At 46.3% G+C, this 72,089-nt stretch overlaps 1 protein-coding gene across 1 annotated transcript; it reads right to left on the bottom strand.

Moving 5' to 3' along the window:
• Positions 1-24,466: 24,466 nt before the first annotated feature.
• On the bottom strand, positions 24,467-30,042 carry LOC120666195 (probable linoleate 9S-lipoxygenase 5). The gene is made up of 10 exons (XM_039945980.1): positions 29,872-30,042; positions 27,615-27,679; positions 27,221-27,510; positions 26,900-27,137; positions 26,433-26,780; positions 26,235-26,320; positions 26,037-26,126; positions 25,502-25,803; positions 24,813-25,076; positions 24,467-24,705 (listed from the first exon to the last, which is right to left on the bottom strand). The coding sequence occupies exons 1-10, from the start codon at positions 29,961-29,963 to the stop codon at positions 24,579-24,581; spliced, it is 1,902 nt and encodes a 633-aa protein (XP_039801914.1). The 5' UTR covers positions 29,964-30,042; the 3' UTR covers positions 24,467-24,578.
• Positions 30,043-72,089: the final 42,047 nt, after the last annotated feature.

Genomic DNA, 72,089 nt, shown 5'->3' with positions numbered 1-72,089 from the left:
TACGACTGGCCGATTGGTGACATCCTTGTACCGCACCGTGTCCCCCCGAAAAGGCAGTGTGATCACCGCAGGGTTGAGGTTACTAACATATACATTTTCAGAAATAAAGGTTTTTTTCTCTCCTAGAGGGTTTCTGGATATTGAAAAGAGTGTACTCCTGGAACTGAAGAGTGTCAAAGTAATTAGAAGTTATAGAGATTTCTTTCAATTAATTAGAGATTTCTATCAATTAATGATACATTTCGTCTTTTTTTTATGATTTCATTGTTATTTGCAAGAGTTATTAATCTGATCATTGTAATTGTAATAGTAAATAATATTTGCATTGTAATGGTAAGAATTTATAATTTTGTGGAAAATAAAGGTATTTTTAGTAAAATATGGTTTCAGCAGCTGGAGGGAGTGGCGCCAGTGGGGGTGATCGTTGTGCTTCTGGAGAGAAGGGCACAACTCGAGTAGGTCGTCGGTCCAAAAAACCTAGTGCTTTTCATAGGGGAGCGCTCCGTTATTTGGAAAAAGAATATAGAGAATGCATGGCAAGGGGCGAGGAACCTCCGTTTGATCTTGAGGATTTATTGCGGCATTACGGTTCGTCACCAACAAACTCGGAGGTTTCAGCTCCGCCATCTTCTTCTGCGCCAACAAGAAATCTGTTAGAGCATTATGCGTTCCAACGCAAGGACGGTTGAAAACGTATGTGTTGTTGTCCGAATTTTTAAGTTTCATGTATAGTACTCCTTTGTTAAGTTCTGTAATGGATTAAGTACTCCTTTTAATTAATCAAGATGTATGATGGATATTGCAGATCTTTTAATTATTCATGTTATGTTACATTTAGTTTAATTTAAGTTTGATATATTTTATTTATTCGATACGTGTAAAGAATTCAAATCGATTTATTTAAAATGCAGATGGACCGGCAATGGATGTACAATGCTGACTGACGTTCGAAAGAATTCATTGATGGCCTGCATTATTTTTTGTCTGTGGCTGAGGCAAACCAGCAGAATGGTTTTATGTGCTGCCCGTGTGTACATTGCAACAATAACAAGGATTACTCATCTTTAAGAATCCTACACAGCCACATTTTCACAAATGGTTTCATGGAGAAGTATGTTTGTTGGACGAAGCATGGAGAACAGGGGGTTACCATGGAAGACAATGAAGAAGAAGATTTTAACGACCACTTTCCCGGGAATGCTGAAATCGGTGCATTCGATGACGATATTCTCATGGAAGAGCCTGAACTAGATGTAGCAGAAAATGATCCCAGCGACGATCTGGGGCAGGCATTGCACAATGTGCAGGCAGACTGTGAGAGTGAAACGAAGAGGTTGAAGTTCCAGAATTTGTTAGAGGACCACCGTAAGTTGTTGTACCCAGATTGTCAAAATGGATTGAAGAAACTTGGCACCACCTTGGAGTTGCTGCAATGGAAGGCGACAAATGGTGTATCCGATAAGGGATTTAGTGAATTACTCAAACTTATTAAAAAATGCTTCCTAAGGACAACGAATTGCCTACCACAACATATGAAGCCAAACAACTTGTTTGCCCTTTAGGATTTGAAGTGCAAAAGATACATACATGCCCCAACGACTGCATCCTCTACCGAGGCGAGTACGAGAATTTCGATGCATGTCCCGTATGCAGTGAATTGCGTTACAAGATTAAAAAAGATGATCCTGGAGATGTCGAGGGGGAGCCTCCTCGGAAGAGAGTTCCTGCAAAGGTCATGTGGTATCCACCTATAATACCACGTTTGAAGCGTCTGTTTAGAAATAAAGATAATGCTAAGTTGATGCGATGGCACAAAGAGGAACACAAGAAAGACTCGATGTTGAGACACCCCGCTGATGGGTCGCAGTGGAGAAAAATAGATAGAACGTACCCTGAATTTGATTTGGATGCGAGAAACATAAGGTTCGGTTTGAGTACGGATGGCATGAATCCTTTTGGTGAGATGAGCAGTGGTCATAGCCTCTGTATAATCTTGCAGTGAACACTGGGTCCTAATTGTCATAATTCCCGAGAAGAGACTACTCGTGGTTATGGACTCATTGAGGAGAAATCTAGAACAATACGAAAATCTTCTTAACATGATGAAAAAGTAATTCTACCACTACTCCGTCGATGACTGATAATTTGAATCACTTTGTTACTTGACTATAATTGTTCTAATCATGCACAGGATTTGGAAACAATTCGCTAAAAATCATTCAGGCAAATTTGACAAAGAATTGAAGATCAAGACAGATTTTGCTGTATGCACTTGGATGATTCGTTGCACGATTCATTAGTTTTATTATATATTCATGTAAATACCTGATAATTTCTTCTCTCTTAAAGTGTATGAAGCAGAAACAAGGCACTAATTTATGCGAGAACATCCATGGTCTGGTAGGTCCTCCAAGGGCCTGGACAGATTGGGAGGAGGAAGTAAGTAAAAAACTTGTTAATATTTGAACTCGTATTTTAATTAGTCGAAATTAATTATCCCCTTTTTCCATAGGTCGAGGAGATGCGCGATAAACTCATATCGGAGGAAAAGATTATGGCCATTCAAGAACAATTGTCCGGATTTATTGTTGAGCAAGTCCTCGATCCAAAAGACGAATTCTACTATGATGGACTATCTAATATTGACAATCGCAGAAAATATGATAATATACGCGTATATATGTAATTAAGAACGAATATACCTATGTAAATATATATTTGTGTGTATGTATTAAATTTCTATTTATGAGTATTTATGTATTATATATATAAGCACTCCAATAATATATATGTATGTATATATATATTTATATAATATTGGTCCTAGACATTTTCATATGTAAAGGAATTCACATGTATAGATATGTGTATACATATATATATATGTGAATTAATTTATATATGAAAACTATCTAGGACAAATATTATATAAGTAACTATATATATATTAGTGGAGATCATACACATTGAATTCCAATACATAAGTTTAATTGAAATGCAAAAGTATAATTAAAATAGAAAAAGAATTGAGAAAAAAAAAACAGGAAAAAAAGACCTTTTGTCGGTACCTTTTGTCCCGGCCTGGCGTTCCCGGTTGGGAAACCGGGACAACAAGGGTTTCCCAGCCGGGACAAATTAGCGTTTCTGTAGCAGTGTCAACTATCATATGAATGCGCGTGCGCATCCATCTGTCTTGATGCACATATGTGTACTTCTCAAAATGAAGCATTGTTATTTTATAGTTTATAGCGTTGCCAAATTGATAATGAACTACTAAAGTATTACTGAGACACTTTACATTGCATGCAGATTGCTGGCAAGCACGCCCATCGTACCCTATTCTATATGCATGGTCGTATATATTGGTTTCAGGTTAAGTTGAAATGGTGTGTCCATATATGACACCATCTATTTAACATATACACCATAGTAATAGACTCATAGTATGCAGAAGACGCGAAATGACATGAGCATGCATCCAGCAGCGTGTGACTTCTATGACTGGGAGGCATGGGGAAAATTCACTGTTGGCTCTTGGCTTCATTCTCCAGTCCCTCAAGGCCTCAAGGCTCTTCTGCTCAACCTTATTTGAACATCCACAACCTGTGGTCCATTCATCACTTTTGGATACAACACACACGTCAAAAAGGAGGAGAAACCAAGACTCCTCTGATGCCCGGAGAGAAATTAATAGTTTTCCACATGTACATGCGAGTGGTGTACACGTCCAAAATCATGGTTGGGTTGTTTGTTTTCATCATATAGAACTAGGTTCGTGCCCGTGCGTTGGTACAGGTGATAAAAGATAAGAAACACTTAAATAGATCACACGTTAATCAGACTCTGAATCTTGCAAACTTTGGCACCGTCTGCGATCCTCCAAGGCTGTGTTTAGTTTCAAAATTTCTCTCTCCAAACTTCACTATTTACCTATCATATTAAATCTTTTACCTCATGCATGGAGCATTAAATGTAGGTAAATAAAAAACTAATTGCATAATTTTGATGTACACGACGAGACGAATCTTTTGAGCCTAGTTAGATCATGGTAGGACAATAATTACCACAAACAAACGAAAAGTACTACAGTGTGCTACAGTGCCCGATGTGACCCTTTTACCACTATTTTATGGATCTAAACACAACCCAAGTCTCCATAGCACGGTCAGCCTTGTCACGGTAGTACACTGCAGTGCGGAGCAAAGCGGTGAGGTTATTGGTTCTCCTCCAGCATGGTCTTCTTCTTGTGGAACTTGTCGTAGGCAGCCTCCAAGTACTCTGGACTGTGGTGATCTCGCGGAGATCGTCCACCTGGATCTATAGACTGCGGTTCTTGACTTCTGCATCGAGGAGTTGCTCCTCTAGACTCTAGTTTGTCCTTGTCCTTGAGATACTCCTTCTATTCTGCCACTCAGCTCTCTCGGCGCGAAGCTTGGCTAGCTCCTCCTCTGCCTTTTGTAGCTTGATCCGCTGGTCGCTGGAAGAATGGTAGTGCTCAAATATGGTCCTCTCCAGGTACTCTGCCCATTTCTGGTTCTCGTGCTTCAATAGACGGACAAGATTGTTGTTGTCGCGCAAGTCAGAGTGGAGTCGCTTAGCTTCTCCGATCACGCTCTTTGTTAGACAGTCCGTGTCATGCAAGTACAACCCGATGGTGTGGGTCAAGTGGTCGTCGTCCTTCTGCTCTAGAGCTGGTGCGTAGATCATCTCCAGGTGCACGGCATCTCGGTACTCTCCTGGTAGCAGTCCACGGGAAACAAGACAGAAGTGGCTATCTTTGAACTTGACCTTCCAGAACTGTGCCAGTAGTCTCTTCGACATCTTGTGTGCGGCGATCTGGACGCTCAGTGCTTCGTTGGTGGAGGTAGCGGTGACGATCTCCCCGGTGAAGGGAACGGTGGGGTCAGTCTCTATGATGAGTAAGGCAGCAAAGAAGTGGTGTGAGTGCAGGTCTCGTGGCTTCACGGAGAGGTGAACATGGTCATGTCTGATGCAGATCTACCTCAGAACGCGCTCGAGCCAGCAGACAACTCCGGTGCGGCCACTGGTAGACCTCCTCTGGGTAGCGTCCATCTGCGCGGGGACGTAAGTGTAGTGTAAGCGTAGGTAAGAGAGTGTTTAAAATTAGGAAACTAGGACAATATAGGAAGAAAATAGTATTTTATGGTTCAAGAGGGTATAGTAAGCAATTAGAATCTTTCAGGATGTCCTTAGTCTAATGTCCTTTTCTAGGGCTCAACACTAAGGTCAAGCATAGCTATGATACCAAATAAAACAAACCGGGTTCCCCTAAAGCGAATCCGACTCCCTATATCATCGTGATAGTCCCTAGATCAGACACTATCACATATAGATTCACCATTTTCGGCAGTGTCACGGTCATACCTCTTAAACAATACAAACGTTGGTTTAATTATTACATAAATCCTGGGGATTTTTAGTACAAATCTCCCATTACAAGCCCGTTGGGCTAATTCAGAGCAAACAAAAAAATTGTAGAGGAAACTACACTTCAGGGCCTCCTCCTTCAAGAGTCCTTCTCCCACAGGCAGACTTGAGCGTAGTGTGAGCCTCCGTCGTACCATCTATCATCGTTGGTGTCGAACTCCTCCGTAGAACCGGGATCTTGCCAAGCTATCCCCAAGAATGGAATAGGTTCACATCACCATCCATATGCAAGCTTTGTGTGGATGCAACGGCATATAAATAGCGAAGGAAATGTGATGGCTTCCTATACACAAGAAGTATCATGAGTATATAAACATATAAACCATTCCCCGACATGGATCATTCTGGCATCCCGGACTCCTGGTTCACTAACACCTTCGGATATCACATCGCACCCAGGCGGTACAAGAACTCCCTCTCCTCATACCTCAGCTGCGCACTGGCAGGAAGGTACAATTCAAGTAGCACTACTCTAGTTAGTGAAGCCAGATCAAGAGTTGTACATGATCGAATACCCGGCTATAAGTATAGTTTTCACCCTGCAGGGGTTGTACACCTGGACTCACTCGAAATTGTAGCCAGTCGGGAATGACCCTCCAGGACAACGAAACACCAGTCCACCATCTTGCATTCTCGGGTCTAGGTACGATCTCCCGCGAGAGATCATCCTGGGACTGTGAAGCCTCTCCCTGCTGTATCGGGGCTCATGAAGACCAGTTCCCTTCACGCCAATACTGGCCCACCCCCTGCACTGATCTGCATCCTCCGGTAGGCTTGGTGCCGCGCGTAGCTAGCTCGGAATGGATCCTCCCTTATGAAGGATAAGTGGCGTGCATGTCTATCATAGTTTATCACCAAGTCCAGCTAACTCGGTCCTTACTTGTCGAAATGAGCATCTTCATCAAATGTGGGTCTCCACCGCAACGTCAGCGATTGGCACCCATCACAGCTATCGCCTCTCAAACGCCTCCTCAAAATTATCAGGGATCCCGAAGGATCGATTCCCCAAAGGAAACACTTGTACCTGCCATAGGTACTCGCAGGGCATGCCCAACACACGCCCCAAGCCCCCAATCGAACGATTGGCTTAAATTGCTCGCTTCCGTGGTATAATCCTAACCACCAACTCCTCATAAGAGGAACTCCACTCATGCCAAGAAAATATCACGGTGTCCCTCCAACTGCCACTGACAGTGGGTCCCACGTTTCTGGTTTTCCAGGAAAAGAAAACAAAAAGGAAAGCTACGGCTGTGCATTTGGGCCGTAGGTGGTGGATCGACCCATCTTGTCTTCACGCGAAAACTGGCCCATGGCCCGGCTCGTTTCGGTGCTGCTCCCTGGGCTACAGTCCACCGCCCTTCATCTTTTCTTCTCTTTCCTTTCCTCCATCTCTCACTTACGGATTGGGCCCATGTGTCGGCGCTTTTCCTCTCGCTGACAAGTTGGCCCCGCATATCAGCGATAATTGGATCCGGTGTGGCTAAGCCCGAATCTAGCGTGGTTTGCGGGCGTGTATGCGTGTGTGTGTGGACTGGGCTAGGCTTCAAGCATGGTACCTACAGGGCATTTGGCGAAATGCCCAACGGTTAGCGCGTCGCGAACGCGACGTCGCGGCAGCATTCATGTATGGTGCGGCGGTGGCATGGCATACCAGAGGCGGCAGTGTTGGTTCCTGGTGGTTAGACAACGCAGCCTTGGTGAGGTGAGAGCAACGTCTCGACCTAGCACCATAGGGCAACAACGGCGGATGAAGCAGCGGTGAGGCAAACCCTGGCAAGCAAAGGCTCCGCCTGGGCAAGCCAAGACGGGAATCGCGTGCATGCGTAGACACATGGCTTCTCAGGGCTGCGGTGTGGCTGTGCACGGCACGGCGGTGCAGGTGTAGATGGCGGCGGTTGCGGGTGCACGGTGACGGGGCACGTCGGCTCCTATAGGCGCAAAGAAGGGCTAGGAGGGTCCTAGGGCCGTTCTAGGGTTGGCTCACCGGCGGTAATGAAGAACGGCGAGGCAGAGTGGAGTTCTCACTGTTCGGGCTTGAGTCGGACTACGGTGATTTAGTGGTGAGGCATTGTAGGAGTGGTTGGGGCGGTGCAAGGAGATCCGCGATGCCGGTGTCATCATTCGGGTCGCTGGCTCGGTGTAGGTCCGGCGGCGGGGGCTTCCTCCTCTCCCCCTTCTTCTCTTTCCGTCCTCTATTTCTGGCTCAGATTGCGGTGGGGGGGACGGGAAATTCCCCTAGGGCTTGGCTAGGTCTCACGTGCGTGGCGCTGGGGCTTCTTATAGGAAGCGTGCACGGGCAGGTGGGCTGCAGCTTGCAATCCAAGGCGGAACAAACAACGAGGATCGCCCAGCGGGGTTCGGCGTGCACACGGATGCTACGTGGTGCCCATCCGAGCCTTCTCCGACCCAGGCTCTGTGTTGAGGTGCGCGCGCTGTGGTCGTGGTGACAGCGAAGCCAGGCGGCGGCATCAGCAGAGCAGATGCGGCAGGCGGAAAGAGCGGGCGAGCGTGGTGTGGACGGTGTGATCATGCGCTGGTGAGGCGGTTGTGAGAGGAGAAAGGGAAAGCTGATGGGTGGGCTCCGCCCGTCAGTGGTTCAGTCGGCGCGCTGAAGAGGCAATGGCGAGGCGAAAGTTTGGGTTGCGGGGTGTGGCGGCGTTGGGCCGGGCTGGGCCAAGCGGCTCGCGGGGTGCACGCGTGCGCACGACGAGCGGGCTGGGTCGGTTCGGTAATTAGCGGGCTAGGGAAAGGGCTTTGGGTTGGCTAGGTAATTTGGCTTTGATCCCAAGTTAGTTGTAGGTTTTTGCATTTAATTTGAATGGTTATTTCAAATTAAATACCACACAATTGAAACCAAAATCTCTCCAAATCATTTCAAACAAGGTAAAGGCATAAATCCAATTAAAATCCAAGTAGTCACACAAACAATATATCCTTATGATTACTTGAATTTTATTTGCTAGGAATTTGAAGAAGGTAGAGTTATTCTTACGGTTGCCCTAGCTATTTTTCACTACCACATAAAAAGTGCTTGAAAATTCACATTTTTGAACAATTAAATATTGAATAATTTTACGGGATGTTACATAAACAAAACCTCCACATTAACAAAATGTAATTGGATCAGTTGTCTTGCCTCCCTAAGCAAAACACCAGCCGGTGATTGATCAAAGGCAATTGATTTCAGGGCAGAGACCGAGTTACACGAGTCTCTTTCCAGCTGAATTCTTGTCATCCCTTAAGTCGATATTGCTGTTATAGTTGCCAGGCAAGCTTGAGCTTCAGCACAAAAAACATCATGAACTGAATCTAATCTCGCAGCACTAGCTAGTACTGCAGCCTCATTCGTATCTCTTACAATAAAACCCCATCCACCAGATTTTTTCTCCATAATAAAAGCACAATAAATATTAACTTTGAGAGTTTGAGCCGGTGGTGGATTCCATTTCTTCACTTTCTGGTGGTTCTTCTCAATTGGTTTCATTAGCCTAGCACTTAACTCCCAGACCACTAATTATATTATCTGTATTCAAAGACCACCAAAACAACACATTTGCACAAGTATAAGAAAAACACATTTGCAATGGTAACTCGGCCTACTCATGACTTCACACGTATTTACCGGCCACTGGGCTGCTGCCTTGTTTCATAGTTTTTCCACTTCACATGGTCCATTATGGCTACGGGGACTTAAATTGTTTCCCCTTATTTTACTCTAATAAGGCACCGTATTTTTACAATGCAACATGGTTATGCATTGTTTTCCTTGCTTGTATTGCTCCAAGCACATGCTTATGCATTTTTTAAAACAAATACAAAATAACACTTGCATGCTTATGGAATTTGAAGTGGGGTTTAGTTTGCCAATCCATACTCGTTGGCCATTGGTATAGCTCTTTCAGTGGTGACAACCCAAGCAACCTCCCTATGGTCCATTCATTCACCACTAACTGCGTAACTCATTTCCTTCCACCATCTTTTATGACTTACAACAACATACACCACATTGTTTTGGGTTTGTGAAAAAGCTCGAGGCTCGATAACGATTACCAAAATCAACCCTTGATCCAAATCTATTACCTATTAGAAGTACCTAGCTGATAAATGAACCTCCAATTTCTATTAGCTTTTAGAAGAGGGGCAAAGAGGGAACCATTTTTCCATTGTCTAATAAACAATATGCGCACACATACCCCTATAAATAATATATATAAGCACTACCCTCTAGCCTCTCGTGCATAGATATTTGTGTAGTGGAGGACACTTGCAGTATACATATGAAAAAATAGCCAAATTCATCCCTGAACTATAACTATCACGCATGGCTAGCTCATCTTCACCCATTAACTATGAAAACGCCCTGAACTATCCAAATCAGAACAATTTCATCCTTCTGCTGACGATCCATGCCACGATGTATTGCCTCATCAGCACCCAGTCTGATTAGGGTTCCAACTTGTAATAAAATATCCAATTTACCGTTCTACCTGTCCTGAATAGTGGAGATGCATCGAGCCCCTCCCAGTCAAGCACGAACAGCCTAGGATGGGGGGACCGGAGAGCTGGCTGGGCGGGACGGGCGGCAAATTGTCTACGAGGGTGGTCGGGGCTGGAGAGCTAGCTGGGAGGGTGGTTCAGGGTTGCAAGCAGGCTGGGGGAGGCGAACGGGTTGGGTGGTGCCGGTGAGCTGGCTGGGGTGGCGAGCTGGCTCGGGGGGCAACGCGCTGGCTGGGCCAGCATGGAGGCTGCGAGCGAGCATTTGAAGGAAGGGATTTCACACCCTAAGCAGATTGGGCGGTGACTAAGTGAGCCATGATGGCATGCCACATCTGTAGAAGGACGAAATTGGTCCAATTCGGATAGTTCAGGGACATTTTTATAGTTCACTGAGGGGCCGAAAAGGCGACTAGAGGGGGGTGAATGGGAGCCGATTAAAACTTTCACCGAAGCAAAAGTACGGCCTATCTCCCAATTGCGCATCCAACCCCTAGAGTTCTAGGTGAAGTGTGGAATAGCTATGGAAGAGCTAAACCAACACAAATAGACCCAAGGAACGAGCGAGAGAAAACACGGAAGCAAACGAGAAAATATGCAAACCTCACAGCCAGGGACAGGTCAGACCGGTGCAGCACCCCAATCAGACCGGCCGGACCGGTCAGACCGGTGGCTGGACACCAGTCAGACCGGTTGCTCCCAGAGAGCCAGTGAACAAGGCTTCAAATGTTGAATCTTGAGCAAACGAATTCCAAATCCAACGAAACTTGGAGGATACCTTCACAACTATCCCGTGAACATGTCCCCAAGAGATCTCTCCCAAAAGAATAAAGGAACTTGAGAATTCGAGGGAAGATCAAAGTGGATTGGGGTTTACTCAAGAACGTGAAAAACTCCAATTCGTGAGAACTCGCGATTCTAGGGGGTTTGGCACTACGCTAGATGGATTAGAATCGTCACAACGAGTTCAGCAAAATACGAATCCAAGAGCTTGTCTCCTTCAAACACAAAACACAACAAAAGAGGAGAATTCGAGCCCAAAAACGCAAGGGAGGAAGGGGAGGACGAAAACTCAGCACACAAAGGTAAATCTTAAACCGATTTCATTCATGAATCTCAGAGGAATTCACAAATACAAGGCTAGAGCCTACCACCCTATCATCCACCCTCTTGATTAGAGAGATTAGTAATAACCTAATCCTCCTTTGCGTTGGAGACCTTGGCCCTAACCTGGAGCAGGAGGAAGGGGAAGGACAAAACAGAAAAGGACTCGAGACTCGACTCCCACGGGCAGGTGGGAGGGGACTTAAATACCCCAGCCGCGCCCAGACCGGTCAGACCGGTCCTAGGGACCGGTCAGACTGGTCGGAGCTGCAGAACCCTGTACACGATCTCATCTGACGGCTGAGATTCTTTCTTCGAAACGAAGTCTTCTCTGCGATGCCGCCACATCGATGAAGATCTATTCCGCGGTTTTGGAGGGTCCGCGAAACCCGGGTAGGTGGCCGGTTTTGAGAAAATTGCCAAAACTCCACGCGCGGGAAAATTCCCGCCTCCACGCCGTGGCCCTAGACGTCATTCCTGCCTCGGCCTTCTGACAGCCCTAGACGCCTGTTGACGCTCCTTAGAGCGCCAATTTACATACCGCAAGCGCACGGATCGTGGTAGCTTTTCCCTTAGGGTACTCCCCCAAGGTTTATCAATCCGTGGATCGGAAGCGAACCGACTAGGGTTTACCATCTAATCTATCGAACCTATCCTAAACATGAAGCGAAGATTGCATATAAACTGAACACTTGATAGATATGAATGAAGCATAAGTGTTCATCACACCCACAACCGTAGATGAGATAACACAACCAAGGAGCTAGGGCCTATCGTCTCTAGGTACAGTTCTAGTCAAAAAGGTGATAAAAACATAGATTGCATCTCAACTAAAGGTACACGAAATCATCTCTCAGAAAGACGGCTCGCAAGCGGCATACTTTCCCATGGTCGCCGGTGCGAGGTGCGTGTTAACGCCTAAGGTTTCCCAAAGCTTTACCCCAAACGCCCACCAAGTGCTCTTCCTCTTGGTGGCCGCGCCACGACTCCCATGATACTCGCCATCGATCCTATTCCACATCATGTCGTCGCTAGGGCTTTTCCCTCCGCCATGCTGTCACCACACCGGGGTAATCAACCAACTAGCTAAAACATGCTACCTCAACGTATCCGCAAGATATAGACTAATCACCACGAATAGATCTAATCTTACTGTGAACATATGGATGCATCACATATGAGAAAGAAAGCATGCATTGAAGTAGACCAAAGTCGAGACAACTAGAATAAATAGTAGATTGATATCACCATCGTGTGTGTACATACCCCGATGAATGTTGGGGGTGACTCCCGAACTCCACCATGCCACCAGTCGAAGGGGAGGCCAAACCGACTCTAAAACGGGCTGGGCCGGCCGGCCCCATAGGCCTAGGCCGGCCAGCCTACCCCTTTTCGGGCTCGCCTCGGTCTCATCTTTCACGTGTAGACTCCTCGCATCTTCTAGAGTTTCTGTCCTTCACGATTGCACCCCTTTGGACGTTGTTATCTTGGAGATATCTTCGAGGGAAGGATAGGATAGGGAATCCTTCCTTAAACTTCATTTGCTTTGCTTAATCCCGAAGTATCTTGATCTCATCTTCGTGGGCTCGGTCCTTTGGGCTCTCTTGGAGGATGGATGTGCGTGAATGGGCTTCGAATCAACATGGGCTTTGGTCCTATTTTTGGGCTTTGGCCTTCGTCTTTCTCTGTGTCAGCGCTCGATCACGGGCCTCGTAATTTCATGCTTCAAAATAGGCCAAAAACCTGCAAAAACAAAGTTCCTCCAAAATATATGTGCAAGTGTGAAAATGACCAATAATTAGGCCGGGGTTAGGACGGTTAGTGATTTTGATATTAAATTCATGCCATTATCAAGGATAAACAAGGGATAAAATGGGTACTTAAGGAGCGCCAACATTCCCCCCATGCTTAAACCTTGCTCGTCCTCGAGTAAGTCCAGGAGCTTTGCTTATAAAGAAATCAGCGTTGCCCCTCAATGTCCTCTCTGCACTTAGTCATACATAACAAGACATATTGCTCTCTCAAGTATTTAGCATTTAAGTTCATGTTGTGACCGGCTACTTTTTCATTATGGAAGATAGACTAGCAATTAAAGAACAAGCCACAATAATAGCTAAATGCAATGCTCTCAAATTTAAGCGAACTTCAAACCTTTACCTTGTTTCATCGTGAAGAGTTTTCAAAAGAATGCATATCAAATGTAAGTGAGGTTCTCTTGCAAAAGATCATGGAAACACTTATCTCATCAAGACTCTCAAGCCTACATTAGATTGTCTTCAACCTATTCTACTCATATATAAAAGTGGAAGGCTTATGTGGAGCTTGGTAGGTAAAATCAATCCTAGCAAAACATTATATCCGAAATATTGTCAAACTAAGAGAGAGATCTATTGGATTTACTGAGACTAGTCAAAAAGGCCATTGGAAAATAATGTTGGAGAGGGAGAAAGATGAAACACACACATTTAGATAGGTGGACATGTGCAAGTGGCAAATGGATGATCCCGAGACACAAATGAAGTTCTCGTTATCGGATTGCACATGGTTGGAAGATTTGTGTATGGAATAGTTCTTCAAAGTAACTTGGAAAATTAATGAAGCCAAAAAGAACTAAGGAGCATTTTATTCTTCTCTTTTTTCTTTCATTTTTTTTCGTATTTTTCATTTTTCTCTTTCTTTCTCTTTTTTTTCTTTCTTTTTACTCCTTAGAACTTTTGATAACATATAATACTTACCCAGCCATCCCCCCATGCTTGAACGAATGCTCGTCCTCGAGTATGAATAGTGGGAGAACCAACTAGCTAGGGTAAGTATCTCAAATTCACCTTCTTCTTCGTAGAACCTCTTGAATCTCCGGGGAGCCTTGTCTCCCAAAACTTTTCTTTATATGGTGCCCTTGATTCTTTTGATTCTGTCGAAATGATAATCCATACTCAAATTGGGTTGTGGTCAAGGAGGTAATCACAAAAGGATATTTTTGGTTTAGGGTGGATATCCAGCGAGGTTTGCAAAATTCCCGAAGTAGAAATTCACAATGCATGGATAAATAGGCTAGCAAAACGAAGGTTACACAAAAAAAATGGAATGACCAGCTTCTTAGTCTCGTACCAAAGAAATCAATCTTTATCCAACTCATCAAAATATAAGTTTGCAATCTAAAGGTTTCATCATGAAATAATATGTATGTATTGACTTTGGTGGGTAGAACTTTGCAAGAGATTCACAAATGTAGATAGCATAGGAATTAAGTTTTCAAATTAAACAACACAAGGTGTAAGGTCATCGGTAGACTTAAATCAAAGAGCAACATAGAATATGTGAGTTTAGAATTTAGTCATTTAACCTCCACAAATAAAAGAGCCGGTATTTAATCATTTTAATTCCATTTAATTTAGAGCAAATGGTCAAGTCATATAAAACATAGCATAGGTAAAACAAAGCAGCAACTTTCATCACTTTTCCATAAGCAAGAGCATATAAGAATATCATCGTGGTGAGCTCAAGGTGATGGTGGTTATCATTCATTGAAAACAAAAACAAATCTAGGTTGTACTCCTAGTAGCCATGTTATTATAGGGAGAGATATACAAAGGTTGCATCTTTGGTTGAAGGCATATATGTACAAGCATTTAGAAAAAGAGAGAGTTGAGGAAGAATTACCGTCCTTCTCGATGCTCGTAATGAAGTGTAGCGCGGCCTCCCCCATACTTAAGCATTGTGCTAAGCATGGAAGAAGAATCATGAGCATCTTGTGGCAACCGTGATTATCTTACTCCATGAGATCTTTCTTCCTTGTCCACGAAATCCTCCCCCATGCTTAGCATGATGCTAGGCGTGGAAGGAGAAGATGGACCTTCTTGCAATTCTTGAAGTTCTTCCCTCATGTGTATGAATATCATCTTCAATGTGTCTTCACCTTTGTTGCCTCAATTTCCTTCAACTTCTTCTTATACTAAGTCATGGTCCCAATCCTTGCTTCTCATCGTCGTCGCCTCCTTCAATTCCTCGTTGTCCCATTGCTGCCTCATCTTCACGAATTTTTCTTTCAATTTCCAGAACAGAACATATACTGAAACATTGCTCCATTGCGAAGTGCATGAATTTTTCTTTCCAACGAGTCCTTATTCGCCCAAAATTGATTCCGAACAAGAGAGTTATGTCCATTTTATCCCAGCACTGCAATCTGTTCCGAATTTCAGAATGCGCAGCGTCCAAAGTTTTTGCCATATCTCCTTGTACGGGTCTTAAAATTCATTGATCTTGGATGCGTTGGAATGGGAATTTCATGGAGCTTCTGAATATCAACTTTTTTCTTCCTTGTATGTCTCTATCCATGCGCAAAATTTGATGAAAACAGCAGGCCTTGCTCTCGAACTTTGGAGATGTTGACGAATTTGATTTCTTCTTTGATCACGAATTCATGGGAACGCTTCTTCATGCCTGCAAAACATTTTAAATACACACTACCCCCGGGGTGACGATCGGGAGTAGAAACAAATGCGAACAAACCTACCATTCCTAAGATCTCAATTTGTGGCATATCTAGCTTAGCGAAACTAGTGAGTGTACGTGTGTGCTAGTGTAAATGCAAATGAGAGGAAGGTATATAAACAAAGACAATGTTTACACCTAGTTCTAAACACCATATTTACAACTAGGTTGCCGAACTTCTCCATAGCCAAAAAGACTTATTTAACCAAGGTCAAAACACCATGTCTATCCCAAGATCAATAGGCCTTAATAGCACAAGAAAAAATAAAGCGCAATGCAAAGCTTATAAACCAACCAAATGCAACCTCATAGCTTGGTAACTAAATGATGATGGTCTTCAATCATGTCTAAACACCATGTTTACACAAGATTGCAAAAAGGAAAATGCTCACGTGAAGCATTAACATGGATATGAAAGCTTTCATCAATAAAGTTGAGACCAAGCTAGCAAAATGAGTGCATGAACAATGGAATGGATGCAAAGTGTAAATGCAAAGTTAGCAAAAACAAGCGTTAGCAAGGTTGAAAGGACCTTTCGATGTGTTCCGCAACTAGCTTATTAAAAAACAATTGCTAAGAGTGACAAAAAGCCTTCGCGACACTTCATAAGAAGTGAGGCTTTTGTCAATGAAAAGGTTATTTATCGAAAAGGACCAAGCAACTGAGCTAACAAGGTTTTAAAAGTAGGTTTATGGGTTTCCTATATTTTTTTGGCTTAAAATAAAATTTTTGAAGAGAGAGTGTTGGGTATAGAAATTCTATCAAAGGTGGTTTTTTTTTAAAAAAAAACTAGAGAGAAACAAAAGTTACATTTTTTTTGAATGAAAAACATAACCTATTGTTTTAGGATTGCTCTATGAGTGGTTTTCCTAAGGGTTTTAGGATCTCAAAAGCGAGGCTAGTCAATGTTTTTAGAAAAGGTTTTTTTTAAATGCAACATGCAATGCAATGCAAGGGTGAGACGAACAACATGGTATGCAATGCAACACGGGGTGGGTGAAAAAAATGATATGACATGATGAGGTGATCTAAAACAAAACAAAAAATTAGTCTAAGTTAACTAGCCACAAGTTTAGAATCAAAGGGTGGTGCAATGCTTCATAAATCTCTCTAAAAAGACGCAAAGAAAAAGACTCAAAACACTAATAGGCACACAAAAAGGTCTACAAGTTTCCCAAGATCAAATAACAAAGTGCTCCCTCAATAACATTTAGAATGAACAACATGAAGTTGTGGTTTTTGTTAGAGCAACGGTACAATGTTACTTGATATTCCGATTAAAGAGTGCAATGTAGACGGTCATATTAATATATATAAATAAAATGAACGGGTTGCCTCCCGCAAAGCGCTTCATTTAAAGTCATAGAGCTTGACTTTCTCACATACCTTCTCATTGATGTGAAGCCATGGTCCTTCGTGCGAGAATCCGAAGTGTCCATGCAGCTTGATGTCGCCTGTTGTAATCCCTCGTGGTTTGCTTGCAACATCTTCATTTGTCGAAAGTCGACCGCTTGTGTCTTTATTTGCCAATGTCATTGGGGTTCTTCCTCTGCTCCAAGCCTCTGAATTTTATCACGTACGCTTGATGAAAGCATCGCCCAAGCTCCCCTTCATTGTTGTCATCGTCATCTTCTCTATCTTGTTCTCATCGCGTTGCTCCTGCCGCTTCTTCGTGGATTTTCCCCCTGCGTCCAGAATAGAACATATACCAAAATATAGCTCTATTGAAAATTTTATGAAATAACCTTTCCAACAAGTGGTCATTCGCTTTAAACGGAGTCCAAATGAGAGAGTTATGACCGTTTTACTTTTGGCGCTGCGTGCTGTCCATAAATTTTCAGAGTGCACAACCTTCAATGTTTTGGCCATGCTTGTAGGAATCTCTGATTGACTTGGTTCTTGATTTGTTGGAATGGGAACTTTGTGGAGCTTTTGAATATCAAAAAATATGCTGGTCTTTGCTTCTGAGGTCGGGCTGGACATTGATGAGAACAATATCTTCATGTGAATTCGCCTGAAGATGTCAATAATCTCGATCATGTGGTCTTTGGAGCGTAGTGTCGTGCGTCCTTGGCTTCAAGGTCATCACTATTGATTCATCAGCGAGTATCTTGGATCCAATGGTCTGTCTCCATGGTTCTTGCTTTGCCTAAGGTGTCGGGATCGAAGATGCTCCTGTGCTTCGTGTTGATGATCCGAACGGTTTCCTTCGTTGATAGCATCACTCGATTAGAAGTATATCGAGCATCCCACTGGAGAAGATAGGTGGTGTCATGGTTCTTCTAATCTTGTTGTCTCCAGCTTTAGTCAACTTCAAATCATCATCTTTTGTGTACACAGCCTTCCAATCATCCTTTGACATCATCATCACCTTCTTCGTCGGTTGCTACTGCCTCTGTCCTCATTGAATTCCCCTTCATCCAGTGCAGAACATGTACCAAACTTCTCCTCCATTGCAAGGTGCATCAAATTATCTTTCCAACAAGTGGTTATTCATCCCAATTAGACTCTGGATGAAGAAGTTATGCTCGTTTTATTACGGCGCTACAATCTGTCCAGAAGGATTTCAGAACGCGCAGCGTTGAAAGATTTTACCATAACTCTTCACACCGATCTCCAAAGTTGATGGTTCTTGATCCGTTGGAAAGAAGAATTGATGGAGCTTCAAAATAATCTATTATTTTCTCATGTTACTTCTCTGATCTTGGACGAAAAACTCATCACAACAGTAACACTTCATAGATGATGATGATCGCACGATTTTCTTCGCGGGCATGCTTCATACCTATTGCTTGAACAAACAATTCTTCCAAAAACATCAGTCTTTAAAATCAATTGACACGGCGGCGTACCTTATTTATCATCTTTTGCTTTGGGGAGTGGGGACTCGATAGCGGATGCTGGGCCACTAACAAAAGTTAGCACCTACCACTAAAGAGCGAATCTTGATGTTGTTGCCGTCATGTCGATGTGGACGTTGTCGATGTTCCATGTCGAGGCTCCTCGATCATCTTGTTGCCGATTGTTGAAATTTGTCGAAGTGGATTATGGACTTCTCGAAGTCCAAGTTTGGTGTCTAACTTTTTCCACCTGCTTTCAAGGACACAAACAAGAAAACAAGGGTATATGCAATAATAAAAATTTAGGGTTAGCCCAAAAAAACTAGATAGATCGCCCTAAGGTTCGAGTTGCTGATCCCCGGCAACGGCGCCAGAAAAGCTTGTTGACGCTCCTTAGAGCGCCAATTTACGTACCGCAAGCGCACGGATCGTGGTAGCTTTTCCCTTAGAGTACTCCCCCAAGGTTTATCAATCCGTGGATCGGAAGCGAACCGACTAGGGTTTACCATCTAATCTATCGAACCTATCCTAAACATGAAGCGAAGATTGCATATAAACTGAACACTTGATAGATATGAATGAAGCATAAGTGTTCATCACACCCACAACCGTAGATGAGATAACACAACCAAGGAGCTAGGGCCTATCGTCTCTAGGTACAGTTCTAGTCAAAAAGGTGATAAAAACATAGATTGCATCTCAACTAAAGGTACACGAAATCATCTCTCAGAAAGACGGCTCGCAAGCGGCCTACTTTCCCATGGTCGCCGGTGCGAGGTGCGTGTTAACGCCTAAGGTTTCCCAAAGCTTTACCCCAAACGCCCACCAAGTGCTCTTCCTCTTGGTGGCCGCGCCACGACTCCCATGATACTCGCCATCGATCCTATTCCACATCATGTCGTCGCTAGGGCTTTTCCCTCCGCCATGCTGTCACCACACCGGGGTAATCAACCAACTAGCTAAAACACGCTACCTCAACGTATCCGCAAGATATAGACTAATCACCACGAATAGATCTAATCTTACTGTGAACATATGGATGCATCACATATGAGAAAGAAAGCATGCATTGAAGTAGACCAAAGTCGAGACAACTAGAATAAATAGTAGATTGATATCACCATCGTGTGTGTACATACCCCGATGAATGTTGGGGGTGACTCCCGAACTCCACCATGGCACAACCTCGCAGGGAGGCCATGGCGGCTAGGGGTGGCCTAAGCCATCTCCTAGGTACCTTCGAAGACTTGCGGCGGCCGTCGTCTCCCTCCGGCCTTGGCCCTAGGTTTTTGTTGAGTTCGGGGTAGATTCTCTCTCCGAGTTGAATAAGGTGCGAGCTATTTATAAGCCGAGGAAGCCACCGGTCGAAGGGGAGGCCAAACCGACTCTAAAACGGGCTGGGCCGGCCGGCCCCATAGGCCTAGGCCGGCCGGCCTACCCCTTTTCGGGCTCGCCTCGGTCTCATCTTTCACGTGTAGACTCCTCGCATCTTCTAGAGTTTCTGTCCTTCACGATTGCACCCCTTTGGACGTTGTTATCTTGGAGATATCTTCGAGGGAAGGATAGGATAGGGAATCCTTCCTTAAACTTCATTTGCTTTGCTTAATCCCGAAGTATCTTGATCTCATCTTCGTGGGCTCGGTCCTTTGGGCTCTCTTGGAGGATGGATGTGCGTGAATGGGCTTCGAATCAACATGGGCTTTGGTCCTATTTTTGGGCTTTGGCCTTCGTCTTTCTCTGTGTCAGCGCTCGATCACGGGCCTCGTAATTTCATGCTTCAAAATAGGCCAAAAACCTGCAAAAACAAAGTTCCTCCAAAATATATGTGCAAGTGTGAAAATGACCAATAATTAGGCCGGGGTTAGGACGGTTAGTGATTTTGATATTAAATTCATGCCATTATCAAGGATAAACAAGGGATAAAATGGGTACTTAAGGAGCGCCAACATTCCCCCCATGCTTAAACCTTGCTCGTCCTCGAGTAAGTCCAGGAGCTTTGCTTATAAAGAAATCAGCGTTGCCCCTCAATGTCCTCTCTGCACTTAGTCATACATAACAAGACATATTGCTCTCTCAAGTATTTAGCATTTAAGTTCATGTTGTGACCGGCTACTTTTTCATTATGGAAGATAGACTAGCAATTAAAGAACAAGCCACAATAATAGCTAAATGCAATGCTCTCAAATTTAAGCGAACTTCAAACCTTTACCTTGTTTCATCGTGAAGAATTTTCAAAAGAATGCATATCAAATGTAAGTGAGGTTCTCTTGCAAAAGATCATGGAAACACTCATCTCATCAAGTCTCTCAAGCCTACATTAGATTGTCTTCAACCTATTCTACTCATATATAAAAGTGGAAGGCTTATGTGGAGCTTGGTAGGTAAAATCAATCCTAGCAAAACATTATATCCGAAATATTGTCAAACTAAGAGAGAGATCTATTGGATTTACTGAGACTAGTCAAAAAGGCCATTGGAAAATAATGTTGGAGAGGGAGAAAGATGAAACACACACATTTAGATAGGTGGACATGTGCAAGTGGTAAATGGATGATCCCGAGACACAAATGAAGTTCTCGTTATCGGATTGCACATGGTTGGAAGATTTGAGTATGGAATAGTTCTTCAAAGTAACTTGGAAAATTAATGAAGCCAAAAAGAACTAAGGAGCATTTTATTCTTCTCTTTTTTCTTTCATTTTTTTCGTATTTTTCATTTTTCTCTTTCTTTCTCTTTTTTTTCTTTCTTTTTACTCCTTAGAACTTTTGATAACATATAATACTTACCCAGCCATCCCCCCATGCTTGAACGAATGCTCGTCCTCGAGTATGAATAGTGGGAGAACCAACTAGCTAGGGTAAGTATCTCAAATTCACCTTCTTCTTCGTAGAACCTCTTGAATCTCCGGGGAGCCTTGTCTCCCAAAACTTTTCTTTATATGGTGCCCTTGATTCTTTTGATTCCGTCGAAATGATAATCCATACTCAAATTGGGTTGTGGTCAAGGAGGTAATCACAAAAGGATATTTTTGGTTTAGGGTGGATATCCAGCGAGGTTTGCAAAATTCCCGAAGTAGAAATTCACAATGCATGGATAAATAGGCTAGCAAAACGAAGGTTACACAAAAAAAATGGAATGACCAGCTTCTTAGTCTCGTACCAAAGAAATCAATCTTAATCCAACTCATCAAAATATAAGTTTGCAATCTAAAGGTTTCATCATGAAATAATATGTATGCATTGGCTTTGGTGGGTAGAACTTTGCAAGAGATTCACAAATGTAGATAGCATAGGAATTAAGTTTTCAAATTAAACAACTTAAGGTGTAAGGTCATCGGTAGACTTAAGGAGCCTCGTCATTTCATGCTTCAAAATAGGCCAAAAACCTGCAAAAACAAAGTTCCTCCAAAATATATGTGCAAGTGTGAAAATGACCAATAATTAGGCCGGGGTTAGGACGGTTAGTGATTTTGATATTAAATTCATGCCATTATCAAAGATAAACAAGGGATAAAATGGGTACTTAAGGAGCGCCAACAACGCCGCCTGACGCCCATCACCTCCTCACCTGCAGCGAGGCCCTAGATGCCGTCGACGCCCGTTCCTCCGCCAATTCCGAGACCGACTCCCGTGCCTCCATGACTTGGCGTCTTCAACCGCCGTCCGCCAGCTTGGTTTTGTGGCGCAAACCAAGAAACCCGTCATCCGTCGCTGCTTGCGCCCTCGATCCAGGAGTGGACGCCACAGCTGCCGCCCGGCCTGAGCTCCTCCACGGCAACTCTCCGTCGACACTCGACGCCCGTGTACCTGCCACCAAAGACCAAGCACACGATCACACCGCACGGTTGACAATTCACTCATCACAGCCAGGAGTGAGTACTGCTCATTCCTCAATATCCCCCTAGATGAGTGCATTGTCAACACACCACCTGTAACCAGAGAAGTGAAAAATAAAAAGTGGCAAGAAGAAAGTGAAGAACTCAAGCAAGTGACAAAAAGCTCAGAAAGGCAAGAACAGTCACTTACTCAAGCAAAAATCGATTCCCTAAGACAAGGGCAATGGCTCAACGCAATCGATCAAAAGCCAAAACATGACTTCTCAAAGACAGAGGTAAAGCTCGACGCAGTCATTCAAGAAGCGGAGGGAAAGCGAGGAAAAATCAGGAGCCAAAAACAAAGCAGACACTCCCCTTGCAAAGCCTTTCCCTCCCACAAGTGCAACTCTCCCAAAATGATGCACTCTCAAAGCCCTGTGCGCAACATGTTTTTCAAAAATCAAACAAGTCTCAAGTCTACCCCTTGTTCGATCACTTCTCCCAAAAATTCTCCCCCTTGTTGGCACATGCACACATCAAGCTTAAAATATACCTAAATCTCCCCCTGAAATCATGCTATGCAATGAATGTCGTGCAAAGGGTGTAAGTGAAACATTCAGGCATACAAAGATATGATCATCTAGTGACAGGCATGTGTGCTTCATAAACAAGAACTGAATCTAGCTCAACAGGGTATATCAATCAAGTCTAGAGCTAGCAAGTTCAGTTCAGCAAAAATAAAAGCATCACCCATGATCTAGCAACAGCAAGTAGGAGAAAGAAAGCAGTGCTTACCAAACTCATACAGGGTGATCCAAAGCAGCCAATATATTTTATCATGAATCAATTCTGCATCTCAAAACTTGCGTTTGAATGAAAAGTTAACAGGTTATGTCAAGCAAGTGATTATGCCAGGGGTTGAAAGCTTGTTATGCTTTACTTAGCAGCGAGACCAAGCCTATGCCAAGGCCAGTCAGAAGCTTAAGGCACCCGCTTCAGTCATGCACAGCCTTGCCCGTGTTCTCACTAGTGCTATGTGAGCCGTCCCGAAAGCTCGATCAGTGCAACAAGCAATCCCACCTGTATCTTTTCATTCCATTTCAGACATATATTAAATAATTTTAACAATTTTAGCTCATGTCAAAGATTAAAAGCCACACTAGCACGAATAGGATAGCAAAGCGTATCAATACAACCTAACATGCCAGTAGCCAAGACAGGGTGATCATATTTTTAGATTTTCAAATCAAAATAGCTTAACTCAGTTGATATGACATATACTGAAGAGCAAGCTATACATGATCAAGTTTAAAAAACTACACTAGCAAGCACTAGAGGATCATAACAGTGTATACAAGAATGCCAGTGTAGTGAAGCAATGCGAAATGCAAACATGTACAATGCAAATGCATCTATCAGAAGCTAGAAAGCGAAGAGAAACAAAAACAAAGACCTACAAAAAACTAACCGAAGAGAAGTCAGCGATCAAAAGGGGTAACAAACCCCAAGCTCCCATCGTAAGCGAGCAAAGGTGTCCTGCTCAAGTGGTTTGGTGAGGATATCTACGGTTTGCCTCTCTGAAGGGACATGGATCATGTCTATGTGGCCTCTCTCATGGTTATCTCACAGGAAGTGGAACCGGATATCTATGTCTTTGGTTCTGGAGTGTAGGACATGGTTCTTTGCAATGCTAATGGCGGACATGTTGTCTATAAAGATGGGAACCCTACCAAAACTCAACCCATAATCCTGCAAGGTTTGTTTCATCCAAAGAATCTGAGAGCAGCACCTAGCAGTGGCAACGTATTCAGCTTCTGTGGAAGAAAGCGCTACACTAGCTTGCTTGCGAGAGGACCACGAAACCAATGATGTACCGAGAAAGTTATAGGTGCCAGAAGTCGACTTGCGATCCAGCTGACACCCACCAAAATCGGCATCCGAAAAACCAACCAAAACAAGAGATTAATCCGCAGAATACTAAAGACCGAATTCAGGAGTGAACTTGAGGTACATGAAGATGCGTTTCACCACTTGCTTGTGGGAGGTGCGCGGCGAAGCCTGATATCGCGCACAAAGGCCGACCCCGAACTGAATGTCCGGTCGGGTCGCCGTCAGGTACAGGAGAGAGTCAATCATGCTCCTGTACTCCTTCTGGTCCACCGCCTCTCCATCCAAGTCCGCATCAAGCGCCGTCGATGTGCTGATCGGAGTCGGCTGAGGATACAAGTTACTCATGTCGAACTTCCGCAGCAAGTCCTTGGTATACTTGGCTTGATGGACGAACGTGCCCTGAGGAGTTTGCTTGATCTGCAGCCCGAAGAAGAACTGCAGCTCACCCATCATACTCATCTCGAACTCCTTGGACATTTGCTCAGAAAACTTGGAGACTAGTGCGTGTAGTAGCTCTGCACCCGCGCCTCGATGGCGCGCCACACGTCTAGGCCGTCCACGGCGTAAGGGCAGTCCTCAATGTGCAGGATCACGCCTCCGTTGGGATCCTTGGACGCCACACCCCTGCAGGTACAGACCAATGAACAATTTTGCATTACATTTGCATAAAAAGGTTGGCTGCGAAATTGTCAGACTTGACATCGGTTAGGCAAGGTCGGTGTTTTTTCAACCTCTTGATGAGTTCATTTGGTAGGGACTGCTCGGTGAACCTCCATTCGGAGTAGATAGCCGACGACATCTCCATGGCGTACTTCCCCGGGTACATGGTCCTCTCAAGTATGCCTCCAGCACTCAGGAGGATGCTCCTGGCCAAGGTGTTGATCTGCATATTGTCCTTGAAATGTGGTTCCAAGAGCTTGTTGACCGGGTGCATAGCGCTCAGCTGCCTCTTTGTCGCGATGATGAATGGCTCCACTGTCGCATGAGTGAACAGCCTGTCGATTGGTATATGCATCAAGAAGGTGATAATGTGAAGTCATTTTACTGCTAGTACCAGAATTTTAGAAGAGTATTTAGGAGTTCAGGAACACTCTGCTCCTTAAACTGATGTAAATCTTGATCCAAAAGAGGGAACCTTTTTAAGATAACTGAAAATTCCAGACAAGTTTGAACCGTTTCCCGGCCGGTACTGACAGGAACTATGTTTTTTCAGGAAAAGAATTTATTTTTGTTTTCAACATATGTTAGCTTGTTGGTTCCTTATTTCACATTATATATGTAGTTAGAAATAAAGTAGTATTTCTGAGAAGAATGAACTGTACGTTGGCATTCAAAAGTACACGTTAGATTGGAAGATGAAGATTATTGATTGTAATATGCCATTCTTAAGATACTTAAACGACAACCAAATCTCACTCACCAGTGGCTGATGAGCTGATGGTAGCCTGAATCATTGACGGAAACATGGGCTTTAGCAAGCTGCCACAGATGTCCATCAATCCCATTGCTTGCAGGGAGGAAGATCCTACTGATCTCATCATCACCCCCGTCGTCACTAGGCAGGCTCAGCTCTATCACCACAGGCTTCAAGGTGCTGTCATCCTTCAAGAACAGCAGCGTGCGCGACGCGTAGATGCACACCCCCAACGTGTTGATGCGCCTCAGGTACGGCATCAGATAGTCATGGTGGTCCAGAATATATAGCCTATTCTGTTCAATTGCCTGCATAGCATAAATTTCTAATTAACACGTCACAGTACAAGTTCCTATCCAATTGACAAAATTCACTGAGGCACAATATGAAGTTGTGGCTCCTTTTTACATAAAAAAAAAGTTGTAGCTCCGTTTGTACGCTCAATAGAAAAGGAACATTCATTTCAATTTATTCCCTAAAGAAAAGAATGGCATATTGATGATGGTTCCCTGCATTTTGTTAAGAAGGGAATTACAATGATCTTTTCGACAGTTCGTCCTTCAAGCTGACCCTCGATATGAGCAGAAGTAATCGAACTCTTCTTCCCTCCACTGCTAACTGGCGGGAACACCTGGTGTATGAAGAAGATGTGATATAAAAGTTACTATTATTCACTTTTAGCTATGCATGTGAACAATGTCCGAAAATCAGAGGATTGTTGGTTGTTGCTTTCGTTTACATCTAATCTCTTGATCACAACCGGGTTGAGCCCTGCAAGCATCTCCCTTGCGAACTCTTCATCGGTCCTCCACGCCTCTGGATCATCTGTACCATCAAAGATGTATCAAAACATCAGATTGTTTCAAGGTAAAATATAACATTTTCTTAATTTTAGCATGCCATTTCAGCCACGGACAATGTGTGTGGAGTCACTTACGCTCAATGACTTGAGGGATCGGGAACTTGACCGGCGTCTCCCTGACCATCTTGGACACCTGCTTGTAGGTCTTCTGCGACGGCACCGAGGTCTTGAGCTTGTCCATGACGACGCCCTCCACGACAGGCTGCTGAGGCTTGCTGTACAAGTCCCTCCTCAGCTGATCAAAGGACTTGAAGCTGCTAATATTGCCATGGAACAGAGCCCTGGACTCCGGGATCACGAAATGCGTCACGGCCTGCACCGCCAGCGTCAGCACCTCCGCCAGCTTCATCGGGTTGAACCGCTCATCCGGGGGGATATAGAAGTCCAGGTTGATCATGTGCTTGCGCGTCTCAGTCATGCCGTCTTCAGTTACATACATCCATATTGTCGTTGCAAGAATAAGTTGTGAGTTTGCCGGTTGAAAGCTTGCTCTTGTGCCGTCGACAAACAAAATCAATCAATGGAGTGGTGGTGTTAAGTACCTTTCTTGAAGAGGGCGCGGCCGGTGCGGCAGCGCCGCGGGTAGGGGTATGTGGCGGTGCCGCCGAGCACCGGCCGGATGTGATCCTCCTTGTCGGGGTTGCCGAGATCGTTGTAGTAGTCGTACTCGTAGATGCGCTCCCAGTCCTTGCGCTCCCCTCGGCCGTTCCCTCTCAGGCTCCTCAGCTCCTCCTCCCGCAGCAGCTGCAGTGCCTCCGGCGTCTTGTCCGGCAGGTAGCTCTGCCATCAAAGTTAGATGATTTCAGTTTCTTCCTGCAAATTAAACTTGCACCCGAAAGATAATTAAGGTCGTCGAATGTGACCGTGTTGATGAAGAATATGCCGTCGGAGTTGGTCTTCTTGTAGGGGAAGACCCAGGAGTTGCACTCAAAGTGGATGCGCCGGTCCTCGGGCAACTCCAGCTGCACGTAGCGGAGGAAGAACTGGTCGTTCTTGAGGCCGTTCTTGACGACGATGGCCCCCGGCGTGCCAAACTCCGTGTCAACGAAGAGTGTCACTTGGTACGTCATGGTGCTTGTCTTCCCGCGGCCGTGGTTGGTCTTCTTGCCGCCCCGCAGTGGCGCCTCCGCGCTCAGCCTTCCCTTCCCCGTGTCTGCAGTTGGACGCCAACACAAGACACGAGTGTGAGACAGAGAGCTCAGAGGCCCTGGTACTGAATACACGTTACTGATAGAAAGTAGCAAGAAGACAGCGTACTGTGGTCGATCTGCGTGCTGCTGAAGAGGCGAAGCGTGGTGGTCTTCCCCGGGACCGACAGGCCACTGCTGGAGAATGTCATATTGGTACTAGCACATTAGTGCCGGTCAAATAGGAGCCGGCACTAACGTGCCATCCCCCAATGGTCCGTGCGCATGCCACAACGGTCATAAGACACGTTAGTGCCGGCTGGAAAGTCTAGCCGCCACTAACTTGGTCAATTGTAAGTTAGTGCCGGCTGGTGGCTCTAGCCGGCACTAAAAGTCCACACTTAGTGCCGGCTAGAGCCACCAGCCGGCACTAAATTGCCCCGTATATCAGGCACTCCTTCTTCCCCAGCCCGACCATTTCATTTGGCCGAGCTCCTCCTCTCTCTCATGGCATGTTAGAGGGGAGGTGCTGCCCATTTCCCCCCAAATTTGTGAGGATTTCACCCATCCAAGTGCACCAAAGGTTAGTAGCTTCTTCCACTCTTCTTTCACGGTGTTTATTCTTTGTTTCATGCTTTCTAGATAAAGAAAATAGTGATTTTAAGGTTGAGGAAAAATGAGCATAATTTTCCGATTTGTTCATTAATTTGAGCAAAATAGAATCGATTTGTTACTTTTTAGAGAAGGTTTTCTAGATAGTTTGACTATGACACATTTAGAGTAATTTTTTTGAATTATTTCACGGGGACATGTGTATATGTTATAATGCAAAATTTTAAGAATTTTAAGGATGAGAGAAAATGAGCATGATTTATTAATTTGTTCATTAATTTGAGCAAGGTAGAATTGATTTGTTGCTTTTTAGAGAATGATTACTATATAGTTTGACTATCACACATTTAGAATGATTTTTTTGAATTATTTCATGGTGACATGTGTATATGTTATTGTGCCAATTTATTTTGCTATTTAGTTTAAATTTACTAGATAGGTGGCCTATGACACATTTACATTTTTTTTGAATTACTTCATAATAACCTGTTTTTAGGGATAATGAGCATGATTTTTTTAATTTGTACAGATGGACCGGCAATGGATGCACGGAAGCCGGAGCACCTCGGCATGGATTCAGGGTTTAGATTCTTTTCTCAAGGCGGCAATGGCAAATAGGTCGTCAAAGGGTTTAATGTGTTGTACATGCAGTGTTTGCGAAAATAAAAAGAAATTCCGAAAAAGAGATACTCTATGGAATCACCTGGCCTTGAATGGATTCATGAGTAACTATACCCTTTGGACCAAGCACGGCGAAGTTGGACTCATTAAGGCAAGATATATCAAAGTACCAAGATATCATTGAGGTGGTAAATACTGCATGGAGTCGCTACCTCCACAAACACATAGGCTTGCCCATAGGTGAAATCGAGCCTCTTCATTGGGTGACTGATTTTCCGGTATGAATATACTCTCGCTACTAATGTCATTCGCAATAAACATCAGAAAAATTCTATATCGTAACCCACATTTGTCCATAGTGTTGGAGACAGGGCCAAGGAAACAACTTATGTGGATACTACGTATGCGAGTGGATCAACTCTTTTGCAAGTGAAAAAGGGCAAATGACAGTGGAGGCATTCAATGTACGTGAGCACAATCACATCTGCTCATTATTTTAATTCATTATTTTTTATTCTCATGTTTTTATCGAAAAATGTGACAGCGTTGGTGGATGAAAGAAGAACTCATTGAAATCGCTCGGATCAGGGCAATTCAAGAAGCTATATGCGGATTTCTACTCGATGAAGTCATAAATCCTAAGGGCAAATTTCATGGCGATCTCCGTATAAGCGTCGCCCAAGAAGATCCGACGACGAGGAAGTTGATACGTTACTATAGTTGATGTGCTTAATAATTTTTAATATCTCATGTACTTTTGAACTCATAAGTGTTCCAAACATGACAAATATATATATATATATATATATATATATATAATGTTAGTGTAATATGTTGTTCTAATAATACTGTGCAATGTAAAGAGTACGACTATGTAGTCACATACGGTAGAAATACGCATAGCCATATGTATAAAAATGAAAAGAAAAGAAACATAAAGAAGAAAAAACATTTAGTGCCGGCTAGTTATATCAGCCGGCACTAACCTTGCTGTGAGGACTCGGGCGGGGTCGGGCACGTTAGTGCCGGCTGGTATTACGGACCGGCACTAACATACGCGCGTTAGTGCCGGTCAGAGTAGCCGGCACTAACGTGGACCGGCACTAATACGCCCTGTGACCGGCACTAATAAGCCGTTCTCCAACAGTGGGCCAAAGTGGCAGGAGACGACCACTGTTCCATTGATGGCGATATGGTTCTCAGGCGCCTGCGCCGGGCTTCGGTCCCAACAGAACGGCATTTGCATTGGACCGATCAAGCAACTGGAGCAGGAACAGGCTAGGGTGCTACTTGGCTCCTGGATTAGTATTATAGCTTCTAGGACCTTTCGAGATCCCTGTTGCAAACAAGGGTTGATCCCATGCGGTTATATACATGGCAGCGTGTGAGCCGGGGCCTGCTCGGGGTTGGGTGGGGGGGTGGGGGGGGGGGGGGGGGTTCATATTCTTGGAGTGTGGAGACGTGCAAAGGATGGCATCGTTGATCTAGATTGGCCTGCAGCAGCAAGAAAAGCGGAAAGTGCAGGGAGAATGTGTGCCAGCCTTTGGCGTCACCCCTTGCATCTGATGTTGCTTTAGTTTCTAGATAACCAAGAATAAAGTGCAGTTATTTGAAACTCATCAGCTCTATGCTTCCCTTGCATCTGATGTTGCTTTAGTTAGCCGAGAACAAAGTGTAGTCAGAAACACATCAGTTCTATGCCTTTTTGGCAGTGCTGAAGATGCTCTTTTTCACTTACCATTTTGTGAGGACTAACAACTTCTAGGGTGTCAGTCGCTAGTTTCTAGGCCTGAAAGCGAGTTGTAACCGCGGAATAGTTTACTTCTAAACGCCTTATTAGATACGGGTCTAAATGCTAATTAGAGACACTCAAAATTTGCATCTCAGAATTGGCGTCTATGATGCATGTGAACCATTGGAGACTCGTGTAAAGAACACACGTCTCTGGTGAGACTCATTAGAGATGCGTATTGGCTACTCCATCTCCAATGAGACTGATGAGATGCGGGTAGCAGTAGTACGTTTCTCTAGAGAGTCTCATTAGAGACGCGGCTGTAAATATGTCTGCCACGATGAATTAAAAAACAAAAAAGAAAAAATAGGACATGAAATAGATCTTAAATACATCACAAATACATAGATTCTATCCGTATATACATTGCGTGTACAGATACTCAATCTGTTGAAGTCATATATATCAACTACTATCTCTAAGGATCCCTAGCTTTATTTGCTTGAAATACAAATTATGCATATCCACACTACCCTTAGGATATGTTAACCCACATATTTTCAGTCAGATCACACAACAATTCCTTTTGACATTTTCTGATCTACTAATTTGTTGCCAATGGCCCACAATTAACATTACTAACCAACTAGTACAAAAGGTTACAAAAGTAAAAAAAAATGTAAAATTACTGATAGGATTGCTTTCCTCAAGTATCTACAAGAAAACTAAAGATAGTCAATCAACATTTATCTGCTAACACACTCTCAACAGAAGTGAGCAGAATAGTCCAGAGCAGTGTGCTAGACAGATATATTAACAAGATATATATGATAATGTCACCAGGAGACATGATATAAGCTAGAGTAGATGCTTAAAGGTGAAATCATCGACATTACGTAGTAAAGGAAAACCAGAGAACTCAAGGCTTGTTCAGTGTGGCAGTCGAGCGAGAGCATTGTTAGTAATGGTCTGACCACATTATTTTAGTCTGAACACTGTCGGCGGCGAGCGGCAGGCGCGAGTGATCACGGCGAGGCCAGCATGGCGGTGGCAGCCAGCATGGCGGCGGCTGCAGTGCCGGCGCGTGGGCGTCCAGACCGTCCGCTATCCAAACTCGGCAGATAGTCTGTCAGACCCGGGCCCACGAAACTGTGCACTGCGTATAGATGTGAGGAAGATTCTAGATACCCATAAGAAAGAAAAAACCGGACTCCTACTAGGATTCCTCTATAATCCTACTAAAACTCTACATCGAAATTCTCATAGGACTCTGTTGACACAGAATCGCGCCAAACACACCTGAATGCGCTAGAACGCGCGACGATCGTCAAAAATGATCAACACAGCGAAAACTCTGGGCGGACCGGTCTGACCGGTTTCACCGACCGGTCTGACCGGTGCGGGCAGGGAACTCGCAAAGACCTAGAACAGCGAGCTCGGGAGGGACCCCGTCGGAGCTCGTGAACGTAGAGTTGCTCTGAGGTCGGCAGGCCACTCAGAACGTTTTCAAACGCCGTAGAGACGATGGAAGAAAGCAATCTAGGGTTGAAATAGGCTAGGGTTTGAGAGGAACAAAAAGTAGATGTATTTTGTATTGATTCGATTGGGAATACCTCAATCGGCCTTAACCTTTATATTTATAGGCCGGGGAAGTCATACCCCTCTCCAAGTCGGTTTGTACAAAAATTTCCAAAATAAAACAAAGTCTACTCGGATTACAACTGGACAGACCGGTCTGACCGGTCGGCCTCTGAGCTGCCAGAATTGGCTGTCAACATATGCCCCCCTGCTTTTTGGTGAGTTTCACAAGCCAAAAAGCAAGAACTATCCTGACGTACACGTTTAACACAGAGCATACAAGTCTAAAAAAATAAAGCTAAGGGCGATATCCAATACCGGCCTCTTCGTCTTCATGCACTTTGCCATATGCTAGGATAGAACTTCTTCAAGTATCTCCCATTGATAGCTCTTGGTAGAAGCTCCCCTTGCACCGTCTCCATCATGTATGAATTACCGAAGATAGCCTTGATAATCTTGTACGGACCCTCCCAACTTGACGACCACTTGCCAAACTTATTGCTTTTCATCCCAAGAGGCAAAATTGTCTTCCAAACCAGATCTCCAACCTGAAAAGACTTAAGTTTTACCTTTTTGTTGTAAACTCTAGCCACCCGAAGCTTGCCTTTCTCAATCTCCTTCAAAGCCTTCAAACGCTTGTCGGTCACCTCATCAATATTATCCATCATCAAATCATGGTAATCAACAGCAGAGAGGTCATTTTGTTTTGCTAATCTATAAGCGTCCAGATTTACCTCAACGGGTAAAACGGCCTCTTGACCATACACAAGCTCAAAAGGAGTAACCTTAGTAGCACCATATCTTGATATACGATGAGCCCATAAAGCCTCCGATAACACTTCATGCCACCTTCTAGGATTTTCTTCGATCTTCTTCTTGACAAGTTTGATCAAAATCTTATTACTAGACTCGGCCTGCCCATTGACCTGAGCATAGTATGGAGATGAATTGAGCAATTTAATCTTGTAAGATTCGACAAAGGCACGCACCTCTTTTGATATAAATGAAGAACCTTGATCCGTTGTCAAAGTTTGTGGAATACCGAATCTATGAATAATATGCTCAGTAATAAACTCAATTACCTCCTTATGTGTCATATTCTTCAAAGGAACCGCTTCGGTCCACTTGGTAAAGTAATCCATAGCAACTAACACGAAGCGATGCCCCTTCGAAGATGGAGGACTAATTTGTCCAATAAAATCCAACGCCCAACCTCGGAATGGCCATGGTTTAATAATAGGATGCATCAATGCAGCAGGCACCAATTGCAAATCACCAAACCGCTGACATTCTTCGCACCCTTTATAGTATTTGAAACAATCGGATAGCATGGTGGGCCAATAGAAACCGGCTCTTCTAAGTAACCACTTTATTTTGGGAGCCGATTGATGAGTACCACAAATGCCTTCATGAACCTCACACATAGCAATCCGGGCCTGATCCGAGTTTAAACACTTGAGAAGCAAATCTTCGGCAGTTCGACGATAAAGCTCATCGTCAATTAAAACATACTTGAAAGCCAAATGCCAAATATTTCTCTCTGCACCACGACCAGGATCTCTCAAATATGACATAAGAGGGACCCTCCAATCCTGGGCTTCGGCCGAGACAATTGAATCAACTTTCTTGGCCGAATCAGAACCAAAAGCTGCATCACCTGTCAGACCGGTCTCTGGACAGACCCGTCTCGCTGATCGGTCGGACTGGTGCGTCCAGAACCAGAAACTCGGCTTTCATTTGCATTGGCTTGCGAATGTTGACATATTTTTTCGTAACATTATAGCCAGATGCTTGCTGAGCCAGAGTATTTGCCTTTCCATTCTCTTCCCTCGGAATATGTTTAATAATAAATTCATGGAAGGAAGAAATAATATCAAGGCACTTATCAAGATATGCATTTAGAGAACCATTATAGCATTGGCATACCTTGGATATTTGCTGCACCACCAGAAGAGAATCTCCAAAGGCTTCAACATGCTTCATGCCCATGGATTGCAAGAATTCCAAGCCAAATAAAAGTGCTTCATACTCAACTTGGTTATTAGTGCATTCTTCTTCCAATCGGTTTGAAAACTCAAAAACAGAGCCATTCAGAGAAATAAGAACAACACCAATTCCTTGACCATCATCACAAACCGATCCATCAAAGTACAACTTCCATGGTGTGCAAGTAATATAGCCGACTTCTAGATCATGCTTGTCATTAATCCGATGTTCAACAATAAAATCCGCTACAATTTGGCCTCTAATAGATTTTAAAGGTTCACAAGACAAATCATATTCAACCAAAGCATAAACCCACTTGCCAATTCGACCACTCAAAATCGGCTTCTATAACATATGTTTGATCACATCGGTTTGACATATTACTATGCAAGTACTAGATAGTAGGTAATGCCTCAATTTGGTACAAGCATAATAAAGAGACAAACACAACTTCTCAATAAATGTATACCTTGTCTCCGCATCAATAAGTCGTCGGCTTAAATATGTAATGATGTACTCCTTCCCTTTGGTTTCTTGAGTCAAAACAGCCCCAATGACTTTGTCTTCAGCAGCCACATAAAGTCTGAAAGGTACTCCTCTCCTAGGTGCCTTGAGCACGGGTGGTGAAGATAAATAAATCTTGATTTTCTCAAACGCTTCTTGCTGTTTTGCCCCCCAAGCAAATTCGGTTTCATCCTTTAACCGAAGAATAGGAGTAAAAGCATCGATCTTCCCGGACAAGTTAGATATAAACCTTCTCAACAAATTTACCTTGCCCAAGAACTTTTGTAAATCATTCTTGCATGTAGGGGCTTCAACCTTCTTCATGGCTTCAATTCTTTTATGATCAACCTCTATTCCCTTCTCATGAATAATGAAGCCAAGAAACTTTCCAGCCGATACACCAAAAGCATATTTGAGTGGATTCATCTTCAAACCATATCGGCGCATCCTCTCAAGAGCAAGTCTCAAATCAGCTAAATGATGATCCAAACCGACCGATTTAATGACAATATCATCAATGTACACTTCCAAGATGACACCAAGCAAATCATGGAAGATTAAATTCATTGCTCTTTGATAAGTAGCACCCGCATTTTTTAAACCGAAAGTCATAACAACCCACTCAAACAAGCCGACAAATCCCGGACATCTAAAGGCCATTTTAGATATATCTTCTTCGGCCATAAATATTTGATTGTAACTGGCGTTACCATCAAGAAAACTAATGGCACGATGTCCGGAAGCCTCATTGATCAACATATCGGCTATAGGCATAGGATATTCATCCTTATGAGTAGCTTTATTAAGATCTCTAAAATCAATGCACACCCTAATTTTCCCCGAATTCTTTTTCTCAACGGGCACAATATTAGAGATCCAATCAGCATAACGACAAGACCGAATAAATCCAGCATCAAGTAGACGATTAATTTCAGCTTTAATTCGGTTATAAATAATGGGATTGAAATGCCTAACCGGTTGCTTATAAGGTCTAAAACCGGCTTTAATTAGCAAACGATGCTCAACAAGATCACGACTTAAACCAAGCATTTCATGATACTCCCAAGCAATGCAGTCAACATATTCTTTCAAGAAATTAACCAAATCGGCTTTATATTCAGCCGATAAATTTTTGTTTACAAAGGTTGGCCTAGGAATAGTTCCATCACCAATGTCTACCTTTTCTAAAGGATCAGCCGATGTAAACCCTTGACCCAGCTTGTCTAGATCATCAGAATCTTCAATGGCTTCACACATATCATTCGTACGCGCCCGATATTGATCTAGCCTCTGCTGCAACCACTCTGTGTTGGACCGGTCTGACTGGTCGGCCCTGTGCGCCAAACGGGACTGGACCGGTCTGACCGGTCGGCACAAGCGGTCTGACCGGTCATTTCTGGAGCTTCTGTTGTACTCATTTGATTTACATTAAATGATTTAGCCGATTGTCCATCGGCATTAATACAGCAGAAACAAAACCATCCTTAGTGCAACTGATCAAATCATAATCGGACAGATCCACGCCCGATAAACACTTGATGTTGTCATGTGCACTAATAGAATCCGAATCGGCTAAAGCAACAAAGGATGAAATGTCTCCATGAACAATCTCAACCTCATCGCCGATCCACTAAACAAGAAACTAATGCAAGATAGAAGGAATGCATTAATTTGCATGAATCCAATCCCTCCAAAGAATCAAATTGTAATTACCTTGCACCTCTGAGACGAAGAAGGCCGTAGCAAGCGTCTTGCTCCCAATAGTGAGCTCCATGGAGGCAAATCCCTTGGCGCTAAGAGGCTCGCTTCCGCCAACACCACTGACCATCATGTTTGTATTGATCAAGTCCTCGTCTTGGCCACCAAGCTTCTTGTACAACGAGTAGGGCATAAGATTTACAATGGCCCCACCATCCACTAGCATACGAGTCACCGGCTTCCCGTTGATGTGTCCCCTCATGTAAAGAGCCTTTAGATGATTGTCTTTCTCGCTTAGCTTCTGGAACACAGCTTCACGGGGCCCGAACTGAAGATGAGCCAAATCCTCCTCCGGAACCATGAAGTAATCCGAAGACAAATGCACCACGTTGACTTCCAAGTTGGTATGCTCCGGAGACGCCTCGTAATCCACCAATTCCTCGTCTTCTACAGTTGGAGGAACTGCTGGGGCTTCATCAACAGAAGGAGCCGAAGCGGGCGGCACCGATTCGGCTGATGGCTCTATACTGGGCTCAACCGGTCTGACCGGTTGGTCAGAGCGGTCTGACCGATCCTCCTAACCGGTCTGATCGGTTGTCTGCAGCGGTTCGACCGGTCTGTCTGGCTGATCAGCTGCCTTGGCCTTCCAGACTTTGACTTGAGGGAACATGGGTCTATATCTGTTGAAGTCCTCATCCCTCAGCTTCTCTTCTTCCTGCTCTCTCTTTTCCTTGTTGCGAAGGCACTGCAGCTTCCTCTTTTGCATGTGAGTCAATCCTGATGGGCACCACCTAGGCTGATGGTACTTGTCTGATGTGCTCTTGCTGCTATCAGCCTCATGGTCATTGGCCATGACCGGCTTCTGTGAAGGAACATCAACCGACTTTGCTATGTCCATCGGCTTTTTGCCCGTATCCTTTATGGGCACCTCTATTCCACCGATCTGAACCACATCATCGGCTTTAAGCTTATCTGGATCAGCAACAGGCTTCTGCTCCTCCTTCTTCTCCTTGACGCGATACTCGAATCTCTGAACAGGAGCCTGGCCCGGCCTCTGGTGAGACCGGTCTGACCGGTCAGTAGCGACCGGTCTGACCAGTGCAGTCTGCAGCACTGGACCAGATTGGCGTGGTCCCAATCGGTCATGTACGGGCACTCTGGAACTTTCCCCCTGATAATGTGGAGAATAAGGCATCGGAAAGCACTGCATCCATATCCCCCCATGCTCCCATGCCGGATTTGTTGCATTTGATGCCGGTGGCACCCATGGCATGGCGACACACATTTGGGGAGGATATAATGTGACGACATCACCTCTGCGCCTGCTGGATTCCCTCCTTGGGGACACTGGACGATCCTGGCGCGGCGGTGATCGCTGTCTCTTTTTTAGCGGCTGATCCTTTTGAACGACTTTTGTGTACTTGTTCAACAATTGGTTGAAGGTAGGCTTCTGATTAGCAGCTCTTCCCTGCACCTTCACCTCGTTGGTCTTCCAAGTACCCACTTCCAGACGCTTTGGCTTGAAAATCTGGGGATGGTTACCAGACCGGTCTGACCGGCCGGAGGCACCGGTCTGACCGGTTGGACCGGTCTGACCAGTCGGAGACACCGGTCTGACTGGCCGCGCCTGGGCAGCAGACTGATTTTCTGTTGGAGAGCCTCCCTGCCCTCCGAGCCTTGGGTTTCTGATGATGATCTTCAGAGTATCCTTGCCATCATCGGTCTTCTCCTTGATAACTTCCCGGGCAGGGATTTTGTCACTTGTATTCATCGGTCTTGGATCACCGATGACAACATTCTTCCCCTTAGCTCCTTCGGCTTGCTCCGGCTGAATGAGCACCTTTGAATTGTTCAATTCTAGTGTATGAACAGGGAAAGGAGCCTTGTCAATTTGCATCTCAGAAAGTACCAATCATCCTTCATTAATGGCCGATTGTACCTGTAGACGGAAAATATTACAATCATTAGTAGCATGAGATGTAGAGTTATGCCACTTACAATATGCATGTCGTTTAAGCTCATCGAGAGATGGAATAGCATGTGACAATCGGATATTACCATGCTTAAGCAATTCATCAAAAATCCGATCACACTTAGAAACATCAAACATAAATTTCAACTCTTCTTGCCGATTCTTTTGAATCGGCTTGAGAGACGGAACTGAACCGGATTTGGCCTTTGATGGCCAAACAAACTCAGTGGACCGATGAGGCTTAAAGGTGTCTTTGGCATTTTTAAGCTTAAACTCTAAACCCATGACTTTGACTTGCAAGAAATTCACGGTATGATATTCAAAGCCCTCGAGTTTCTCTTTCAAGTAAGAATGTAAGCCATTAAATGCCAAATGCGCCAAATCCTTTTTGGAAATCATCAAACTAAAACACCAATTTTTAATTTCTTTAAATCTTTTGAAATAATCCGGAGCCGATTCATCACGGCCTTGCTTAACCGATGTTAAGTCCAACAATTTTGCTTCGGTTTCCCCACAAAAGAAGTGATCATGAAACTTATGCTCCAATTGAGCCCAATTGCGAATAGAATTAGGAGCAATTGATGAAAACCAAGAGAAAGTCGTTCTAGTCAAAGATAAACAAAATAGACACACACGCAAAGCATCATTGAAACCGGCTTCTCCTAACTGCAACACATATTGACTAACATGTTCCCAAGTTGTACGAGAATCATCGCCATTAAACTTAGTAAACTCAGGAATACGCCAACCAGCAGGAAAAGAAACGAAATCAAACTCAGCGGGATAAGGCTTTTGATATAAACCTGTAGTACCCATATCCGCCCCAAGCTTACTTTTAATCACATTTGCCAGATCTTCTTTGAACTTAAGGAGATCGGCCTGATAGTGTTGGCTGGTATAAAACTTAGAGAAACAATGTGCATTAGAATTTCCATGCGCCATCATCTGTGAAGAAGTCGGGATTGGTCCTTGGTTAGGTCCGGATCCTCGTGATCCTCCAGCTACAGCAGTAGTGCGAGGTGGTGTGTATACCGACAATTCATTGGTTCGGCCAGGGGCAGCCGAACTTGGAATCGTCTCGAGGGGCACCGGTGACGGCACTGTCACTGAGTAACTGGTCTGACCGGTTGTGTAACCGGTCTGACCGGTCGGTGAGACCGGTCCAGCTGGTGCTGTGTGCACAGTCGACGGTGGCGGGGTTTTCCATACAAAGGAGTTCGGCGACATACCATAAATTGGTTCAGATGTGAACTCAGGGGTAGCCGAACTTGGATCTGATGAGTTGGGATCGGACATAGGTTTTTTGCCTTTAAGTTCATCAATATCACTACTCAATTTAATTAAAACATCACCCACAGTGGCTTGTGCAGCAACAATCTTTTGATCCATCATGGATGACATTCTATCAAACATATCAGAGGGAGAGAGGCTTACATTGGGGATCTCTTCAATCTTATCTTTGTTAAGCTTGAGAGATGGCAGTACGAACTCCTCCACCCTCTTGACGAGGCCACCGCGATCCTTCTTGAAGCCCTTCAAGAATTGAGTCCTGACGTGCTCCTCCACAAGAAGGTAGGCCTTGCGCTCCTCTTCGGTGAGCTCCTCCATTGAGGCGTTGATGATGTTGTCCTTGTCGATCTCTGAACTACTCATCTTCTTTGAGGATTAGATTAGATCGGTTTTTTGAACCAGATTAATCCTTCCCCAGCGGAGTCGCCAAAAAGTATGTTGACACAGAATCGCGCCAAACACACCTGAATGCGCTAGAACGTGCGACGATCGTAAAAAATGATCAACACAGCGAAAACCCTAGGCGGACCGGTCTGACCGGTTTCACTGACCGGTCTGACCAGTGCAGGCAGGGAACTTGCAAAGACCTAGAACAGCGAGCTCGGGAGGGACCCCGTCGGAGCTCGTGAACATAGAGTTGCTCTGAGGTCGGCAGGCCACTCAAAACGTCTTCAAATGCCGTAGAGACAAAGGAAGAAAGCAATCTAGGGTTGGAAAAGGCTAGGGTTTGAGAGGAACAAAAAGTAGATGCATTTTGTATTGATTCAATTGGGAATACCTCAATCGGCCTTAGCCTTTATATTTATAGGCCGGGGAAGTCGTACCCCTCTCCAAGTCGGTTTGTACAAGAATTTCCAAAATAAAACAAAGCCTACTCGGATTACAACTGGACAGGCCGGTTTGACCGGTCGGCCCGACCGGTCAGACCGGTCGGCCTCTGAGCTGCCAGAATTGGCTTTCAATAGACTCCTACCTTGCAACCGACTAGTATCCCACCCCTAGACTACATAAAGGAGGGTCGGGTACCTAGATCGGCAGATATAACCCATAAGCTAGATTGCTCAACAGAGCACAACACCCCAGTGCATGGCGCAATATACCAAACCACCACACAGGACGTAGGGTATTATGTGTCACACCCGGTTTATGAAGGAAACCGAATGCATTCTCATATGTGCGCCAGGATCAGTTTACACACATACGATAGACAATTAAGCGAATATCATAACAATGTCATAACGAAAGAGAGTATTAAAGACTTTATTACATAACCGAATGTCTTAATCTTAAACGAATAAATAGCGTCTCAGAGCGATAGCGGAATCCTCTAGCACAGGCAGTCGACTGGGAGACATACGCCTAGAAATCTTCGAAGTCTTTTGGGTACTCCGGGCAGTCGTTATGTTGGTCTGAATATCATTATGCAAGGGTGAGTACACTTATGGTTGGTACTCAGCAAGTGGCAATAAAACATCTATATATTACATGCATGGCTGAAACAAGGAATAGCTGACATGGTTTAACTGTGATAAGCACTTTTAATTGATCAAGTTTTATTAAGCAAGCATTAACTAGATGTAAGTTTATACCATTAACCCATAAATAAGCATATGAAGTAACCATCATCAACATCATAAATAAAACATTGATTTAGATCATCTTCAAGTTCAATTATCATGTGAGGGTCTAAGCCGCTCTTGATCGTGAGCACGGCTAACCAGTTAGTTTTAACTCTGTAGAGGTTGTACACTTTACCCACAATTCGCGTAAAAGTCCCGAAGAACTTTGAACCCAACCACACATGTGTTGATCAGACTCAATACCAGACTTCCAAGGTATGATTGCATAGGGACGCTACGAGGCCTTTCCAAAGAATCCCTATATGTAAGTGTTGGTCCCAACAATTGCAGTCCCTCAGAAGACGCAGCTTCCTTCACCTGCTCCACGACACAAACCCAAACACCACCAAACGAGCCACCTCAACACCTCATATAGTTCATCTAATTACTTAGCCAAGACCAGAGCCATGTAGTATTGTGGTTGTACTGTTTTCCTGGGTGGTTCTCCATGTTCCAATTAATCAAATGATCTTGCTTAACAACATTAACCATAGAACATGAAGTAACATGTGTAGCATTTGTATCTAGTATCTCTAACCATGATCTATGTATAAGCAACTAGCAATACTACACAATTTAATTAAAGTACCCGGGTTGATCAAGGCATAGATAAACAATCTAGGTAAAATCCTTAATTGGGTTCCCATCATATTATAGACACATGCATGCAATAAAGTAAATGTGAATAATTATGAATTATTTGGGACCAAAGTATGATCAAGGGGCCACTTGCCTTCCTCGAACTGCTGCTGCTGACGAACGTCTTCAAAGTCTTTTGTTGACCTTCGAACGACGCGTCGTCTACGCATCACACGAGCACATACAAGCAAACAATGCAACAAATAAGAAACAGTACACCAAACAATATAAACAATACAGAACAAGGGTATAAAACTATTCTACACATTGCAAGGATCGCATGAGTGCAAGATTCGTCGAAAACGGATTTAAAATGGTGAAGTTATGGCTAAAACAAGGTGCTAAGGGCTTATTTGTAAAGGTTTTAAAACAACAGGGTCCTAAACGTAAAGAAAAGGACTGCTTTGGAAAGATTCTTAAACTGGCTAGGACTATGGGTTAATTTTGAGAAAACCGAGGGGCTCTTTTGCAAAACGACCTGGGGTTGACCGGTATCTCATCTGGTTGACTCGGCTTAGAACATATCTGGACCGTAGATCTCAGATCGGGCAGTTGAGGCGTGGTGCAGCGGTGCAGGCGGCGGCGCAAAGCGCCGGCGGCGAGCAGAGCGGCGGCGGCTCGCCGGCATTGGCCAAATTGGCCATCCGGACGAGGGTTTGGTTCGGGATCGAGTCGGGGAGTGAGAGCGCGAGGCCGCGAACTCGTTTAGGGGGTTTAGGGATGGCGCTAGGGCGGCGGAGTGCTCGCGCGGAGGCAAGGCGGCTCGGCGGAGCTCCGGTGAGAAAATCCGTGCGCGCGAGAACAAGAGAGAGAGGGGAAAATGGTCTTCAAGCCTTCTCACCACCCGGCAAAGCTTCTGCGGTGGTCGAGAGCGATGGAGCGGCGGCGGAACGACATCGCGGCGGCAAGCTCCGATCTCCCGACAATGGCGGCGGCACAAGCTAGGGTTTGTGAGAGCGAACGGCGGCTGCGGCTTCGGTGGGAGACAAGGACACGGGGCGGCGCTTTTATAGGGTGGCCAAGGGGCCTGGGCGTGCGGGCCCAGGGGGGCGCGGCGATGTGCACGGGTCGGACTCGGACCCGAGTCCGAGCGCGGCGCGGGGAGGGAGACGCCCTTGACGGGCGGGGCCCGCGTGGCGGTGAGGGTGGCGCTGGAGATGGGCTGGTCCGGGAAAACGGGCCGGCGGAGGAGGCTTGGGCCGCGGGAAAGAAAAGGAAAAGAGAGGGAGAAGGCTGGTTTGGGCCGGAAAGAGAGAAGGGACAGAAAAAAGGTTTTCCATTTTACAAATTGATTCAAGCACATTTCCATTTAAATTCAAATTCAGATAATTCTAATTCAAGTTGAACAACAGACAATGAAAGATACAAAACAGCATGAATGCTCACAACCTATTTTCCTTATATTTATTTTAAGGCTAAATAAATTATTTAATTCTTGATAAATGCTCTAAAATGCAAAGTGAAATAAATATAACCTTATCGGCCTATAACAAAACCAATTAAATTTATTTGGGTTCCTGAAATGAAAATTACGGTGTTACATTATGCTACTCCGGCGGCCCGAAATCTGTCTAAATTTCTGTCTTGTTTTCTTGCGTTTACCTTCAAGTTTCAGATTCGGCGATCTGCTCCTATAGTTGGCCATGCAGCCTGTAGCCCGTTAGCACAGCCCAAGCACGACCATTTTGGCCCGGCCCAAGCACAGCCTGTAACGACCTACCCTGGGATAACGGCTAAGATCTACTCTGCATGTTGAGTAAATCACACCTGCTAAATAACTCTCTTGCGCTTTCGTCCTCGCTTCGCGCAAAAGGTTGCAACCGGAGTTATTTAGCTTCCGGGGGCCTGGTATTTAAGCTGGTCTGGGTTCATTTCTATTCTCAGTATGGGACTAAACTGCCGCCGTGCTACAGTAGCATGCCGCTACAGTAACCCCGGCCCAACTGGCATTTGGCCCGTTCTATTACAATCATCCCCCCTTAGGACTCGACGTCTCCGTCGAGTACCAGACCAACCTAAATACCACCAGGATCTCCTCTCTTGGCCACGTCCCATACGTCTAGTGCTAATGGTCTCATGTGCCACGTCTGTACGTCCAGTGCCAACGATCCCTGTGCAACGTCCGTGCCTCGCACGTGCCCGTCCACATGCCTTGGCATCTGCGACCACGCGCCCGTGCTCATGCCCGCGCACTTCTGCCCGTATGTGGCGTGAAACCGCGAGAGTCGGCTCTGATACCACTCTGTAACACCCGGTTTATAAAAGAACATAAACCGAGCAATCATATACGTGCCAGGATCAAGTCACACGTATATACAACAGAATGAATAGTATATCACAGCACATATCACGAATAAGACATAATAAAACGAATACGAATGTTATTTATTACAATAATGACATAAATGTCTGATACAGCGGAAGCGAAGTACAAATACGATAAAAGCTCTCCGAAGCTGAGCAGGGCGCCACAGGGACGTCGACTGGGAGACGAACACCTAGAAGTCCTCGTAGTCCTGGTAGCGCTGAGCTAACTCCCTCGAGTCGGCAGGAACTGAGCAGCAGTAGCGTAGCCAAAAGGAAAAAGTAGAGAAGAGGCAAGGGTGAGTACACAACTTGTACTCAACAAGTATAACACAAACTATGAGGCTCTAAGGTTGGCTGACTCAACCGCATTAGCTTTTAAGTGTTGGCAAAATTTTATTAAAGCTATTTACTACGAGTTGATGAATTACCATTAACCCAGTTACATAGTAATTAATCAGAATTAATTATGTAACTACTGAGAACCATACCAAAACCATACCAAGGTAACCCGAGAGGCACCTCCCTCGTCGGAAGGAGACAACCCCACTAATCAAAAGGAGGATCTGGGCCGCTCATAACCGTGAGCACGGTTAGTATACCAGTTTTACACTCTGCAGAGGTTGCACATCTTTACCCACAAGTCGTGAGCTACGCTAGAGGTTCATCACACTTCCTTAGGTGAGATGACTAGCGACTCACTACGAGGCCGTTACAAAGAATCTCGTTGGTAAGGCGTAACCGCGAGAGTTAGGTCAGCGACGATGGGGCCCACCTCCAGGGGTACAAGCACAGGAGCGCAATCCAAGCACAGACCAAGCCGGAGGAGCAGGGACCATTGAAGCTTACTACTCTTGCCCCGCAGGTAAGTTACTCCAAACCAAAAAGACCTAATTAGTAAGCCAAGTCTATCCCATTCTAGCCTTGTGGTAGCGCTGTTGTCCCAGGTTGTCGCTCTATGAACCAGTCCTTATGGAGAGTGGCCAACCCAGCAGTAAGCACCGTGCTGGCCCCCTAAACCATGTTTCTAAAAAACCGCGAGAGTTAAGGATGAGTGGCTCACGTCTCGTTAAAAGATGGTTTTTGTAGAAACATGGTTTAGGGGGCCAGCACGGTGCTTACTGCTGGGTTGGCCACTCTCCATAAGGACCGGTTCATAGAGCAACAACCTGGGACAACAGCGCTACCACAAGGCTAGAATGGGATAGACTTGGCTTACTAATTAGGTCTTTTTGGTTTAGAGTAACTTACCTGCGGGGCAAGAGTAGTAAGCTTCAATGGTCCCTGCTCCTCCGGCTTGGTCTGTGCTTGGATTGCGCTCCTGTGCTTGTACCCCTGGAGGTGGGCCCCATCGTCGCTGACCTAACTCTCGCGGTTACGCCTTACCAACGAGATTCTTTGTAACGGCCTCGTAGTGAGTCGCTAGTCATCTCACCTAAGGAAGTGTGATGAACCTCTAGCGTAGCTCACGACTTGTGGGTAAAAATGTGCAACCTCTGCAGAGTGTAAAACTGGTATACTAGCCGTGCTCACGGTTATGAGCGGCCCAGATCCTCCTTTTGATTAGTGGGGTTGTCTCCTTCCGACGAGGGAGGTGCCGGCATGTGCACGGGCGCGTGGCGGGTCAGTGCTCGGGCATCTGGGATGCGCCGTTGGCACTGGACGCACGGACATGGCACAGGGACCGTTGGCACTGGACGCACGGACGTGGCACATGGGCTGCTGGCACTGGACGTACGGGACGTGGCCAAGAGATGACGTTCCTGGCTTGGGATTGACCGACGAGGACGTCGGTCTCTTAAGGGGGTGAGGATGTGACACCCCGGCCCAGGGCTTAATAGGATTAATAGGATACTCATACCAACAAGTTGCAACTTCTTTTCCAGAAGCCGGTCTCCAAAGAACTCCGAGGTTAAGCGTGCTTGGCCCGGAGAAATTTGGGGATGGGTGACCGACCGGGAAGTTCTTCCCGGGTGCGCACGAGTGAGGACAAAGTGTGCAGAAAAGACTGGCATTGGTCTGTGAGGACAGTCTATGTCCTAGAAAGCAGCCAGATGTAAGCGGGCCCGGCCTCGGGGAGGCGGGACGTTACACAGCCCGACCCGCTCCCTATGCCCGGGCTTGGGCCGTCACCCCAGCCCGTGGGCTGGCACGGCCCGGCACAAAAATAGCAGGCTGGCCCGATGGCAGCCCGCCTACCCCGGCCCAGCAGGCTGCCAGGCTCCGCCTCCCTCCCTCCGCCCCCTCCTTTCCTCACTTTCCACTAGCGCCACTCGCCTGCTCCCCAAACTCCCTCCCCGTCAACTCCACCGCCGTCCGCCGGTGCCGCTTCCGGCTCCCCCTCCTCTCCTCTAGATCTCCACCTCTGGTGCCGCTCCGTCTCCTCTCCTCCACCTCCAACTCCGACGCTGCTCAGCCGCTCCCTTCCCACTCCACTTGACCGGCTCCCCCCCTCCCTCGCACTGGTGACCGGCTCCCTCCCTCCGCCCCCTCTCTCTGCGGCTCTGCCCCTTCCGGTGACCGGCGTCGCTCCCTCCACACTCCTCTCCTCCATCGCCGGTGATGCTCCCCCTCCTCTCCACCTCTGGCGCCGCTCCCCTAACTCCTCTCCTTCACAGATCCGAGCGGCGGGCGGCTCCTCTACATATACCGGCGGGCGGGCGGCTCCACCAGATCCCGGCGAAGGGCGAGGCCACCAAGATCGGCCTGTGGGGCGTCGGGGCCGGCGGGCATGGCTGGTGGGTGCGGCATCGGCGGGCATGGATGGGCGTCGTCGGCTAGCATGAGTGAGGGCTGGCCCGGTAGGGAAGTCACCTGTGGGCTCGTGCTTAGGCTGAGACCATGGCACGACGAGCAGCACGGCCCGGCCCGTTAGCCAAGTTGTGCCGGGTCTGGCCCGATCAGTCCGTGCTCGGGCCAGCCCGGGCTTGGGTCGGGCTGGGCCGGGCGGCCCGAATGGCCATCTATATATGCTCCCAACAATCTCCTACCTTAGGGCATGCCAAGGTAGGCTGATGGTAAAAACACCGATAGTTGGCTCTAACTGTGCGACTGATCATCACGATCATTGGGGGAGCTTGAAGGACCTCATCATCAAGATCAATCTACTCCACGCGGTGGGTCAATTCGTCGAGTTCGGAGATCGGTACGATGAACTCATCGGAAATTTGGACAAGATCTAACTCATCGAGTTGGAAGCGAGCGTTGAGTCCGGACTCTGCCCGACTTCCATCTGTCATGCAGCGTGCTCTGTTTTCAAGGGTGGAAGCTGCTACATGTACTACATGTATTTCACATCCTGTAGCAGAATCGGAGACAAACGATCGCTTCTTGAGTTCTAATTGAATCGGCAACATGCAAGTTACCATCGTGCTTTGTACTCGGAATTCAAGTAAGAATCGGGGCGTAGATGCTACCTGGAAAACAGCACACAGGCCAACACAGAAAAGAGAGTGTCAGACCCGGGGCAGCGGGACTACTTATAGACATAGAATATTCTAGAGTAAGGGATAGCTCATGGATGTACCTTACCTCTTTTGTAATTACTCGCATAGGCGTAGAACTAGCTGCAATACAAAGGAAACTACCCGATTGTGTTGTAGTAGGACTCCAACTGTACTCGGCTAGGACTTTCCTTATAACCCTGTCCCCCGGATATATAAGGGCGGGCAGGGACCCCCTCGAAACACATCAACACCAAAGGCAATACAAACCACACAGGACATAGGGTATTACGCAAACTTGCGGCCCGAACCTGTCTAAATCTTTGTGTTCCTTGTACCATCGAGTTCTAGAGCAGTCGATCCCTACCTATAAACCCTACTGCTAAGGGTATTCCTGAGCGGGCTTGGCGGTAAACACCGACAACTGGCATGCCATGTAGGGGATTCGGCGAGTTCACCAGCGAATTCGATAGCCGGATCAAGCAGCGCCAACAACGTGTCGGAAAGGCACAACCCTTGTTTTTGGTTCTTGGGCATGCACGGCTGACGGAATTGGAGGCTTCTCCAGCCACCTGGTCACGCCTAGTTTGCCCAAACCAAGAACCCGTTCCCAACTCGCCGGCATCCGCGAGTCTGCGGATCTCGACGAAAAAAGAGTTCCACCCGAACTCGACTCGGATAATCCAAAAAACATGTCAATTCCGACCCGAACTCCCGGTTCAGTCGAGCTCGACACAAACTCTGACTCCAAAAAACCTCAGCTTTCCAAAACTCTTGGAAAATACTTGACTCATCTCAAGACGATCAAACGCCCCAAGATAAAAAACTCAGAACTACTCGCTGGAGTAGATCAAGTTTCACGGTCAATCGAGGGCTGCATAAAACCTGCAAAAACTGCTCTCAGTTCATCTACGTCATAGCAGACCCCTGAAGCGTTAAACCCACCACAGAAGAGGTCGGGTGATATGCTCCCAGGGATCGATCGGGTGAATTCGAAGCTTGCGAACTGTATTAAGGTGGCCGAAAGCACTCTGCAAAACAAAGAGTAGAAAGTGGGAGGAGAAATCTGCGGGGGAGCTGGTGAGACAAACCCCCGGCTTGTTCGGATGGGACCATCTATCTCCAGGATACCTCAGAGCCCTTCACCAAAACCTGCTCACACTTGGACTCCGAAACCAGTCGAGTCAAAGTTCGATCAGGACTTCGATCGTTTCATGAATGGTCTCGGGAACTTTGAACCATTCGACGATCTCGAAAATTGGTCAAACAATGTCGAGCTGTTCATGGATGCTATGGCCAAACCAACCGAGCATGCTGATGCTCTTTGGGAACTGGCCAAGCTTAAAAAGGGAAAAGCCAAAGCTCCTGAACAAACCAGTGATTCAATCTATGACAAACCCTATATCAAGGAGCTTGAGGGGCTGACTCCTACTCAATCATGGCTACACTGGATGAACGAGAACGCCCTCTGTGTAGAGATGGGCGTCCCGCTTCTCGCTCACTCAAAGCACACATACTCTAAAATCAGTGGGCTAACCGACTCTGAATCCGAGTACTCTTCCGATCCGGAGGACCAGCTGGATAACCTAATCCACTACAGTAAAAAAAGTCGAGTCCAACTCGGCTAAGAATCTCAAGATCGATCAGGACTCCCTCCCTAACTTGGTTATATATGCAACGCCGTAAGGATGGACAGTGCATCTTAGGAAGGCACAAGATCCCAACGCTTACGCCTTACGGCCAGCGGATCTGCCCTACCAACAAAGCACTCCTTTAGACCCGTCCTCAAGCAAACAAAACCAAGAAGTTCAAGACCTCTGCCGTGAAATCCTCATGGTTCGTATCGCCGAAGAACCTGAGGGTGATCCCACGGAGCGTCTTAACTTCGAAGACTACAATTCTGATGATTTCGACGAGTATCTTTCCGACAACATGGAAACTACTCCTACAATCACAGAAGCCCAAGCTACTACCAAAGAGGATCTACCTGCTCCTCCTCCTCCTCCAGCGGTGACCGTCACCGTCCAACTAGACGAGCAGCACCCAGCAGAAGATCTCTACGAATGTCATTGCCAGCTCAACCAAAAGAGGGCGTTCAGGCGTCAGTGCCTCGCTAACACCCTACAAGAACAACAAGGCGACAACTACGACTATTCCAACTGCGACCTCCGCAGCGTGATGAACATTGGGCGTGATGCGCGCAACATCATCATCTCAAGAAGAAAGGAACGAGAGGAAGTAGAGGTGTACAGCCCTTCTTCCAACTACTGCATCCCACCAAAGGCTTCCGCATCCTTCAAGAAGCACAAGCCGGCAACCATCAGTACCCATCATTAGGGTAAACCATGCACCCCGCACCAAGGTGAATCGTCTCAGGGTGGCAATAGGATCAACAAAGTATTGCTACACAAGTGCTTTATCCACCCAAAGAGCTCTCACACGATCTTCTAGTGTGAATCACTGCGCAGGGCCCTTGGGGCACCTCTCTTGAAGGATACCCTCCCAGAAATCTAGTCGACTCCTATACCGACTAGTACCATCTTCAAATAAGTTTATTTCAGTCATGTAAACCATTGCTCACGTCCAACGATCAAGGGGTAGGTCTTAAGAGTCAGAGTCTGTCACTTTACAGTTACTGTAACTTCGACAAATCCAAATAAAGTTGATTTCCCTTTATCGACTACTTGGCCCTTGCTCACTCAATCAATACCCCATCTCGAAAGCTACGCTCAGCATTGGAGTAGCTAGCAAGTAGTTTGATGGTTTTTTCCCGAGTGCTTCTTCGACATTTACGTCTTGGGCAACCCGACGGGGTTCGTACCTAACAGTTCTGTCTTAAAAGACACTCTAGTCCTTAGGTAGGGCATCCTACTCGCCCCGCCCGAGTAGGTCTTGGATACTCTTTCGGCACCTTCATCTTGCGCAACCCGATGGGGTTCGTACCTAACAGACTTGCCCAAGAGTTACTCCAGTCCTTAGTTAAAAGGACACCTTACTCGCCTCGCTCGAGTAAATTTTGGATATCTTTTTGACATTTACGTCTTGGGATACCCGACGGGGTTCGTACCTAACAGTTCTATCTTAAGGATTACTCTAGTCCTTGGTTAAAAGGACACCTTACTCGCCTCGCTCGAGTAAATTTTTGGATATCTTTCTGACATTTACGTCTTGGGCAACCCGACGGGGTTCGTACCTAACAGTTCTGTCTTAAGGATTACTCCAGTCCTTGGTTAAAAGGACACCCTACTCGCCTCGCTCGAGTAGGTCTTGGATACTCTTTTGGCACCTTCGTCTTGGGCAACTCAACGGGGTTAGCACCTAACAGACTTGCCCTAGAGTCACTCCAGTCCTCAGGTAGGACGCCTTATTCGCCTTGCTCGAGTAAGTTGGGGATATTTCTAGAATATTTACGTCTTGGTTAACTCGACAGAGTTCAATCCTAACAGTCCTATTCTAGAAATCAATCAAGTCCGTGTATAGGACATACTACTCGATTCGATCGAGTAGTTTGGGGATATTTTCGCAACAGTTGTACACTATCTAGGGGACCATGCAAGGTTTATCCTAACTGGTCAACTACTAAAATCCCTCATGGAGCAAAGACGAGTTCTTGATACTCTAAAATAAGTCGACACAAGTTTCCCGCTTGCTTAGTTTACTATGGGAATCTCCGTTACAGAATCTTTTTGCCTCGAGTACTTGATGGGTACTACTCGCTTGCTTCAGATACAAAAAGAACTCCTGTTTTCCCTTAGTACTCTGAGTAGTTGTCGAGAGCTGCTTGTCTTCTTATCTGTCAAGAAACTTCTTATAACTCCTACATACTCGATAAGAGTTCTCCCCCCGATTGGGCAACAAAGTCCATAATAGCTGTGAGCTAATAAAGAATTTCCCTCAAAAAGGAAATCCACACTAAGCTACGGCTTTCTCCAACCCCTATAGTGCTATTCCCACTTGGTTAATCCTGAGGGATTCAATCCTAACCTGTCAGCACCATGGTTTCAATTCTGAACAATACAAACTCGATCTTATTCAAGAACACTTTGCCTCTTAAGGCACCGATGGATACAATTCCTTGTATCTACTACTATGACTGAGTGGGCGCGATGCTGCTTACACTCAGGATCTTTGAGTACAACTACTCGACACAGCAAAGGATTCCATAATCCAAATAAAAAACGAGTACTCCACATTCACAAATATTCAGTATTTGTTCAAAAGTACTCCTGTCCCACACGCCAAATCAATTACAATAAAAAGTTCAAGGAGACTCTGCCTTGCTCAAGGACTCTATAATTTGATCAGCCACTCTAGAAGTTTCTGCCAAATACTGACGAAATTTGTCTTCCATACAATTAGCTTTGGCTCCTTGTCCAAGGGCGTCCAGACGAGTTGTTGGCCAATAGGACTTCACCAACCCCAATATGTGACCCACATACTGGCGGGTGATGGTGGAAACAAACCTCTCAAAGGCTCCGGGAACTTTGCAAAGCCTCCTGCCAGCGTGAGCGGTTCATCTCCATCCCTAACTAGGATATCCATGGCCTCGGCTACCTCCAGGGCGGCATCCTTGACTTCTCTCAGCTCCTCGAGTTCTCTGTGCATCGAGTCTCGTGACTCCGACAAAGTCTTGAGCTGCTGGAGAGTCGACACCACCTCCCGATCAGAGTCCTCCTTGATCTTCTTGAGCTTCTCTATTTCATCTGCGTTGCGGTACATAAGTATCTTTAGATCCAGTAACAAGCTTTTCTGAATCTCTAAAGATTTGGCACAAGCTGTGTACTCGATTAAAAAGAAAAAACTTATAAACACCAAGCAGACCTACTAGTCGAATGCATATCAAGTGCTAAAGACTAACCTTTCTTAGACTGGGAGAGCTTCTTCAGATTTCCCTCAAGAGCAGTCTTTTCAGACGAGAGCGTCTTAACCCTCTCTTTCAGGGCATTCAGCTCTGCCTCGTCCTGGGACTGGCTCCCCTTCCGTCACAGTGCTTCTTGCAAAAACAAAAAGATCAGTATACTACTCGATCTACTACAAAAAGTACTCGAAGTATTCGACTACTTACCTCCAGCAACTTAACAGCAAGCTCCACCTTCTCTCGTGGCAAGACACTTCCCGATATGACCTGGGAAGTACTCGCCAGCACCTCAGCTACGGCCCTTTTGGGCACATCTCAAGCTCTCCCTGCAACCTTCCCTATGGTTTGGGAGTCTAAAGAAAGAACATGCTACTTAATCACATTAAGAGCAACAAAAAGATACTGTTACTACAAGGTGTTACAAGCTTACCTGTAGGGGTCGTCTTGGGCTGTTTATCATTGCCTCCCTCAGGATGTTTCTCACCTTCTCCTCCTTCTGGAAGCTTGCCGCTTGTTGACACTCCTTAGAGCCCCAATTTACATACCGCAAGCGCACAGATCGTGGTAGCTTTTCCCTTAGAGTACTCCCCCAAGGTTTATCAATCCGTGGATCGGAAGCGAACCGACTAGGGTTTACCATCTAATCTATCGAACCTATCCTAAACATGAAGCGAAGATTGCATATAAACTGAACACTTGAGAGATATGAATGAAGCATAAGTGTTCATCACACCCACAACCGTAGATGAGATAACACAGCTAAGGAGCTAGGGCCTATCGTCTCTAGGTACATCTCTAGTCAAAAAGGTGATCAAAACATAGATTGCATCTCAACTAAAGGTACACAAAATCATCTCTCAGAAAGGCGGCTCGCAAGCGGCCTACTTTCCCAAGGTCGTCGGTGCGAGGTGCGTGTCGACGCCTAAGGTTTCCCAAAGCTTTACCCCAAACGCCCACCAAGTGCTCTTACTCGAAGCTCCTCCTCTTAGTGGCCGCGCAACGACTCCCGTGGTACTCGCAATCGATCATATTCCACATCATGTCGTCGCTAGAATTTTTCCCTCTGCCATGCTGTCACCACACCGGGGTAATCAACCAACTAGCTAAAACACGCTACCTCAACGTATCCACAAGATATAGACTAATCACCACGAATAGATCTAATCTTACTATGAACATATGGATGCATTACATATGAGAAAGAAAGCATGCATTGAAGTAGACCAAAGTCGAGACAACTAGAATAAATAGTAGATTGATATCACCATCGTGTGTGTACATACCCCGACGAATGTTGGGGGTGACTCCTGAACTCCACCATGGCACAACCTCGCAGGGAGGCCATGGCGGCTAGGGGTGGCCTAAGCCATCTCCTAGGTACCTTCGAAGACTTGCGGCGACTGTCGTCTCCCTCCGGCCTTGGCCCTAGGTTTTCGTTGAGTTCTGGGTGGATTTATCCCCCGAGTTGAATACGGTGCGAGCTATTTATAAGCCGAGGAAGCCACCGGTCGAAGGGGATGCCGAACCGCCTCGGAAATGGGCTAGGCCGGCCGGCCGGCCTACCCTCTTTCGGGACCACCTCGGTCTCATCTTTCGCGTGTAGACTCCTCGCATCTTCTAGAGTTTATGTCCTTCACGATTGCACCCCTTTGGACGTCGTTATCTTGAAGATACCTTCGAGGAAAGGATAGGATAGGGAATCCTTCCTTAAATCTTCATTTGCTTTGCATAATCCTGAAGTATCTTGATCTCATCTTTGTGGGCTTGGTCCTTTGAGCTCTCTTGGAGGATGGATGTGCATGAATGGGCTTCGAATCAACATGGGCTTTGGTCCTTCCTTTGGGCTTTGGCCTTCGTCTTTCTCCGTGTTAGTGCTCGATCACGGGCCTCACCATTTCATGCTCCAAAATAGTCCAAAAACCAGCAAAAACGAAGTTCCTCCAAAATATATGTGCAAATGTGAAAATGACCAATAATTAGGCCGGGGTTAGGATAGTTAGTGATTTTGATACACGTGCAAGTCGCAAATGGATGATCCCGAGACACAAATGAAGTTCTCGTTATCGGATTGCAGATGGTTGGAAGATTTGAGTATGGAATAATTCTTCAAAGTAACTTGGAAAATTAATGAAGCCAAAAAGAGCTAAGGAGCATTTTATTCTTCTCTTTTTTTCTTTTCTTTTCTCTTTCTTTCTTTTTGCTCCTTAGAACTTTTGATAACATAGAATACTTACCCAGCCATCCCCCCATGCTTGAACGAATGCTCGTCCTCGAGTATGAATAGTGGGAGAACCAACTAGCTAGGGTAAGTATCTCAAATTCACCTTCTTCTTCGTAGAACCTCTTGAATCTCCGGGGAGACTTGTCTCCCAAAACTTTTCTTTATATAGTGCCCTTGATTCTTTTGATTCCATCAAAATGATAATCCATACTCAAATTGGGTTGTGGTCAAGGAGGTAATCACAAAAAAGATATTTTTGGTTTATGTAACACCCTAATTTAAATTCCAGCATTTATTAATAAATTAAGTTGGCTTTATTTAATTTTCTAAGGTTTATTGTGTTAGACTTGCATTTAATCTAAAATTTTGTTCCTTAAGTAATTAAAATTTTATCATAGGTTTAAATTTTGGTGTTGCATTCATGCTGGTGCATAGTTTTGACTAATTGAGTGTGGTTTGAATTCAAATTTGCATTTGAATTCGAACTTTGTTTGAATTAGAAATAGAAACGAGAGAGGAATAGAATTAGAAAAGGAAAGCTAAAAACCCAAACCCATAGCAACCCAAAACCCAAGGACCAGCCCAACCAAACCCCCACGCGGGCCCAGCCCGGTCCGCTCTCTCCCTCTTTCCCGCGGCCCAGTGAGCCCAGCCCGCTCCCACGGTTTCCCTTCCGCGCTCGGCCCACCGCCTCCCGCTTGGCCCAGCTCCGCACGGCCCACGCTGCGGCCTGCCTCCGCCCGCTCGCCTCGCGCCCACAGAGCGCGTCGCCCCCGCTGACCGCCTGACCCCACCTGTCGGCCTTCCCCTTCCTTCCGCAACTGCCGCTCGCGCAGCACCGCCCCGCCGTGATCTCCGGCCGAGATCCCCGACGAGCCCCCGCGCCAGACGCGCATGCCAAGGCAACCAGCCGCCCTACAAATAGGAGCTCGTGCCCCCTCCTCCTCCCATTCCGCCGTCGCGAACCCTAGCGTTGCCTCACCCCGTGCCGCGCCTCTGCTCCGCCGCAAGCACACCGCCCCGCTGCACCCAAAGCCCCACAGCCCACGCAACGTCTTCACTGTGTTCTCAAGGACCAAACCCGAGCACGCTACCCTCGATCCCGGCCTGCACTCCCCGGATTTTGAGCCGGACGCCGTCTCGGGTAAGGATGTCCGCCGCCGCGATTTAACGTCGCCGACGCGTCTCCGGCCCGCCTGATCCCCTTGACCTCACCGCAGGGACCTCGCGCGTCGATTCGCAGGACTAGGAAGGCCGAAGTCGCACACCTACGTCCCGGACCGCGAGCTTATACTCCGAGCTCCGCCCGTGCGTCGCCGCCGGACATCGCCGTCGCGCCTCCGACACGCCATCTTTGCTTGATTCAAACCCCGGTGAGCACCACAACCTCTCCCTGAACCTTTTGGGCGCTAGAATCGGCAAACCGTAGCCTTTGGGGCCTCTAGGACGCCGTCGCCGGCGATGCTCTGCCACGCCGAGCCGCCCCCACCGCCGCGCGCCCCTCTCCGAACCCCGCAGCGCCCCGCCGAGTGCCCAGTGGCTTACTCGTGCCACGGGCATGCTCTAGAGCCCAGCCACGGCCCGAATCAGCCACGGGAAGGCCGGATTCAGCTTTCTCCGGCGCTGCGCCGCCGCGGGAGTTCGCCGCCGGCACGTTCCGCCCCCGCCCCGCACCCAGTTGAATCTAATCCGATCCAAAACTAGCGCTTTAGATTAGATCGAAGTTTCATTAGATCTAAACCATTAGATCCTGATCCAGCGGCTCACGTGAGTGGATACCGGTTCGGCCAGGGACTTTTGCATAAGAGCCCCTCGGTTTTCTTAGATTCAACCCGCAGTCCGAGTTAGTTCAAAAGAAATTGCAGATTAACCTAGGTTTTTACGCGGACCCCCCTGACCTTTCTAGATTTAGCGCCCGCAGTCCAAACCTTGAGTTTTTGCAAGCTAGCCCTTAGATTTAACTGTTAATTACATTTAGGCCCTCAATTTTTGCAGAAAACCCCCTAGAACTTAGTTTTTATCGCAGATAGGTCCCTGGAACTTGTTTTTAGCCTAGAAAATGCGTTTTAGCTCCGATTTAGGCGTTCTTTATGTCCACGCGATCGTTGTAACGCGTAGAATAGTTTTAGAGTAGTTTAATGTGCTGTTTTTATGTATTGATGTATTGTTTCTTAGTTTTTGTTAGTGTTTACTTGTATGCTTATTGTTGTGCATTGTTTTTGGCCATGTGTTCGTGAGTAGACGTCGAGCTACCGGAGGAGCCCCAGTACCAGCACCCGGAGCAGCCGTCTTCCGAGCACTTTGAGTAGCAGCAGGAGCAGTACGAGGAAGGCAAGTGTAACATGAACCACCTACCACTTTTAAATACATTTTTCATACTGCATTTAATATTGTATGCCTATAAGGATTTCCTACCCACTTTATATCCTTTCTATATACCTTTGGGTTGCATTTTGGTTAGTTGTGCTTGGTTGCTGCGCTATAACACAGTCTGGTCCTTTTTAAATTAATTTGATTAATGGTTTACTTGAACTTAATTCTGAGAGTGGCCCTCTGTGCTTCGTGCTTGGGTGGCTCACGTCTCGTTAAAATATGGTTTTTGTAGAAACATGGTTTAGGGGGCCAGCACGGTGCTTAGTGCTTGGTTGGCCACTCTCCATAAGGACCGGTTCATAGAGCGACAACTTGGGACAGCAGCGCTACCACAAGGCTAGAATGGGATAGACTTGGCGTAATAATTTGATCTTTTTGGTTTGGAGTAACTTACCTGCGGGGCAGGGGCGGTAAGCTTCTATGGCCCTCGTGCTGAGTGGCCTCGTCTGTGCTTCGTGTCTCGATGCCCACTAGACCTGCTCCATAGTCGCCGATCCACCCTCGCGGTTACTCCCTACCAACGAGATTCTTTGTAAAGGCCTCGTAGTGAGTTTGCTAGTCATCTCACCTAAGGAAGTGTGATGAACAACTGGCGTAGCTCACGACTTGTGAGTAAAGATGTGCAACCTCTGCAGAGTGTAAAACTGGTATACTAGCCGTGCTCACGGTCATGAGCGGCCCAGATCCTCCTTTTGATTAGTGGGGTTATCTCCTTCCAACGAGGGAGATGCCTCTCGGGGTTACCTTGGTGGCTTGGTTTTGGTTTGGTTCTTAGTAGTATCATGAATTAATTCTGATTAATTACTATGTAACTGGGTTAATGGTAATTCATCAACTCGTAGTAAATAGCTTTAATAAAATTTTGCCAACACTTAAAAGCTAATGCAGTTCAGTCAGCCAACCTAGAGCCTCATAATTTGTGTTATACTTATTGAGTAAAAGTTGTGTACTCACTCTTGCCTCTTCTCTACTTTTTCCTCTTGGCTACGCTACTGCTGCTCAGTTCCTGCCGACACGAGGGAGTTCGTCCAGCGCTACCAGGACTACGAGGACTTCTAGGTGTTCGTCTCCCAGTCGACGTCCCTGTGGCGCCCTGCTCAGCTTCGGAGAGTTTTTATCGTATTTGTACTTCGCTTCCGCTGTATCAGACATTTTGTCATTAATGTAATAAATAACATTCGTATTCGCTTTATTATGTCTTTTTACGTGATATGTGCTATGATATACTGTTCATTCTGTTGTATATACGTGTGACTTGATCCTGGCACGTATATGATTGCTCGGTTTATGTTCTTTTATAAACCGGGTGTTACAGAGTGGTATCAGAGCCGTATCGACTGTAGGACGAAGCCTAGATGGAACTGGTCGAGTTGTAGGACTTCTTCTCTCCAATCCTTGGCTGTTGAAACTATTTTACTATTATACCCCTTGAATTCTATGACTTTTACCCGTCTTGCCTTGATTTCTCTCTCCAAAGAATAGTTTTCGTAGATTTTGGCCTGAATCAGTCATCTGACCACCATGAGTATCAGCTAGGTGACCCTTTTATAATAATACGATAGCACGCTCTATGACGCGTCGTGTTAGTCGAGTCGTGTGTTAAACTCGGCTAAGTCGTGAAAATTGTCTGCTTGTTATTATGCTACATGTTTGATTTGGATTTTTGAATGATTGCATAGCTTAGTAGTTAAAATTTGTATAAAGAAAATCGCTATTATGTTAAAGTTAACTAATTAATAAAATGAGTTAGATTGTTGGGGATAAAACAGTCCACTCTATCCTGTCTACTTTATCATGACTGAGTCTTTTTCCGCAAAGAGTTATCATATCCATCTGAATTTATTCCTGCAATATCCTTACTCGTGAAATCTTTTGTCCAAAAATCAGATGGTGAACACCAGGCGTGGTTCTGACTAGCAGGGGCAGAACAACCAGGGTCAGAACACCCAGGGGATCGGGATCCCGATGCCGCCACCTTTGACTCCGGAGCAGTACTTCCAGCTCCAGATGCAGATGATGGCTACCCTGAACAACACTATTCAGGCTCACACTCAGCCTCTGCCTCCTCCACCGCCGCAGCCTCGCGATAGGCATGCTGAGTTCCTGAGGGGTCACCCACCGACGTTTTCTCACACGTCCGACCCTCTTCAGGCTGACGACGGGCTCCGTGCAGTGGAGCGCCAGTTGGACATCGCCCAGTGCGATGATCGTGAGCGCGTCTTGTACGCAGCAGGACAGCTGCGAGGGGCAGCTTTGGACTGGTGGGAGTCCCACCCAGTTCAGGACCGCGAGGCTCTCACTTGGCTCCAGTTCTGGGAGCGGTTCCGCAGCCACAACGTCCCCGCGGGCGTTATGAAGATGAAGCAGAAGGAGTTCCTTGCACTGAAGCAGGTAATCTTAAATATAATCATTCAGCGGTTTCTTTTGAGCTAATGCCCCTTGTTCTATCCTTATGAATCTTGGGTTAATCTTTCGATATCTATCTGTCTTTGTCACTTCAGGGGACTATGTCGGTCACGGAGTATCGTGATCGCTTTCTGCAGCTTGCTCGCTACGCCCCTGCCGATGTTGCGGATGACCGCAAGAAGCAGGAGCACTTCATGGAGGGCCTTGAGGACTACCTCCAGTACGTGCTGCTCAACCTCCGCTTCGACGACTTCAACCATCTGGTTGACAGCGCGCTCAACACTGAGCGCAAGCACTTGGAGATGGAGGACAAGAAGAGGAAGATTGTCCCCGTTGCTTCCGGCAGCAACACTCGTCCTCGCCTCCCGCCGCCTCAGCAGTACCAGCAGTAGTACCAGCCTCCCCAGCAGTACCAGCAGAGGCCGCAGTAGTACCCGCCTCGACAGCAGCAGGCAGGTCAGGGCCCGAGGTTACCGGCACCTCCGGCTCGTGCTCCACCAGCTCCGCCAGCACCTCAGGCTCCACGGCAGGCAGCTCCTCCTGCCGGGCAGCAGGCTCAGGGACCCCCTCGCACCTGCTTTCACTGCGGCCAGCCGGGGCACTACGCCAACGCTTGCCCCCGGAAGGCACAGGCGGGATAGCAGGGGCGCCCAGCTCAGCCCAGGGCGCCACTTCAGGGCAGAGTGAACCACGTGACGGCCGAGTCAGCGGCCGAGGCTCCCAACGTGGTTATTGGTACGTTCATGGTTAATTCATATCCAGCTACAGTGCTTTTCGATACTGGTGCTACGCATTCCTTCATTACTCAGTCTTTTGTCGAGCATCATGGTATTCATACTAGCACATTAAAGAGGTGCCTGTTAGTATCTTCACCGGGAGGACAGTTGAGGTCTCACACTTATTGCCCGAGAGTCAGTGTTTCCTTGAGGGGAGTAGAGTTCTGTACTGATCTGATGGTGCTAGACACCAAGGGCATTGATGTCATTCTGGGAATGGAGACTCTGGCCAAGTGGGGAGTCCGGATAGATTGTGCTCAGAGGACAGTCTTGCTATCAGCTTCCAGTGGCCAAGAGGTTGTTATCAGTGAAGTGGAGCCTTCGGGATTTCTTCATCAGATGAAGGCTAGACCCACGGATGGTATTCGCGTGGTGTCAGAATTCCCGGATGTCTTTCCGGATGATCTGCCAGGTATGCCGCCTAAACGCGCCATTGAGTTTTGTATTGATCTCTTGCCTGGCACAGCTCCTATTGCAAAGCGGCCCTACCGTATGGCACCTATAGAGCATGAAGAAGTCAAGAAGACTATTGATGAGTTGCTAGCCAAGGGCTATATCCGTCGCAGCTTCTCTCCTTGGGCTTTTCCATTATTGCTGGTAGATAAGAAGGATGGCTCGAAGAGGATGTGTGTCGATTATCGGGAGCTGAATGCAGTCACTATCAAGAACAAGCATCCACTGCCCCGTATTGAGGATCTCTTCGATCTGCTTCGAGGTGCTCGTATATTCTCGAAGATTGATCTTCGTTCGGGTTATTTTCAGCTGAGGATCCGTCCTGGGGATATTCTGAAGACGGCATTCACCTGCAAGTACGGGCTATATGAGTATACGGTCATGTCCTTCGGCTTGACTAATGCCCCGACTTTCTTCATGCATGTGATGAACATGGTCTTCATGGATTATCTGGATGTCTTTGTGGTGATTTTCATTGATGATATTCTGATCTTCTCCAAGACAGAAGAAGAGCATGAGGAGCATCTGAGACTCGTGTTGCAGAGATTGAGAGAGCATCAGCTGTATGCTAAGTTCAGCAAGTGCGAGTTCTGGATTGACGAGGTTCCATTCCTCGGTCATATTATCTCTCAGGGAGGCATTGCTGTTGATCCGAGCAAGGTGAAGGATGTGCTCGAGTGGGAGACACCTCAGACAGTAAAGGAAGTCAGGTCATTCTTGGGCTTAGCTGGATATTATCGGAGGTTCATTGAGAATTTCTCCAAGATCGCGAAGCCTTTGACTTCTTTGCTGGAGAAAAATGTGGCTTTCGTGTGGACTGATGAGCGTCAGAGGGCCTTTGATGAGCTGAAGAAAAGGTTGACTACGGCGCCAGTCCTGACTCTGCCAGACCAGACGAAGAGGTTCACGGTATATTGTGATGCTTCGAAGGATGGTCTTGGGTGTGTTCTGATGCAGGAGGGCAGAGTGATTGCTTATGCTTCACGGCAGTTACGTCGGCATGAGCTGAACTATCCCACTCATGATCTTGAGTTAGCCGCAGTCGTGCATGCTAGAGTTGGTCAAGGATTATGACCTGGAGATTCACTATCATCCGGGTAAGGCCAATGTTGTAGCAGATGCTTTGAGCAGGAGAAGCTATGTCAACATGGCCGTGGCTTTCCAGTTGCCTCCAGAGTTATGTGAGGAGTTCGAGCAGCTGAGTCTGGGCTTCTTGCATCATACTTCGAGTGCAGCATTTGAAGCAGTACCGACTCTAGAGTCAGAGATCAGGCAGCATCAGAAAGAAGATAAGAAGCTGCAGGAGATCCGTGAGTTGCTCAAGAAGGGCAAGGGTCCCCATTTCAGAGAGGATGATCAGGGTACCTTGTGGTACAAGAACCGGATCTGTGTGCCAGATGTGAAGGATCTCCGGAAGTTGATTCTGAGTGAGGCCCATGATACAGCTTACTCTATTCATCCGGGCAGCATGAAGATGTATTATGATCTGAAGGAACGTTTCTGGTGGTATGGGATGAAGCGTTCAGTGACAGTACGTGGCTATTTGTGACACCTGTCAGCGTGTCAAGGCTGAGCATCAGAGGCCAGCAGGTCTGTTACAGCCTTTGAAGATTCCAGAGTGGAAATGGGAGGAGATCACTATGGACTTCATTGTCGGATTGCCTCGTACTTAGAAAGGGTACAACTCCATTTGGGTAGTAGTGGATCATCTGACGAAGGTTGCTCACTTCATTCCAGTGAACACTACCTACTCCGGTGCTAGACTTGCAGAGTTGTACATCTCTCGGATTGTCTGCTTGCATGGTGTGCCCAAGAAGATTATATCTGACAGAGGGTCTCAGTTTACTTCTCGGTTCTGGGAGCAGCTTCATGATTCTTTGGATATGAAGCTGCGTTTCAGTACGGCTTATCACCCTCAGACAGATGGGCAGACAGAGAGAACCAACCAAGTGTTGGAGGATATGCTGAGAGCTTGTGCCATTCAGTACGGTACTAGTTGGGATAAGTGCCTGTCTTATGCTGAGTTCTCATATAACAACAGCTATCAGGCCAGTCTGAAGAAGTCCCCCTTCGAGGCATTGTATGGAAGAAAGTGCAGGACTCCTATCTATTGGGATCAGATTGGTGAGAAGCAGCTCTTTGGCCCTGAGATCATAGATGATGCAGAGCAGATGGTTCAGGCTGTGCGAGAAAATCTGAGGATTGCACAGAGCAGACAAAAGAGCTATGCAGATGGCAAACGGAGAGACCTGGCTTTCAGTGTTGGTGATCATGTATACTTGAAGGTGTCTCGGATGAGAGGGATCCGCCGGTTTAATGTCAAGGGGAAGTTAGCACCTCGGTATGTTGGTCCGTTCAAGGTGCTAGAGAGGAAAGGCGAAGTTGCTTATCGCCTGGAGTTGCCCACCAGCCTCTCAGGAGTTCACGATGTCTTCCACATATCTCAGCTGAAAAGATGTCTGCGAGTACCCGAGGAGCAGGCACCACTGGATGGAGTAGATGTGCAGGAAGATCTGACCTATACTGAGCATCCGGTGAAGATTCTGGAGACATCAGAAAGGGTTACTCGGAACAAGCGCATCAAGATGTGTAGGGTTCAGTGGAGTCACCACAGTGAAGCTGAGGCTACATGGGAGCGAGAAGATGAGTTGAAGAAGACATATCCAGATCTCTTTGCTAGCCAGCCTAGCTAAATCTCGGGGACGAGATTTCTTTAAGGGGGTAGGGTCTGTAACACCCTAATTTAAATTCCAGCATTTATTAATAAATTTAGTTTTCTAAGGTTTATTGTGTTAGACTTGCATTTAATCTAAAATTTTGTTCCTTAAGTAATTAAAATTTTATCATAGGTTTAAATTTTGGTGTTGCATTCATGCTGGTGCATAGTTTTGACTAATTGAGTGTTGTTTGAATTCAAATTTGCATTTGAATTCGAACTTTGTTTGAATTAGAAATAGAAAAGAGAGAGGAATAGAATTAGAAAAGGAAAGCTAAAAACCCAAACCCATAGCAACCCAAAACCCAGGGACCAGCCCAACCAAACCCCCACGCGGGCCCAGCCCGGTCCGCTCGCTCCCTCTTTCCCGCGGCCCAGTGAGCCCAGCCAGCTCCCACAGTTTCCCTTCCGTGCTCGTCCCACCGCCTCCCGCTTGGCCCAGCTCCGCACGGCCCACGCTGCGACCTGCCTCCGCCCGCTCGCCTCGCGCCCACAGAGCGCGTCGCCCCAACTTACCGCCTGACCCCACTTGTCGGTCCTTCCCCTTCCTTCCGCAACCGCCGCTCGTGCAGCACCACCCCGCCGTGATCTCCGGTCGAGATCCCCGGCGAGCCCCCACACCAGACGCGCACGCCAAGGCAACCAGCCGCCCTACAAATAGGAGCCCGTGCCCCCTCCTCCTCCCATTCCGCCGTCGTGAACCCTAGCGTTGCCTCACCCCGCGCCGCGCCTCTGCTCCTCCGCAAGCACACCGCCCCGCTGCACCCAAAGCCCCACAGCCCGCGCAACGTCTTCACTGTGTTCTCAGGGACCAAACCCGAGCACGCTACCCTCGATCCCGGCCTGCACTCCCCGGATTTTGAGCCGGACGCCGTCTCGGGTAAGGATGTCCGCCGCCGCGATTTAACGTCGCCGACGCGTCTCCGGCCCGCCTGATCCCCTTGACCTCACCGCAGGGACCTCGCGCGTCGATTCGCGGGACTAGGAAGGCCGAAGTCGCACACCTGCGTCCCGGACCGCGAGCTTCTACTCCGAGCTCCCCCCGTGCGTCGCCACCGGACATCGCCGTCGCGCCTCCGACACGCCATCTTCGCTCAATTCAAACCTCGGTGAGCACCGCAACCTCTCCCTGAACCTTTTGGGCGCTAGAATCGGTAAGCCGTAGCCTTTGCGGCCTCTAGGACGCCGTCGCCGGCGATGCTCTGCCACGCCGAGCCACCCCCACCGCCGCACGCCCCTCTCCGAACCCCGCAGCGCCCCGCCGAGTGCCCCAGTGGCTTACTCGTGCCACGGGCATGCTCCAAAGCCCAGCCACGGCCCGAATCAGCCACGGGAATGCCGGATTCGGCTTTCTCCGGCGCTGTGCCGCCACGGGAATTCGCCGCCGGCGCGTTCCGCCGCCGCCCCGCACCCAGTTGAATCTGATCCGTCCGATCCAAAACTAGCGATTTAGATTAGATCGAAGTTTCATTAGATCTAAACCATTAGATCCAGATCCAGGGGCTCACGTGAGAGGATACCGGTTCGGCCAGGGACTTTTGCATATGAGCCCCTCGGTTTTCTTAGATTCAACCCGCAGTCTGAGTTAGTTCAAAAGAAATTGCAGATTAACCCAGGTTTTTACGCGGACCCCCTGACCTTTCTAGATTTAGCGCCCGCAGTCCAAACCTTGAGTTTTTGCACGCTAGCCCTTATATTTAACTATTAATTATGTTTAGGCCCTCGGTTTTTGCAGAAAACCCCCTAGAACTTAGTTTTTATCGCAGATAGGTCCCTGGAACTTGTTTTTAGCCTAGAAAATGCGTTTTAGCTCCGATTTAGGCGTTCTTTATGTCCACGCGATCGTTGTAACGCGTAGAATAGTTTTAGACTAGTTTAATGTGCTATTTTTATGTATTGATGTATTGTTTCTTAGTTTTTGTTAGTGTTTGCTTGTATGCTTATTGTTGTGCATTGTTTTTGGCCATGTGTTCGTGAGTAGACGTCGAGCTACCGGAGGAGCCCCAGTACCAGTACCCGGAGCAGCCATGTTCCGAGCACTTTGAGCAGCAGTAGGAGCAGTACGAGGAAGGCAAGTGTAACATGAACCACCTACCACTTTTAAATACATTTTTCATACTGCATTTAATACTGTATGCCTATAAGGATTTCCTACCCACTTTATATCCTTTATATATACCTTTGGGTTGCATTTTGGTTAGTTGTGCTAGGTTGCTGCGCTATAACACAGTCTGGTCCTTTTTAAATTAATTTGATTAATGGTTTACTTGAACTTAATTCAGAGAGTGGCCATCTGTGCTTCGTGCTTGGGTGGCTCACGTCTCGTTAAAATATGGTTTTTGTAGAAACATGGTTTAGGGGGCCAGCACGGTGCTTAGTGCTTGGTTGGCCACTCTCCATAAGGACCGGTTCATAGAGCGACAACCTGGGACAACAACGCTACCACAAGGCTAGAATGGGATAGACTTGGCGTAATAATTAGATCTTTTTGGTTTGGAGTAACTTACCTACGGGGCAGGGGCGGTAAGCTTCTATGGCCCTCGTGCTGAGTGGCCTCGTCTGTGCTTCGTGTCTCGATGCCCACTAGACCTGCTCCATAGTCGCCGATCCACCCTCGCGGTTACTCCCTACCAACGAGATTCTTTGTAAAGGCCTCGTAGTGAGTTTGCTAGTCATCTCACCTAAGAAAGTGTGATGAACAACTGGCGTAGCTCACGACTTGTGGGTAAAGATGTGCAACCTCTGCAGAGTGTAAAACTGGTATACTAGCCATGCTCATGGTCATGAGCGGCCCAGATCCTCCTTTTGATTAGTGGGGTTATCTCCTTCCAACGAGGGAGGTGCCTCTCGGGGTTACCTTGGTGGCTTGGTTTTGGTTTGGTTCTTAGTAGTATCATGAATTAATTCTGATTAATTACTATGTAACTGGGTTAATGGTAATTCATCAACTCGTATTAAATAGCTTTAATAAAATTTTGCCAACACTTAAAAGCTAATGCAGTTCAGTCAGCCAACCTAGAGCCTCATAGTTTGTGTTATACTTGTTGAGTACAAGTTGTGTACTCACTCTTGCCTCTTCTCTACTTTTTCCTCTTGGCTACGCTACTGCTGCTAAGTTCCTGCCGACACGAGGGAGTTCGTCCAGCGCTACCAGGACTACGAGGACTTCTAGGTGTTCATCTCCCAGTCGACGTCCCTGTGGCGCCCTGCTCAGCTTCGGAGAGTTTTTATCGTATTTGTACTTCGCTTCCGCTGTATCAGACATTTTGTCATTAATGTAATAAATAACATTCGTATTCGCTTTATTATATCTTTTTACGTGATATGTGCTATGATATACTGTTCATTCTGTTGTATATACGTGTGACTTGATCCTGGCACGTATATGATTGCTCGGTTTATGTTCTTTTATAAACCGGGTGTTACAGTTTAGGATGGATATCCAGCGAGGTTTGCAAAGTTCCCGAAGTAGAAATAGGCTTCTTAGTCTCATACCAAAGAAATCAATCTTAATCCAACTCATCAAAATATAAGTTTGCAATCTAAAGGTTTCATCATGAAAGAATATGTATGTATAGGCTTTGGTAGGTAGAACTTTGCAAGAGATTCACAAATGTAGATAGCATAGGAATTAAGTTTTCAAATTAAACAACACAAGGTGTAAGGTCATCGGTAGACTTAAATCAAAGAGCAACATAGAATATGTGGGTCTAGAATTTAGTCATTTAACCTCCACAAATAAAAGAGCTGGTATTTTAATCATTTTAATTCCATTTAATTGAGAGAAAATGGTCAAGACATATACAACATAGAGTAGGTAAAACAAAGCAACAACTTTCATCACTTTTCCATAAGCAAGAGCATATAAGAATATCATCGTGGTGAGCTCAAGGTGATGGTGGTTATCATTCATTGAAAACAAAAACAAATCTAGGTTGTACTCCTAGTAGCCATGTTATTATTAGGAGAGATATACAAAGGTTGCATCTATGGTTGAAGGCATATATGTACAAGCATTTAGAAAAAGAGAGAGTTGAGGAAGAATTATCGTCCTTCTCGATGCTCGTAATGAAGTGTAGCGCAGCCTCTCCCATACTTAAGCATTGTGCTAAGCATGGAAGAAGAATCATGAGCATCTTGTGGCAACCGTGATTATCTTACTCCATGAGAGCTTTCTTCTTTGTCCACGAAATCCTCCCCCATGCTTAGCATGATGCTAGGCGTGGAAGGAGAAGATGGACCATCTTGCAATTCTTAAAGTCCTTCCCTCATGTGTATGAATATCATCTTCAATGTGTCTTCACCTTTGTTGCCTCAATTTCCTTCAACTTCTTCTTGTACTAAGTCATGGTCCCAATCATTGCTTCACATCGTCGTCGCCTCCTTCAATTCCTCGTTGTCCCATTGCTACCTCATCTTCACGAATTTTTTTCTTTCAATTTCCAGAACAGAACATATACTGAAACATTGCTCCATTGCGAAGTGCACGAATTTTTCTTTTCAACGAGTCCTCATTCGTCCAAAATTGATTCCGAACAAGAGAGTTATGTCCATTTCATCCCAGCGCTGCAATCTGTCCCGACAAATTTCAGAATGCGCAACGTCCAATGTTCTTGCCATATCTCCTTGTACGGGTCTTCAAATTCATTGATCTTGGATGCGTTGGAACGGGAATTTCATGGAGCTTTTGAATATCAACTTTTTCTTCCTTGTACGTCTCTTTCCATATGCAAAATTTGATGAAAACAGCGGGGCTTGCTCTCGAACTTTGGAGGTGTTGACGAATTTGATTTCTTCTTTGATCACAAATTCATGGGAACGCTTTGTCATGCCTGCAAAACAATTCAAGTGCACAATTGTTGTCGGTCGAAACCCACCGGCGAGCAGCGACAGGCAACACGAAGAGCCGGGAGGTCACCGGAGCGCTGGCAGGCACTGCTCCCTCGTCGACGGCCCGCAATTCTGTCACGCGCCCGGAGATTCCGGAGAATGTCGGGCGTGCCACCTGACCTATACCCGATTAGGAGGGTGCAAACGTGCTCCAAACAGTTTCCTGCATACAAAGACACGTGTAAACATAAGTCCGAGCCGTGGTCGGCTCCCCGGGATGACTCTTGCATCGGCTTTAAAGAGCCGATCGAGTCCCGGTGTCAGATTGGATCTGTTTGCATCCGGATATTGGTGAATAAAGAAAATAAATGTAAAGCTGCTTCAATTAAATCTAATTAATCTAATCCACGACAGTAAAAGTTTCACCGTTAGATCGGAACATCCTACACGTGATTGGGCCTAATGAACCTAACAGATAACTAAATCATAACCCAAAACAGAGGCCTAAGAACTAGCGAGAGCCGATTCCTGGAACAATCCCTATTGAGGCTAAGATAAAGCATCTAGTACACCACTGGATCATCCAACCCGTTTACAAGGCCTAATCTAACAGATATTATGCCAACTCTTAAAGACAAGAGCAAACCATAATATATTAGATCTACTAGACATAAAAGAAGCATGGTGTTGCCTTTACGCAGCTAACTCTATGCAACAAGAGCTAGTATAAGATGATAACATGATCGCATAAAGACAACATGATATTCGTAGATGATAAGCAACAAAGCACAACAGATCTATTAAAAGCCATGCTACGAACATCAAGATAACTAGTACTACTCGCCATAAAAAACGCTTCAGTACGAGTAATACCAAGGTAAAAGCAAGAACAACGCTGCCCTGATCGCGAGAAGCGATCAGGGCAGCATGGCGCTTACTTGGATGAAACCCTAGGATTAGGGGTGGCGATGCGCCGAGATTGTTGTTTGCGAGACGTGATGACATTCTTCTTTCATGAATAACATAGGGTACATATTTATAGTCCGGAGACTTGGAAAACAATCTAAACTAATCTTGTCCCGATCGGACTCTATCTCTAATCTTAAACTAAATCTAAGGATACATGGACCATGTGGCCCAAATGCTCACGCAGGAGCCGATTTACAAACCCTCTTAATCTTCTACTTTAAGCCCATCTTGCTTTTGGCCCATAAATTAATCCTATTAATTTATGGCGATAACACATGCCCCCCTGGTTTTGGCAATGATAGTTCCAAAACCACTCCGTCGCTTCATCTTCCCGTTAATGCTCATTAAAACTGCTGCAACCACCAAGGAAGACGCAACGTCTCTGCAACTGGCTCCTCGTAGAACGTGAAACTACCGATCCGTCTTCCATCTTTTCACTATTTAATCTCACCCCGAATCGGCTCTTCTTCACGGCAAACTCCTTCTTCCTCCAAAAGCCAAGTAGCGCAGAAAAAACCCCAATCCTCCAGCACCAGTACCATGGCGATCTCTTCCTCCTCCGACTCCAACTCCTTTGGAGACTCTTCCTCCTCCTCTTCTCCTTCTTCTTCCCCCCTCCCTGCTTCTTCCATCGACTCCATCCCGAAGAGTCGGGAGCCGACGCCAGAGTGGGACCCAACTGCAGCGTATGAAGCACTGGCTCCTCTGCACTGGGATGCAGAGGAGTTCGACTTCGGGACCGTCTCCGAGGAGGACGAGCCCAAGACTGAGGGAGAAGACCTCCGGCTCCTATTCCAGGAGGAGTCGGAGAGCAGCGACGAGGAAGACCCCTCTTCGGACGGAGTCGACTCCTCCTCGGAAGAGGAGATCGACTCCCCCTCCGACGATGACGAGCCGATGGGCGGAAAGCCCTTTCGGTTCCTCGGGTCCTCCGAGGAGGACAGCGAGGAAGAGAACAGCGGCGGCGGCGACGGCTGGAGCAACTTCGGGTTTGAAGGCGGCAGCAGCACCTTCAGCAGCGACGACGACGACAATGACTACAGCGACGACGGCGGAGATGTGCCGCCCCGGAGCCCCAAACGCCGTAGGTACTAGGTACCTACGAGCAGTAGAAGTAGTACTGAAGGAGTAGGGTTGTAAAGCCAAAGGATCAATTCCTTTGTAAAAATCGGCTTTTCCTTGTAATGACATTTCTTTTAATGAAATCAATTTCCTTCAATTGCACATGCTTGTTTTATCTTCCAAAAAGCCGATGGCAACGCATCAGGCTTCTATAAATATCCAAGAGCCGACGAAATTCAAACTAGAAGCAACCCGCACAAGAGTAGAGTCCCACTTCCACCTTGAACCGAATTAGAAACAAGCTCTCAAATCCAAGCGTAATTCGAAAACCCAGCTCTACAAATTTGAGCAAGAATTTCTCCAAGCACCGGAATTCGAATCAGAACCCATAGCAATTAAACCCTAAACCAACAGATCTGAACCATGGCGGATTCTGCAGCTCAGACAACAAATCCTACTGTCGATGATGCGGCAATCTGTGGCCTGAAGGTATTATTCAGCCTAATTCTTTTAGTATTCCTCAGCTTATTAAGCTTCTGAAACTTCAAACTCTGAAACACGACACCATATATGAACTTCTGAATTTCTGAACTTCAGGTGTCAGACATCCTTTTGCCGCATCCTTCAAACCCAAAATCTTTTTTTCTTGGCCCACGAACCTATGAAAACCCCATAGATTTGATCTCTTGTGAAGCAAATAGGATCCCTTTCGTGAGCCAAAACATTGATTTGAACATCTGGGCTGACTGCTTAAGAGCCTGGCCTAATCCTCCTGAGAGCTGGATTACATGGTATAGCAGAGTAGCAAAAGCTTATATGCCCTTGTGGCAGGATTTAAACATAGCCGATGCACTTAGCTTATCATTATCACCCCTTGACAAAGATGAAAACCTTCTGAAAACCATCGGCTATTTCTGGTCCGATGCTCTGAACTGTTTCCTCTTTGGTCATGGACCCATGACTCCCACTCTGCTAGATGTCACCATGATCACTGGCCTAGACATTAGATCTCCTAATCCAGCTGCTCACAAAATGGCAGAAGTCCCCTTCAAACTTTCTTCCAAGGTTAACTGCACAAACTGGGGCACTTACATGAGTCAGCACATGAAAACAAAAGGCCCAGTGACTGAGAAGGAACACACAGCCTTCTTAAATCTTTGGCTAGAACACTTCATCTTCTGTGGTCCTTCTTTAGCTCCAACTAAGAACTATCTTCCCTTGGCCTATCACCTGGCCCATGGCAATCACACCGGCCTAGGCAAACTTTTTCTTGGAGAAACATACAGATATCTCCATTTGATGACATCTAACTTGCTTAACAAAAAGAAACTGAGAACTGGAGGCCCTTGGTGGTTTATTCAGTTGTGGGTACAACTGTATTTCCAACACCATATCCCCAACTTCCAAGGCCTGACCAAGAACTCCTTTCCTGATGAGAGTGGCAAACCAATTAGATGTACTAGCTATGGCCAAGCTTTATTTAGTCTACCTGGCAGCAAACTGAATTCAACAGATGCAGCAAACTGGTTCAGAGTCTTCTATAAAGGCTTAGAGAATCCCCTTTATTTCCCATTCACTGAATCTGAATCCTTTGAGAACCCAACTGCCTTTAGACTGGATAGTTTTGCCGATGACCGCAGCACTCGGCATCTATATTCCCTAATGACTCGACCTGGTTTCCTCCCTGTTGGCATGAGCACCTCCAATAGAATTATCAAGCCAGGTTATGAAACCTATCAACCAGTCATAGCAGCTCGGCAATTCGGCTTAGGACAAGTCCCTCCCCACTTCCATATTCACCACTTGGTGGAGAGTAGAGCCGATCTGCCTGATGGTCTCACCAGCTCAAGATGCTACAGCATGTTCGATGATCTCCACATACCAATACCAGTCGATCTGTCCTTTGATCCTTCATCAATCAATTTTAGCACATGGTGGGGAAT

Source organism: Panicum virgatum, chromosome 3N, assembly GCF_016808335.1.
Source record: "Panicum virgatum strain AP13 chromosome 3N, P.virgatum_v5, whole genome shotgun sequence".
NCBI lineage: Eukaryota > Viridiplantae > Streptophyta > Magnoliopsida > Poales > Poaceae > Panicum > Panicum virgatum.
The sequence above is the reverse complement of the archived record's forward strand: the minus strand, read 5'-3'. Positions and strand labels throughout refer to the sequence as shown.

Bases quoted from the DNA above. Each gene is read 5' to 3' on its own strand.
- LOC120666195 (XM_039945980.1), bottom strand. From the start codon at position 29,963: ATGCAAATGCCGTTCTGTTGGGACCGAAGCCCGGCGCAGGCGCCTGAG. The intron at 26,781-26,899 runs GTACTTAACACC...ATGTAACTGAAG, and splicing joins CCGCGCCCTCTTCAAGAAAG to ACGGCATGACTGAGACGCGC. The intron at 25,077-25,501 runs GTGAGTGAGATT...ACCAATCGACAG, and splicing joins CATCAGCTCATCAGCCACTG to GCTGTTCACTCATGCGACAG.